The sequence below is a fragment of the Coenobita brevimanus genome, chromosome 110 (assembly GCF_032717465.1).
Source record: "Coenobita brevimanus isolate Jiangsu-jjx chromosome 110, ASM3271746v2, whole genome shotgun sequence".
NCBI lineage: Eukaryota > Metazoa > Arthropoda > Malacostraca > Decapoda > Coenobitidae > Coenobita > Coenobita brevimanus.
In genome coordinates this window covers 20845038-20917126 of record NC_137063.1, presented here as the reverse complement: position 1 = coordinate 20917126, position 72089 = coordinate 20845038, and the positions used below count along the sequence as shown (strand labels likewise).

Sequence of the window (72089 nt, the reverse complement as noted above, 5' to 3'; positions counted from 1 at the left end):
CCATAAAATCTTATTTACTACTCGCTCTCGCTCCCAAATCTCAAGTAAGTGTAAATCAAGGACCAGAGTTATTTGTCAAAGTATCTTGGCTAGTGCAAACCATATAAACTTCACGGCTAATATCTGCCGCCTTCCAGTATTATAACTTTCTCCTAGCCTTTCTAAGTCACTCCCCGCACCTCCCCTATCTCCTCCTAGTGAGTCACAACTTCCCCCCCCGTGCTCCGCGCACACCTATATATACTGCACTCCTGATACACTAGGATTGTTGTGTTGTCATTAGTATCAGAAAAGCAAGTATCCTGCGAGATACACATATCCTAGATAAGGTTTTATATTGCTCTATATTGTGTTGTAATATATGCTGATTTGTCCTGTGTCTGACTGTGGTAATATACGTGTAAAGGTTGTTGCCGAGAGTTTTTGTGTCCTGCCTCTCTTTATTGCACTAGCTCCGGTCTCGAAAGAGGACCCCGCTCCACGTTGGGTGAAATAGGAACGAGAAGTCGAGCCTAATTTTACCCAGCATTACAATATTATTGAACATTATCATTTAATATTGTTTACTTATTAAAACCCCGTGACATTATGTAACATTTTCTTTGTCATGAGCTACCAGCCTGATGCCCTATATACTTTATATGTATATATATATATATATATATATATATATATATATATATATATATATATATATATATATATATTTATTTTACATTTTCATTCTCATGTGTTCCTGCATATTGTATCTAAATAACCCGACCAGCTCGATACCCTGTCTAACTCCTGGCCATATGAACTTCAAATCTTGTTTACTCACACACTCATTCTCTCTGACAAGGAGAGTATGTTTTCACCCCTATTTGATAGTTTCTTAGTCTGTTAGTAGGGTGACTCAAAAATTAAAGCAGAGATTTAGACCAAATTTGGCGGGTGGATAACCCATGTCCTACGGAATAGTATATTAACTTGTGGGACCGATTCAGATCGTTTTACAGATTATGGATCCGAAAACACATTTTGCGAAACCCTAATCAGTGATGAGAAAACCTAACCCATTATGAAGAGTGATTTGGAAATTACGTAGCCCTTGTCGGAGAAATGCTCTCCACTGAGTGCCCCTCTAGTTTACAAGATACATCCACTTTATCCGTGTATTACCTACTTCGTCTCCTCTCTTCTTCAGATTCACACCAGTTTTTAAGCTGTCTTAGAAATTTTGTAACGCCTTCTACTTAACAACTTATTCAGCACATTGGAAATCAAAATCACATTGTATGTTATTGCTGCCAATGTGTCGATGTTAAACCGATATATATATATATATATATATATATATATATATATGTTAGGTGGAGAGAGCTTGAATTTTTTCCTGTCTCTAAAATTTCGGACTAAACAGAGCACATCTTCAGAGAGTGTGAACAAGAACTAACATTGCCGAGACATTTATACCTCAGGAAATTTCTTTCCCCCTCTCGTGAAGCAGCCCAAGTGACTACCTCAAGGAAAATTCCGCCATCCTACCCTACCCCTGATTCCTGTTTTACCGCTATCCTTCTTGTATACTTACATAGACTGAATAATCCCTATCTATTGTTAGGTAGGTTTTGTTTTACATAAATACCAGCTGCTTCCAACACAAATCTTACAGACAACTTTGTTAAATTCAGCAGTGTATCTGACAGAATCGCATGGATTGTAATCAGGCCAGAGAAAAGATACACTCTAAAGTAATACAAATATTTGCATCGACTTCTCAAAGCTCAGAGGAAGAAACAGAAACATTCTGTGATGAAATCTCCCAGGTTATGGTGGAAGAGAACGCCACATATACTGTATGTATACTATACTCATGGAGATTTCAGGTTGACTAATCGAAAAAAGGTTAAGCTTGTATGGGAAAATTCATAGTGGGAGAATGGTATGACATAGGCGAAATGGTAGTAAATTCTGTTGAAATTTAAAACATGAGAATAATGAACAATTTCGTTCACAAAAGAACAGGGAGAAAAATAACGTACCTGGAGAAGTCCTAATGGAGAAACAAAAAATGAAATCAGTTTCATTATAGATGATAAGAGTAACAAGAACATAAATGTCACAATTATCAAGGAAGTAAATATAGGAAGTGACCGTAGAATAGTGGGTTGTAATGCCAGATTCAGATTCGGAAGTAACTGAAAGGGGCTGATTACAAATAAAAAGATTTGTCCAGTTAAAGGAAGCGAAAAGAAGACATTCAGTTAGAAATGACGAAAAGATTTCAGGCTCTACGTTATGCTGAGTGTGATATTGACGAGTTCAGTGATAAACTAACGAAAGTGATAAACGAATAAGCAGTGGTAGTAGGGAAAGCTAATGCACCCAACGTTAACAAGTATTCGAAAATGACCCTCGAGCTTGTGAAATGAAGAAAGGTGATGAAAGTAAAAACAAAGATGAAATAGAGAGATCGGAATTAAATATGCTTAACAAGGGAAAAAGAGAAGGGGGAAAAAAAAAAAGACGGAATCATGGATCAGACCATAGAAACCATTAAAACACCAAAAGCCTGAAAAAGGTCTAAAGTAAAATGGCACTAGGAAAGCAACAACTTAAGTCACTGAAAGACGAAAATGGCGAAGTCATTAAATGCTGAGATAGAATGGTGAAGAGAAATGAAGAATTTTTACGAAGACATGAATGCATCAAAGGCAATAGTAGCAATAGCTAATTTTACAGCTGAAAAGTGAAATACTTTAGGTAACACCAGAAGTAAACATTTCTCCTGAGTTTCAAAAGAGGGAAGGATCCAGGAGAAGATGGAATAGTAGTTGATTTGCTACCAGAAGTTTGAGTAAATGCACAAAACAGGCTTGCCCACTTATTTACTCATTATATAAAAAAAGAAATTTCCCAAAACGTGATGTAATGCAATAGTTATTTTTCTCTTTCTCTCTCTAAAAAAAAGGCGACTCAAAAGATCGTGGAACCGTCGACCCTTTAGCTTATCATCCATTTATTTCCAAACGTTTCACTAAACTCCTTCTATCTGTATACCTAATGCCAGACGCCTGAGTCCCATGAGTCGTAACCACAAGTAAATCTCCTCCATGTCTCCTTGTTCCCAGCCATTTTACTGCTCCACGAAGCTCACACCCCACTCTGTCATATACCTCTCACCTCGGTCCCTCCATCTCATCTTCGGCCTCCCCCTCTCTCTCCCCCCCTCCACCTCACTCACATACACTCTCCTCGTTATTCTCTCACTCTCCATATTTTCCACATAGACAAACCACCACAATGTATTTCTCCTAGCGCTTTCAATCACATCCACATTCACATCATAATTCTCCTTCACCTCCTCATTTATCAGTCTGTCACTCCGAGTAACTTCACATGCTCCTCTCAGATTATTCATTTCCTCTGCTCTCATTTTGGACTTGTATTCCTCCAACAACGTTCAAGACTTGCTTCCATGTGTTAGAGTTGACATCACTGTATTATCATGCAGTGGCTTCTTTACTTCCATGCTCACTTCTTTCGAAGAGTCAGCAACCGGTTGTACCCTTTTAACCCCTACACCGCGGGCATGTTTACCAATGTTTTGCGTGTCCCGCAGGGTTATTCGGGCTCCGACAGACTCTCAAAAAATATTTGCCAAAAATCAGTTATTAGTCCTAGAATAATGAAATTATATATGCCTATGGCACATACCTTCAGCTTTCTCCTGGAATGTTTGTTGAGCCTTCGTCGTTACCGTAGGACTTGTGGAGACCTCTGAATTAGGGTAACGAAGTCTCTACTTTACACTTCCTGACAACCCATAATATGATTACCACAGCCAGATATAAACACTATAAACACTATTCTATGATTTTCAAGTAGTTTGGGATCCATACTCCAAAAAAAAAAACAGTGAAAGCAATGGAAATTATGAGCGCGTCTGATCGTCGCACTTGCGCTAGTTCGCTCTTGGTACTCTGTCATTTATTACTAATAAAACCCCTCACACTTTATATTTCTATTACTATATCACACTTATATATATCTGGAGTCTTTCTCCATAAGTTTCCTTCAGTCGTATTAGTTTATTGTCACTGAAGTCATTCAATTTTTCATTCAGTAAAATACATAGAGAGCCACGGATTCACTTTCACTGTTATAACATATATTATTTGTACTCATATTCTTATATTACTAATTACTTACATTACCATTTACATTTTCTATTCTGTTTTCAATATTTACCCTTCTATTTTACTTACACTATGTTATTCACTGTCACTTTCAGTAAGATAAAACTATAATACACTGTTCAATCATATGTACTGAACATCCATTGCTTTCACCTGCTATTTACACATTATTTACACATTATTTCCAAATTATTCTGCTTTCACACTTGCACTGTTAGAACTGCTTCTGGTTGTGGTAATCGAAGAAGCAGGTAACACAGAGGGGAACCTGGCAATCAGCGCACTGCCAAGAGGTGCGTTTGTGCTCAGGTGTGCGGCGGGTGGTATGTCCATATACCTGACACCTGCGAATCACAGCCTTCCTTTTCCCTGTGGCAGGCATAAGCTCAAGTCTGTGCCGATCCATATATGCCCTCTACTCAGGTCGGTCGGGAAGTGTTACTGGATGGCGCCTTGGAGTTGCTGCTCTCACCCTGCCATATCTTCCAGCAGCTGCTGGACACAAGTTCTGGCGAACAACCTCAGGGAGAAGGACTTGCGTGGCTTGACCTTCATCTTGTACAGGATGAAGGCGTTCAGCATCGTCATATCTATGAGATGCAGAAAAACTTTCCTGTACCACCTAGTATTCTTCCTGAGGCAGTCGATCTCACCAATCATCATGTCGGACTTGTCCACCAGCCGCATGTTGATATTATAGTCCAACACAGCATCATGTTTCATTACAGGTTCGCCTGTCCTACGGTCGACCTTCCCACTGTCTCTCATCTCCCCCTTATGTACGGTGGTGAGCATGTGCACGACCCTCTTGTCATGCCACCATATTGCCAGCATCTTCTCAGACTTGCGTAAGTGCACGTCTCCTCGCTGCGAGGTTCCTGCCTCTGGGAATTTGGGGAAGTGGGCACGATTACTTTTCACAGTGCCACAGGAGCCAATGCCGTGCTCAGAAAGGTATTTGGCAAGTTTCGGTGCTGTATAGTAGTTGTCTGTATACAGCACATGATTCCCACCAAAATATTTTTCTAGGAGCACTTTCACTACACAGCCTGAGAAGCCAAGGGGGTGTGTTTTATCCAGATCGACAGTGCTGGCTGAATAAATGACGAAGTCAAGGATGTACCCCGTCTTACAGTCGCACAGTACAAAGAACTTAATTCCAAAGCGATGGCGTTTGCTTGGAATGTACTGAACAAACCGAAGACGTCCCCTGAACAAAACCAAGGATTCGTCAGTGACAACCTTCTGAAAGGGGTGGAAGAATGACATAAACTTATCCTTCATTCGATCTCTGGCCATGTACTTATTGAAGGTGGGTGAGGGTAGTAAGGGGTCCATGGACCAGTATTCTTCCAACTCATGCTTCTTGGAGTGTGGCAAGAGAAGCATGAGGGCAAAGAACACATACAGCTCCTGCACTCCCAGCATGGACCACTGTTGCATCTTGGCTGCACCTGTACCACTTGCAGCACGTTGTGATTCATACCTGTTGGTCTCATCACATATGTGCTGCATGACTTCGTCATCTAGGAAGGCCAAAAGGTAGTCGACACACTCAGCTTTTCGTCCATAGTGAAGGCAGGCTGAACTCCAGAGGAGCTCTCATCAAACACTAAATTTTCTGGCACAAAATCTGACCCTTCCGTCCACGCGAAGGCGTCCAGGATTCCCTGTCGTGGCGGTGTAGGGTGGGTGGTGGTGGTGGAGGTTGGCTGTGAGGCAGATTTATCTCGGTCAAGGTCACTCGCACTGACCCTGAGTTGCCGTACAGCACTAGCAGCTCTTACCCTACTAGCTACACTACTTTTCACTCTCCTTGATTTACCTTTACCACTACGGCCTGCCTTCGGAGATAACTCAGCCGACGATGATGAAGAAATGAGTGAAGTGGGGCTTGGGGAACGGGGAGGTGAATGCACTCGTGACTCATGGCGGGCTGGGTCACGTGGGGGCATTGTTCTGGGGCTAACACGCCGCCTTTTCACTCCCTTCCCAAATTCCTGTCCTTGCTGCACTAAAGGCTCCTTTCCCTTGGAGCTAGACACTATTATTCTGACACTGAAGCACTCGTTGTAGCTGTTTCTGGCACTGATAACCTGATTGGCTCATCACAAGATTCACCCGAATCGTCAAAGTCACTGTCCATCATAACCATGGACAATTCTGCCAGTTCCAGGTGCCAATGCAAATATCACTAAGGCCTCTCCTGCTTCCCTCACATGTACTTTTCTTAGGGGTAGAGGTCACGGGGCCCTTTGCAATGGGCGCAGAAGCGGCAGGAATGGCGGGACGTGAGTGCGACATTGTTTCACTACAGCGGAGGACAAGGAACTAAATGCCGCGGCTTATCTGAGAAGGGAAGGGTTGACAATGACACTTAGGCTGACTGCTGCTAACTTACATGCTAATTTTTTATAGGTAGAAAATCTAGACAATACATTATAAATTAGGTAGTTCCAGGTGAATGTAAATATCACTTAGGCTTCTCCCTTCCTTTCTTACATATATATTTATTACGAAAATAGATTGTACGGCATATTTCAAAGGGGAAAAAACAGCGAAAATGTAGCGAACGAGTGCACGTGAGGTGTTGTCAGGTGATAATTAGTCAATTCCAGGTGTATGGCACTATCACTTACCTGTTTTCTTGGGGGGTATATATTATTTGGTATAAGAATAGGACATAGGGCTTATTTCAATGGATGAAATCAGTGAAAAATTCCAGGAAATTTACTTAGGCGCAGCGGCGTGGGAGGCGAGAGGATAGGGTAATGGAGGGGGGGTAGGGAGGGGAGTCAAGAACGGGGAGAAATGGCTAAATTGTCAACAATGGATGGGAGTACAGATGAGATTTGGAGTGCTGACTAGTGTTGGACATTGGCAGTACTGATAGATGATACAAGCCACCACTTGAGAGGGGTGGATAGACAAGGATTGTGGAAAGTGTTAAGAATATATGGAGTAGATGGGAAGTTGCTGAATGCCGTGAAGAGTATGTACGATGGTGCGAAGGCTGCAGTGCGTGTGGATGGTGAACTAAGTGAATTTTTCTCTTTGAAAGTTGGGTTGAAACAGGGATGTGTCATGTCTCCATGGTTGTTCAATCCGTACATGGATGGGGTAATAAAAGAGGTACAAGGTAGGGTAGTGGATGTTGGAGTGGCCCTGGTGAGAGAGGATAGTGTTTGGAAACTCCCTGTACTGTTGTTTGCAGATGATACTGTGTTGTTGAGTGAAGACAAAGGGGAGCTGCAAGGCTTGGTGGATGAGTTTGAGAGAGTGTGTAAGAAACGGAATCTAAAGGTGAATGTAGGGAAGAGTAAAGTGATGGTCTTTGAGAGAGGTGAAGTCAGTGAATGTACAGCAAGGTTGGATGGTGAGGAATTGGAAAATGTGAGTACATTTAAGTACTTGGGTAGTGTGATGAGTAAGGATGGAGGTTTGGAGGGTGAAGTGCTTGAAATGGTACAGCAGGGAAGAAAGGTTGCTGGTTCTTTGAAAGCAGTGATAAGAAACAGGGAAGTGAGCATGGAAGTGAAAAAGTTACTACATGAGAGTATTGTGATACCAACTCTAACGTACGGAAGTGAAGCTTAGACGTTGTTGGAAGGACACAAGTCAAGAGTGAGAGCAGTGGAAATGAGTTATTTAAGAGGAGCCTGTGGAGTCATATGGAGAGACAGGCTGACGAATGAGGATATAAAGGAGCGTTGTGGTGTTGATGTGGATGTGATAGGAAGCATTATGAGGAACACACTGAGGTGGTTTGGCCATGTGGAGAGGATGGAGGGTGAAAGACTGACGAAAAGAGTGTATGTGAATGAGGTGGAGGGGGAAAGAGGGAGGGGGAGGCTGAGGATGAGATGGAGGGATGGGGTGGAGAGGTATATGAGAGAGGGGGGTGTGAGTTGGGAGCAGGGGAGTGAAATGGCGGGGGACAGGGCGACTTGGAGGCGATTTGTTTGTGGCCACCCCAAATGGGATTGAGGCATCTGGCAATAGATAGATAGATAGACAAAAGTGACGCCCCGCGGTATGATCCATTGTGGCCGAGCATCACGAAAGTGACGCCCCGCGGTTAAGGGGTTAAGCACTTCATTCTCCAAACTTCCACCGTTGTTCATCACACTAACCAAGTACCTAAATGCACTCACATTATCCATTTCCTCTTCATCCAGCCTTCCTGTATATTCAGTGACTTCATTTCTCTCGAAGACCATAACTTTACTCTTCTTTACATTCACCTTTAGCTTCCGTTTCTTACACACACTCTCCTTGACTCATTCACTGAGCATTGCAGTTCCCCTTCCTCCACACTTAACAATACAGTATCATTTGCATACAACAGTATAGAAACTTTCAAAATGCTGTTCTGTCTCATTAGGGCCACTTCAACATCCACCGCCTTACCTTGTATTTCTTTTATAACCCTATTCATATACAGACTGAACAATCATGGAGACATGACACATCACTGTTTAGGTCCAACATTCAGATAGAAAAATTCACTAAGTTTATCATCCACATACACTCCTGCCTTAGCATCCTCATACAAACTCTTCACCTCATTTAACAACTTCCCATTTACGCCATTTATTCTTAATATTTTTTCGCATTCCTTGCCTATCCACTCTGTCATATGCCTTTTCCAAATCCATGAAGGCCGCATACAACTTCTTTTCCTTCTCAAGAAACTTTCCACTAAATACCTAGGGATGAATATCTGATCTACACATCCTTTCCCCTTCCTAAAACCACCCAGTTCTTCTCCAACTAATTCCTCTGTTATTTCCTTAATTCTTTCAGTAAGAATCCTGCCATATTCTTTTCCTATTACTCTACGAAGACAAATGCCTCCTTGATTACCACACGCTTCTTTTCCCCCTTTTCCATTGTACATGTGAATAATCATACTTGACTTCCAGTCCCCCAGGACTCCACCTTCCTCCCAGGCCAAACTGCTCAACTTCCATATCCATTATACTACCACCTTTCCCTCATGCTTCATCATTTCACCAAACACTCCGTCAATTCCTAGGGATTTCCCAGTTTTGACTTTCTTTGTTGCTTCCACTACTTCCGCTCTAATTATGTCTTCCTCCTTTCTTGCCTCTCTCCTTCTCCCAGCCATTCCCCCAGCCACATATACCCGCATCACTTTTCTTCTTTATATTTGGCAGTTCCTTAAAGCCTTCTCTCCATCTGCTCACTTTTTCTCCCATCTCCACTATCGAGCTAAGATTTATATCTTTCACTCCCCTAGTGTCTTTACCTCTTTCCAGAGTATTTTCTTACATTCCCTCCACTTTACAGTCAAATTCCTTCCAAATTCCTCATCCAGTCTCATTTTATTCTCTCTTACCAATCGTTTCACCCCTGTTTTCCTCTCTACATATAACTCTCTCTTCCATATCTCAACTTCCACCATGCCTTTGCTTCCCTTCCACTCACTATATGCTTCTTCTTTTGCACCTTGACTCACCTCTTCCTTCCTCCATGCTGTTCCTTGCACCTCCTTTCATCTTGTCTTCATCACACACCATCTAACATCCGGCACTGATTTCTTCTGTGAATTCTTGCATACACCTTCCATCTCCCCCATCTGTTCCAAATAAAATTTACCCAATTCCCCCTCCACTTATATCCTGCCCTTTTTTCCATCCCCATGCAACCATTCTACGCTTCTTGTGTGAACTGCTTCCTCCTGTCCTCTCCTTCTGTTCATCGATTGCATTTGTACCTTGACTTTCACGACCTCCAAGTGGTAGTCAGAAAGCCCACTCCCCCAACCTCTGTGTGCTCTTGCATCCATTACACGTCTGTTTCCTCTTTCATTCTCCTAGTCTAGCCATCTGAAACAACTTTATAGGCATGCTCTAAATAATTTTCGTGATATGTGAAAGTCAAGGTACAAATGCAATGGATGAACAGAAGGAGAGGACAGGAGGAAGCAGTTCACACAAGAAGGGTGGAATGGTTGCATGAGGATGGAAAAAAGGGCAGGATAGAAGTGGAGGGGGAATTGGGTAAATTTTATTTGGAACAGACGGAGGACATGGAAGGTGTATGCAAGAATTCACAGAAGAAATCAGTGCCGGATGTTAGGTGGTGTGTGATGAAGACAAGATGAAAGGAGGTGCAAAGAACAGCATGGAGGAAGAAAGAGGTGAGACAAGGTGCAAAAGAAGAAGCATATAGTGAGTGGAAGGGAAGCAAAGGCATGGTGGAAGTTGAGATACGGAAGAGAGAGTTATATGTAGAGAGGAAAACAGGGGTGAAACGATTGGTAAGAGAGAGTAAAATGAGACTGGATGAGGAATTTGGAAGGAATTTGACTGTAAAGTGAAGGGAATGTAAGAAAATACTCTGGAAAGAGGTAAAGACACTAGGGGAGTAGGGGAGTGAAAGATATAAATCTTAGCTTGATAGTGGAGATGGGAGAAAAAGTGAGCAGATGGAGAGAAGGCTTTAAGGACCTGCTAAATATAAAGACGAAAAGTGATGCGGGTATATGTGGCTGGGGAATGGCTGGGAGAAGGAGAGAGGCAAGAAAGGAGGAAGACATAATTAGAGCGGAAGTAGTGGAAGCAACAAAGAAAGTCAAAACTGGGAAATCCCTAGGAATTGAGGGAGTGTTTGGTGAAATGATGAAGCATGAGGGAAAGGTGGTAGTATAATGGATATGGAAGTTGAGCAGTTTGGCCTGGGAGGAAGGTAGAGTCCTGGGGGACTGGAAGTCAAGTATAATTATTCACCTGTACAATGGAAAAGGGGGAAAAGAAGCGTGTGGTAATCAGAGGCATTTGTCTTCGTAGTGTAATAGGAAAAGAATATGGTAGGATTCTTATTGAAAGAATTAAGGAAATAACAGAGGAATTAGTTGGAGAAGAACAGGGAGGTTTTAGGAAGGGGGAAGGATGTGTAGATCAGATATTCATCCCTAGGTATTTAGTGGAAAGTTTCTTGAGAAGGGAAAGAAGTTGTATGCGGCCTTCATGGATTTGGAAAAGGCATATGACAGAGTGAATAGGCAAGGAATGCGAAAAAATATTAAGAATAATTGGAGTAAATGGGAAGCTGTTAAATGAGGTGAAGAGTTTGTATGAGGATGCTAAGGCAGGAGTATATGTGGATGATAAACTTAGTGATTTTTTCTATCTGAATGTTGGACCTAAACAGTGATGTGTCATGTCTCCATGATTGTTCAGTCTGTATATGAATAGGGTTATAAAAGAAATACAAGGTAAGGCAGTGGATGTTGAAGTGGCCCTAATGAGACAGAACAGCATTTTGAAAGTTTCTGTACTGTGTATGCAAATGATACTGTATTGTTAAGTGTGGAGGAAGGGGAACTGCAATGCTCAGTGAATGAGTCAAGGAGAGTGTGTGTAAGAAACGGAAGCTAAAGGTGAATGTAAAGAAGAGTAAAGTTATGGTCTTCGAGAGAAATGAAGTCACTGAATATACAGCAAGGCTGGATGATGAGGAAATGGATAATGTGAGTGCATTTAGGTACTTGGTCAGTGTGATGAACAAGGGTGGAAGTTTGGAGAATGAAGTGCTTAAAAGGGTACAACCGGTTGCTGACTCTTCGAAAGAAGTGAGCATGGAAGTAAAGAAGTCACTGCATGATAGTACAGTGATGTCAACTCTAACATATGGAAGCAAGGCTTGAACGTTGTTGGAAGAATACAAGTCCAAAATGAGAGCAGAGGAAATGAATAATTTGAGAGGAGCATGTGAAGTTACTCGGAGTGACAGACTGATAAATGAGGAGGTGAAGGAGAATTATGGTGTGAATGTGGATGTGATTGAAAGCGTTAGGAGAAATACATTGAGGTGGTTTGTCTATGTGGAAAATATGGAGAGTGAGAGAATAACGAGGAGAGTGTATGTGAGTGAGGTGGAGGGGGGGAGAGAGAGGGGGAGGCCGAAGATGAGATGGAGGGACCGAGGTGAGAGGTATATGACAGAGTGGGGTGTGAGCTTCGTGGAGCAGTAAAATGGCTGGGAACAAGGAGACATGGAGGAGATTTACTTGTGGTTACGACTCATGGGACTCAGGCGTCTGGCATTAGGTATACAGATAGAAGGGGTTTAGTGAAACGTTTGGAAATAAATGGATGATAAGCTAAAGGGTCGACGGTTCCACGATCTTTTGAGTCGCCTTTTTTTTTAGAGAGAGAGAAAGAGAAAAATAACTATTGCATTACATCACGTTTTAGGAAATTTCTTTTTTTATATAATGAGTAAATAAGTGGGCAAGCCTGTTTTGTGCATTTACTCAAACTTCTGGTAGCAAATCAACTACTATTCCATCTTCTCCTGGATCCTTCCCTCTTTTGAAACTCAGGAGAAATGTTTACTTCTGGTGTTACCTCAAGTATTTCACTTTTCAGCTGTAAATTTAGCTATTGCTACTATTGCCTTTGATGCATTCATGTCTTCGTAAAAATCCTTCATTTCTCTTCACCATTCTATCTCAGCATTTAATGACTTCGCCATTTTCGTCTTTCAGTGATTTAAGTTGTTGCTTTCCTAGTGCCATTTTACTTTAGACCTTTTTCAGGCTTTTGGTGTTTTAATGGTTTCTATGGTCTGATCCATGATTCCGTCTTTTTTTTTTTTTTTTTCCCCTTCTCTTTTTCCCTTGTTAAGCATATTTAATTCCGATCTCTCTATTTCATCTTTGTTTTTACTTTCATCACCTTTCTTCATTTCACAAGCTCGAGGGTCATTTTCGAATACTTGTTAACGTTGGGTGCATTAGCATTCCCTACTACCACTGCTTATTCGTTTATCACTTTCGTTAGTATATCACTGAACTCGTCAATATCACACTCAGCATAACGTAGAGCCTGAAATCTTTTCGTTATTTCTAACTGAATGTCTTCTTTTCGCTTCCTTTAACTGGACAAATCTTTTTATTTGTAATCAGCCCCTTTCAGTTACTTCCGAATCTGAATCTGGCATTACAACCCACTATTCTACGGTCACTTCCTATATTTACTTCCTTGATAATTGTGACATTTATGTTCTTGTTACTCTTATCATCTATAATGAAACTGATTTCATTTTTTGTTTCTCCATTAGGACTTCTCCAGGTACGTTATTTTTCTCCCTGTTCTTTTGTGAACGAAATTGTTTATTATTCTCATGTTTTAAATTTCAACAGAATTTACTACCATTTCGCCTATGTCATACCATTCTCCCACTATGAATTTTCCCATACAAGCTTAACCTTTTTTCGATTAGTCGACTTGAAATCTCCATGAGTATAGTATACATACAGTATATGTGGCGTTCTCTTCCATTATAACCTGGGAGATTTCATCATAGAATGTTTCTGTTTCTTCCTCTGAGCTTTGAGAAGTCGATGCAAATATTTGTATTACTTTAGAGTGTATCTTTTCTCTGGCCTGATTACAATCCATGCGATTCTGTCAGATACACTGCTGAATTTAACAAAGTTGTCTGTAAGATTTGTGTTAGAAGCAGCTGGTATTTATGTAAAACAAAACTTAACTAACAATAGATAGGGATTATTCAGTCTATGTAAGTATACAAGAAGGATAGCGGTAAAACAGGAATCAGGGGTAGGGTAGGATGGCGGAATTTTCCTTGAGGTAGTCACTTGGGCTGCTTCACGAGAGGGGGAAAGAAATTTCCTGAGGTATAAATGTCTCGGCAATGTTAGTTCTTGTTCACACTCTCTGAAGATGTGCTCTGTTTAGTCCGAAATTTTAGAGAAAGGAAAAAATTCAAGCTCTCTCCACCTAACATATATATATATATATATATATATATATATATATATATATATATATATATATATATATATATATATATATATATATATATATATATATATATCGGTTTAACATCGACACACTGGCAGCAATAACATACAACGGGATTTTGATTTCCAATGTGCTGAATAAGTTGTTAAGTAGAAGGCGTTACAAAATTTCTAAGACAGCTTAAAAACAGGTGTGAATCTGAAGAAGAGAGGAGACGAAGTAGGTAATACACGGATAAAGTGGATGTATCTTGTAAACTAGAGGGGCACTCAGTGGAGAGCGTTTCTCCGACAAGGGCTACGTAATTTCCAAATCACTCTTCATAATGGGTTAGGTTTTCTCATCACTGATTAGGGTTTCGCAAAATGTGTTTTCGGATCCATAATCTGTAAAACGATCTGAATCGGTCCCACAAGTTAATATACTATTCCGTGGGACATGGGTTATCCACCCGCCAAATTTGGTCTAAATCTCTGCTTTAATTTTTGAGTCACCCTACTAACAGACTAAGAAACTATTAAATAGGGGTGAAAACATACTCTCCTTGTCAGAGAGAATGAGTGTGTGAGTAAACAAGATTTGAAGTTCATATGGCCAGGAGTTTGACAGGGAATCGAGCTGGTCGGGTTATTTAGATACAATATGCAGGAACACATGAGAATGAAAGTGTAAAATATATATATATATATATATATATATATATATATATATATATATATATATATATATATAAAGTATATAGGGCATCAGGCTGGTAGCTCATGACAAAGAAAATGTTACATAATGTCACGGGGTTTTAATAAGTAAACAATATTAAATGATAATGTTCAATAATATTGTAATGCTGGGTAAAATTAGGCTCGACTTCTCGTTCCTATTTCACCCAACGTGGAGCGGGGTCCTCTTTCGAGACCGGAGCTAGTGCAATAAAGAGAGGCAGGACACAAAAACTCTCGGCAACAACCTTTACACGTATATTTCCACAGTCAGACACAGGACAAATCAGCAGATATTACAACACAATATAGAGCAATATAAAACCTTATCTAGGATATGTGTATCTCGCAGGATACTTGCTTTTCTGATACTAATGACAACACAACAATCCTAGTGTATCAAGAGTGCAGTACATATAGGTGCGCGCGGGGCGCGGGGGGGGGAGGAAGTTGTGACTCACTAGGAGGAGATAGGGGAGGTGCGGGGAGTGACTTAGAACGGCTAGGAGAAAGTTATAATACTGGAAGGCGGCAGATATTAGCTGTGAAGTTTATATGGTTTCCACTAGCCAAGATACTTTGGCAAATAACTCTGGTCCTTGATTTACACTTACTTGAGATTTGGGAGCGAGAGCGAGTAGTAAATAAGATTTTATGGGTAGCGTGGGGAAGGAGAGAATACTGTTAATGTTTCCTTTCACGATATTTTTTCACCGTAATGGGGGTATGACTTTATAGGCACAGGCTTCTTAATTATAGAACAGAGATGTCCTCACGGGTATAGTCAATAGATCTCGCTTCACAGCGTGGGGAAAGATAAAATATTATTAACACTTCTTTTCACAATCTTCCTTCACAGCAATGGGGGTATGTCTTTAAAGGCATAGGCTTATTAATTATATAACAGGGATGGCACTCGCACGTATAGTCATTCAGATCTTAGTCCACGTTCTCGCCCTTTAACTTCTCACTGTGATCTGATTTGCCCCGATATGCACTACATAAATTCACTGCACAATACTTACTCTAGGGGAGAGTCACACTTAACCTAAATCACTCATTATCACTCGTATTCATCAGGGAGATAGACAGGCACACGACATCGGTGATCCGGCTGAGCTAGGGGCACCGTCAATGCGGGGCGTGCCGAGAGGGCACGAGGCGGCTCGCAAGGGCGTCCTCTCGTGTCCTGGGCTCCCTGTGGCTCCCGGACTGGGCTCCGGCGTGTGGCCCTCGGGACTGGGGCCGAATAGCTCCAGGAACCTCTGTGACAGGTCCCGGCGTCGTGGGGGCGTGGAGAGGTCTCGCCCTGGTGTTCTGAGGAGAACCGAGAGAGACAGTGGGCTGCTGTCTCCAACGTCTAGGGGCGCCGTCAGGGGAGGACTGCGGCAGCGACTTTCACTGGGATCCGTCAGGTGCGTCTGCTCTAGAGCCAGGGGTAAAGAACAGAGACCAGGGGAAGCTGGGAGGCCTGTCCGGGATACTCTGGGACGGAGAGCCTGGACTTCAGTCTCCGGCCGTGGGGACGTCCCTCTCCTTTGCACGCCCTCGGAGCAACCATAGATCGTCTCACGAGGCTGGGAGCGACCATAGATCGTCTCACGAGGCTGGGAGCGACCATAGATCGTCTCACGAGGCTGGGAGCGACCATAGATCGTCTCTACCTGAACACTTTGGGAGCGACCATTGATCGTCTCTACCTGAGCACTGTGGGAGCGACCATTGATCATCTCTACCTGGACACTGGGGGAGCGACCATTGATCATCTCTACCTGAGCACTGTGGGAGCGACCATTGATCGTCTCTACCTGGACACTGTGGGAGCGACCATTGATCGTCTCTACCTGAGCACTGTGGGAGCGACCATTGAACGTCTCTACTTGAACACTGTGGGAGCGACCATTGATCGTCTCTACCTGAGCACTGTGGGAGCGACCATTGATCGTCTCTACCTGAACACTGTGGGAGCGACCATTGATCGTCTCTACCTGAGCACTGTGGGAGCGACCATTGATCGTCTCTACCTGAACACTGTGGGAGCGACCATTGATCGTCTCTACCTGAGCACTGTGGGAGCGACCATTGATCGTCTCTACCTGAGTACTGTGGGAGCAACCATTGATCGTCTCTACCTGAACACTTTGGGAGCGACCATTGATCGTCTCTACCTGAACACTGTGGGAGCGACTATTGATCGTCTCTACCTGAGCACTGTGGGAGCGACCATAGATTGTCTCTACCGAAACACTTTGGGAGCGACCATAGAGCGTCTCTACCAGAGGGGCGCCGTCTGGAGTTTGAGTTCTAACTCCACCCCTAGCTAGCTCAGCAATTCCGCCACGTGAAGGTAGTGTCCTTCTCCTAAGGTGGCGGCAGCGTGGTGGCTGCATGTCACAGGGGCTCACAGCCCGGGCTGACATGCGTCGCTGTTGCCCGGAGTGGTGGTGGCTGGTGGCGGCTACCCCGTGTGGTCCATGTGGGGGTGTCAGCACGTTTGCGGGCAAACTCTGTTGTTCTTGGTTTGCCCTGTCGTCGGGGATACTATGGTATTCTTCGGGGGCACTGTTCAAGCCAAGCATTTTACCACCCTCCTCCTGTAAAAAGTCACGTCCCCATGGCTGGATGTGGAACGCTAGTGTGTTGGGGGTGGTGTAGACGGGCTGGAGGTGTCGCAGTGTATTCTGCCAGGCGACAGTGTAGGAGTTCTCCTCTTGTGCTGGGTCGTAGGTGAGGAAGAGTGTGGAGGGGGCGGTGGTAGACTGGAGGATGTTTAACAGGTGGTGTGGCCCGCGGAGTCAGTGGTTCCTGCTAAGGGTAGGTGCCCATATGGCCTGCTTGACTCTCATGTTGCTTGGCGTGGCTGTAGGTGTGGCTGGGGGCTGAATGCTGGATACTGTGGGTAAGGGCTGGGTTTTGTGTTGTGGTAATGCGGCGTTGGGTCTCTGGGGAGTACAGGTAGAGGGGATTTGGGCCTGGTGTAGCTTGATGGTGTGAAGTCGTGGAGAGGTGGGTGGTGTAGGGGTGTGTGAGTATCGGGCAGGTGGGCGTGAGAGGCGGCCCGAGCGGGTGGTGGTGGTCTTGAGGGTTGGGGTGGGGGGAGAAGTGGGCGTCGGAGGTGGGCGGGTTGTTTTGCGTGTCGTGGGCATGGTGGGGCGTGGTGTTGGTGGAGTGGGCATACAGATGGTGGGTGGGGGAAGGGGGGTGGTAGGGGGTTGTGGGGAGGGTGTGGTGGTGTGGGCTTAAGATGTGGGAGTGGGTGGCTGGGATGGGCGTGTTGTTTTGCGTGTTGGGGGTGCGGTGGGGTGCAGTGCGGGCGGAATGGGTGTACGGATGGTGGGTAGGGGAGGGGGGGTGGTAGTGGCTTGTGGGGAGGGTATGGTGGCATGGGTGGAAGATGTGGGAGTGGGGATTGAGGGGGAGGCCATGGAAGGAAGGGGTGAGGGTGAGGGAGGGGTGGCGGGGGAGGCGTCAGGTGAGGTGCTGGGGGTGGTGGCGGTCGGGGAGGTGGAGGTGGTAGGGGGAGCGGAGTGGGAGGGTGAGGAGGAGACGTAGCACTCATATGCGACTGTAGAGGGTGGGGTGGGGGCCGAAGGGGGCTGGGGGTGTGGGGCTGGCGCGGGGGAGGTGGGCGTGCGGAAAGGCCGCACGTGTCAGTTGCGGAGGGTACGGGGAGTGCCGTGGTAGTCCACGACCACCTGGTAAGGGTTGGGGACTTTGGTGATGGTGTGGGGCCCCGTGAAACGGGGGGCGAGCTTGTGGGGGGTGGGAAGTTGGGCGACGACGACTGTCGCCTGGGTTGAAGGGGTTGGTGGCTGTGTCGGGTTCAAGGTCTAAACTCCTCTGTAGGTGGTATATCCGCCCTTTTAGCAGGTGTAGCGGGTCTGTGGTGGGAGCGGAAGTGGGCGGTTGCAGGTGATGGCGTAGGGGTAGTAGGAGGGGGGTTTCGCCAAAGATTCTTTCGTGGGGGGAAACCCCGTCTTCTCAGGGGCACGAATTCATGCCGCACTAGACGATTTTCACGTGTGCCGGCCAATTGTCGTCTTTTGTAGCCTCGATTCTGGTGCGTAGCTGATTGACAAGGGTACGATGGCTACGTTCACATACCGCGTTCCCTTGGGGCCAGTATGGTGAGGAGTGGGAGATCTTGTATCCGAAAATTCTGGCCAGTTCTTCCCAGACTTTTCCGGAGAACTCGGGGGCATTATCGGAATGGATGGCTTGGGGAATGCCAAAGTAAGGGAACACGTGTCGGAGTAGGGCATCGGCGACAGCGACGGCATGATGTTCCTTAGCTGGGCAGGCTACTACGAATTTGGAGTACGTGTCTACAAAAGTGATCACGTATTTATATCCAGATTTAGGAGGAAGAGGGCCTACTACGTTGATCGCCAGGAGTTGCCAGGGCTTGTGAGCGGTGATATGGCCAGATGGCCCGGCGGTCCGGTTGATATCTTTCCCAAGCGCGCAGGCGCGGCAAGTCTGAATAATTTCCTTGGCGAGGGTGGAGGGGTTTGGGGCCCAATAAATATCATTGAACACCTGTGGTAACTTTTTGGTGCCCAAATGGATGCCGTTGTGAGCGTGTAGGTGGCGTAGGGTGTCACGTGCCGCATCCAGGGCCAAGAGGATGTGCCCGGATGAGGTTAGAAGGTGGTCGCCCTGTTGGCATAGCTTGGGGAACAGGTGAGCAGGGATCCAGGGGGGCCGTTCCCTGTGGTGCCAGAGTTGTAGTAGGTCGGGGTCCGGTTGGACCGCGTGGATGGGAAGGCGGGAGAGGGCATCTGGATTGGTGTGGAGCTTTCTGGGTCTGTATGAAATCTCGTACTGAAACTCCCCTAAGGTGTCACGCCACCGGACGATTTGGGCGTTATGGGAGTCTGATTGGCGCAGCCACTGGAGTGATTGGTGGTCGGTGATTATCGTGACTTGGGTCTCGGAAAGATAAGCCCTGAAATATTGGAGGGCCCAGATTATGCCGAGGCATTCTTGCTTGGTGGCGGCATAATTTTTTTCGGCTGGGTTCAGAGTGCGGCTGGCGCATGCGATGATGTGTTCCCGGCCGGCCTGTACCTGGGCTAGGACGGCATCTATCGCGGTAAGGGATATGTCCGTGTAGAGGCGAAAAGGGAGGGCATAGTCGAGGAAGGCCACGATGGGGGCCGAGACAAGCTTGTCTTTTAGCTGTTGAAAAGCAGCTCGCCGATCCTCGGTCCAGAGGAAAGGTTCCCCTTTTTGTGTCAAGCTGTGAAGAGGCTTAGCGATCTGCGCGAACCCCTTCACGAAGCGGCGGTAGTAGGACGTGAGTCCCAGGAAGGCACGGACGCCGTGGACATCCTGCGGAGGTGGTATGTCCGCTATGGCACGAAGCTTGTTGGGATCTGGGGAAATTCCTGCTTGGGAAATAGTATGTCCTAGGAACGAGACAGTTTTAGCGGCCAGGATACATTTGGAAGGATGTAGCTTGAGGCCTGCCTGGCGAATTCGGGTGAAAACCGACGGAGGCGCTGCAAGTGGTCGGCCCAGGTCTGGCTAAAAACAATGACGTCATCAAGATAGGCTAAACATATTTCCCAAGTGAGGCCACTCAGGACAGATTCCATTAGTCTGGAGAATGTGGCAGGGGCGTTGCAGAGGCCGAATGGCAGGACATTAAATTCGTAATGTCGGCCATTACTGGTGGAAAAGGCCGTCTTGCCTCGTTGGTCCGGGTGGACGGGGACCTGCCAGTATCCAGACTGGAGGTCGAGGGTAGAAAACCAAGACGCCCCGTACAGGGAGTCTAGGGAATCGTCAATGTGGGGGAAGGGGGTGGCATCTTTAATTGTGACGTCGTTCACACGGCGGTAGTTGATGCAAAACCGCATCGTGCCGTCTTTCTTTTTTACTAGAACAACGGGGGAGGACCACGGGCTGGTGGAGGGGGAGATAACACCTGCCTCTTCGATTTCACGCACCTGGCGGTCCTCCTTTTCTCTCTGTCGGGGGTTCTTGCGTCGGGAAGGTTGTCGTATCGGTGGGCCTGTCGTATGGATTTCGTGCGACAGGTACGTAGTATGCCCTATATCTGCGGGTCCTGTCGCAAACAAATCCTGGAAATCCAGGAGAAGGCGGTGAAAAGTGTCTGACTGTTGGTTGGAGAGATGGTCAGGGATGGGGGGAAGAGGGGCGGGGTGGTGGGAGGAGGATGGGGCACAGGGCTCGGCTTCCTCCATCTCTCCAATGACAAGCCCTTTGGGGAGGGTGAGAGGGGATGGGGCGAGATTGGCGATGTGGATGGCGGTGTGGTGGGGAGGGAGGAAGGTAGGGGACACAAGGCAGGCAGAAAGGGGTCTGGAAGGGAGGAGGGGGGAGAACAAAATGGATGGACCTGAGGGCCTGTTCAGGGGCACCCATGCCTCATGGTGGGAGGGGATGGTAACGGCAGCGGAGATTGTGGCAGGGAAAGAGGGGGCAGGAGTGGGGTGGAAAGGTGCGGGAGGGGGAAGAGAGGGAGGTGAAGAAGGGGCGGAGAAAAGGGGGGCTGGGGGGAGGAAGAGGGTGAATCCTCCAGCCGGGGCCGCGGCATGCATGTGCAAACGGCTGGGGTGGAACGGGGTGGGGGGCGGAACTGGAGTTGTCGATAGCGACAGTCGATTGTGGCTCCAAGTTTTTGAAGTAAGTCTAGCCCTAAATAACTGTCATAACTCCGGCAGGAGGAATAAAAAACGATGAATGGGTGTTAGGCGGACACTGGCTGGTGGGTGTCAACCCGTAGGGCCCGAGTTTCCCCACAGATGGGCAGGGGCCATCCCCCGTGTCCACAAGGTGAGTGGTAGTAGGGCGGAGTGGGCCAAACCGCGATTTGTAGCGGGAGAAATAGTGGCTGTAAAGGCAGGACCTGGCTGCTCCTGTATCAACTAGTAGCCTGGCCTTCACGCCATTTATTTTCATCTTGTGGTATACTGGGGAGCGATACTTAGGGGTGATGGCCCCCGCCACTGTGGGTTGGTGCGGGGGCGGGCCTAAAAATCCAGCTGGCTAGGGCTCTCGTGCTCCTGTTCCTGCTCTAGTTCTCCTGGAGGGGGTTCGTCCACGGGTGTCAGATCGTCCCCTGGGGCCTCACCTTCTAAGGTGGACACTTTACGTGAACCCGGGGTTGTGATTCTGCGGCGAACAGCTTTCAACTGGTCCCGTACGTCGTGAAGGGGGCAGCGGGAGTTGCAGGCTGTGAACTCCCACGGGTTGATAAGAATTAGGTTCAGGTTTTCTCGCGGGGCGGGGCGCCGACGGGAGGGGTGTGCCCTGGGCAGGCTAGGCGTCGGGGTCGGGCTGGTGTGGGGCAGAGGCAGACGCGGTGTGGCTGGGGGAGCTGGGGGTCGGGTGGGGAATTTCTGAACAACGTTAATTTGTTGTGGAGAAGGGCAGGCTGTCAGGAGGTGTAGAATCAGCTGTATATCTCTATCCATGTCTCCTGTTGGGTCATGGATAATAAAGTGTTGCTTCACAACACTTGGGAGTACTCGGAGCAGAGTATTAAATGTATGCTGATCCCGGGTTTCCTCATCTGCCTCCGGGTAGGCAGCAGTAACCAGGCGTCTTGTCTGTAACAGGGTATTATCTAAATCCCCGTCGAATGCAAAACTATCCAATTTGGATAGAGCCACTACTTTTCCTAATGATGGGGTGATGGCTTGGACAGTGAACTTGGTAAAGTTCTGCCAGGTAAGTTCTGGGACGATTTTCGGCGCTATGTTTGCTGCGGCTTTACCCAATAGTGGTAGTGTGACTGCAATTTTTTGTTGGTCATTTTCAAACCCAATATCCAGTAAGGGTTTAATTATTGCAAGATATGTGTGTATATCATACTGGTCGGGGTCAAACTTGGGTAACTGAACGTGCGGTTTAGTTGCCATTTTTCCAAATATTTCCTGATTACCTCTTTTCTACGCCCGGGTCTAAAACCACCGCTGGCCACCAGTGTAATGCTGGGTAAAATTAGGCTCGACTTCTCATTCCTATTTCACCCAACGTGGGGCGGGGTCCTCTTTCGAGACCGGAGCTAGTGCAATAAAGAGAGGCAGGACACAAAAACTCTCGGCAACAACCTTTACACGTATATTACCACAGTCAGACACAGGACAAATCAGCAGATATTACAGCACAATATAGAGCAATATAAAACCTTATCTAAGATATGTGTATCTCGCAGGATACTTGCTTTTCTGATCCTAATGACAACACAACAATCCTAGTGTATCAGGAGTGCAGTATATATAGGTGTGCACGGGGCACAGGGGGGGAAGTTGTGACTCACTAGGAGGAGATAGGGGAGGTGCGGGGAGTGACTTAGAAAGGCTAGGAGAAAGTTATAATACTGGAAGGCGGCAGATATTAGCCGTGAAGTTTATATGGTTTGCACTAGCCAAGATACTTTGGCAAATAACTCTGGTCCTTGATTTACACTTACTTGAGATTTGGGAGCGAGAGCGAGTAGTAAATAAGATTTTATGGGTAGTGTGGGGAAGGAGAGAATACTGTTAATGTTTCCTTTCACGATATTTCTTCACCGTAATGGGGGTATGACTTTATAGGCACAGGCTTATTAATTATAGAACAGAGATGTCCTCACGGGTATAGTCAATAGATCTCGCTTCACAGCGTGGGGAAAGATAAAATATTATTAACACTTCTTTTCACAATCTTCCTTCACAGCAATGGGGGTATGTCTTTAACCCCTTAACCGCGGGGCGTCACTTTTGTGACGCTTGGGAGCAAGGGATCATACCGCGGGGCGTCACTTTTGTGATTCTGTGTTATTTTGAATTCACCCGGGCTTCCAAGTGGGGGCTTGTATCATCTATCAGTACTGCCAATGTCCAACACTAGTCAGCACTCCTAATCTCATCTGTACTCCCATCCATTGTTGACAATTTAGCCATTTCTCCCTGTTCTTGACTCCCCTCCCTACCCCCCCTCCATTACCCTATCCTCTCGCCTGCCCGGCCGTGCTACGCTAAGTAAATCTTCCCTGGAATTTTTCACTGATTTCATCCATTGAAATAAGCCCTATGTCCTATTCTTATACCAAATAATATATATAAGAAAGAAATAAGGTAAGTGAGAGTGCCATACACCTGGAATTGACTAATTATCACCTGACAACACCTCACGTGCACTCGTTCGCTAATTTTCGCTGTTTTTTTCCCCTTGAAATATGCCGTATAATCTATTTTCGTAATAAATATACATGTAAGGAGGGAAAGGAGAAGCCTAAGTGATATTTACATTCACCTGGAACTACCTAATTTATAATGTATTGTCTAGATTTCCTGCCAATCATTTCAGTGCTAGACAAAGCTGTTTCAGGATCTAACATTGGTAGCTCTGAATATATATCTCCTAAGTAGGCCTCTAATCTATTTTCGTAATAAATATACATGTAAGGAGGGAAGGGAGAAGCCTAAGTGATATTTACATTCACCTGGAACTACCAAATTTTTAATGTATTGTCTAGATTTCCTGCCAATCATATCAGTGCTAGACTTAGCTGTTTCAAGAATAATATTGGTAACTCTGAATAACCCCTAAGCAGGCCTCCATGCTGGCCCTCCGTTATCAGTTTACTCTCATCTTCCGAAGCGAGAGTACGAATGTTTCTTCTTGCTGACTTCAAGGCCTTTTTTCACCCCCATGCAAATGGCCCTGTGACCTTTACCCCCTACTAAACCTCGTGTGGAAAGAGGTAAAGGGCTGACAATTGATAAAAGAGTGACTACGATCTTTCTATTGAGTAAAACAGTGCAAGTGGAATTGTAAATAATGTGTAAATAATGTGTAAACAGCAAGTGAAAGTAATGAATGTAAATATACGTGAACAATGGAAAATAGTTTTATAAGTTATTTCAAGTGACAGTGCACAACACAGTGTAAATAAAATAGAAATGTAAATAACGTAAATAAAATAGAGAACGTAAATAGAAATGTAAATGAGTAGTATTATAAGAATACGAGTATACTCGTATACCCTAGGAGTAATGAAAGTGAAAGTTTCACTCTAGCATGTCTGAATGCTATGAGTTATGAGAGTGAAGATGAAAGTGACATTCACTCTCAATGCCAGTATACAGGACGAGAAAGTGAATGCTACGTATTTTACTGAAAGAAATTGAATCCCTACAGTGACAATAAACTAATACTACTGAAGGAAACTTATGGATAAAGACTGTAGATATATATAAGTGTTATATAGTAATAGAAATATAAAGTGTGAGGGGTTTTATGAATAATAAATGACAGAGTACCAAGAGCGAACTAGTGCCAGTGCGACGATCAGACGCGCTCGTAATTTCCATTGCTTTCACAGTGTTTTTTTTTTTTTAGTATGGATCCCAAACTACTTAAAAATTGTAGAATAGTGTTTATGGTGTTTGTATCTGGCTGTGGTAATCATATTACGGGTCGTCGGGAAGTGTAAAGTGGAGACTTCGTTACCCTACTTCAGAGGTCTCCACAAGTCCTACGGAAACCGACGAAGGCTCAACTATCATTCCAGGTGAAAGCTGAAGGTATGTGCCATAAGCATATGTAATTTTATTATTCTAGGACTAATAACTGATTTTTGGCAAATATTTTTTGAGAGTCTGTCGGAGCCCAAATAACCCCGCGGCACACGCAAGGCATTGGTAAACAAGCCCGCGGTGTAGGGGTTAAAGGCATAGGCTTATTAATTATATAACAGGGATGGCACTCGCACGTATAGTCATTCAGATCTTAGTCCACGTTCTCGCCCTTTAACTTCTCACTGTGATCTGATTTGCCCCGATATGCACTACATGAATTCACTGCACAATACTTACTCTAGGGGAGAGTCACACTTAACCTAAATCACTCATATTATCACTCGTATTCATCAGGGAGATAGACAGGAACACGACATCGGTGATCCGGCTGAGCTAGGGGCACCGTCAATGTGGGGCGTGCCAAGAGGGCACGAGGCGGCTCGCAAGGGCGTCCTCTCGTGTCCTGGGCTCCCTGTGGCTCCTGGACTGGGCTCCGGTGTGTGGCCCTCGGGACTGGGGCCGAATAGCTCCAGGAACCTCTGTGACAGGTCCCGGCGTCGTGGGGGCGTGGAGAGGTCTCGCCCTGGTGTTCTGGGAAGAACCGAGAGAGACAGTGGGCTGCTGTCTCCAACGTCTAGGGGCGCCGTCAGGGGAGGACTGCGGCAGCGACTTTCACTGGGGTCCGTCAGGTGCATCTGCTCTAGAGCCAGGCGTAGAGAACAGAGACCAGGGGAGGCTGGGAGGCCTGTCCAGGATACTCTGGGACGGAGAGCCTGGACTTCAGTCTCCGGCCGTGGGGACGTCTCTCTCCTTTGCACGCCCTCGGAGCGACCATAGATCGTCTCACGAGGCTGTGTGCGACCATAGACCGTCTCTACCTGAACACTTTGGGAGCGACCATTGATCGTCTCTACCTGGACACTGTGGGAGCGACCATTGATCGTCTCTACCTGAGCACTGTGGGAGCGACCATTGATCGTCTCTACCTGGACACTGGGGGAGCGACCATTGATCGTCTCTACCTGAGCACTGTGGGAGCGACCATTGATCGTCTCTACCTGGACACTGTGGGAGCGACCATTGATCGTCTCTACCTGAGCACTGTGGGAGCGACCATTGATCGTCTCTACCTGAACACTGTGGGAGAGACCATTGATCGTCTCTACCTGAGCACTGTGGGAGCGACCATTGATCGTCTCTACCTGAACACTGTGGGAGCGACCATTGATCGTCTCTACCTGGACACTGTGGGAGCGACCATTGATCGTCTCTACCTGAGCACTGTGGGAGCGACCATTGATCGTCTCTACCTGAACACTGTGGGAGCAACCATTGATTGTCTCTACCTGAACACTTTGGGAGCGACCATTGATCGTCTCTACCTGAACACTGTGGGAGTGACCACTGATTGTCTCTATCTGAGCACTTTGGGAGCGACCATAGATTGTCTCTACCGAAACACTTTGGGAGCGACCATAGATCGTCTCTACCAGAAGGGTGCCATCTGGAGTTTGAGTTCTAACTCCACCCCTAGCTAGCTCAGCAATTCCACCACGCGAAGGTAGTGTCCTTCTCCTACGGTGGCGGCGGCGTGGTGGCTGCATGTCACAGGGGCGCACGGCCCGGGCTGACATGCGTCGCTGTTGCCTGGAGTGGTGGTGGCTGGTGGTGGCTACCCCGTGGGGTCCGTGTGGGGGTGTCGGCATGTTTGCGGGCAAACTCTGTTGTTCTTGGTTTACCCTGTCGTCGGGGATACTATGGTATTCTTCGGGGGCACTGTTCAAGCCACGCGTTTTAAATATTGAACAGCAGGAACAAGAATTGTCTTGCTAACTCAAGCAATGATTACTTTATGCCGGCTCGCTTAGCCGATTCTCTCAGAACGAGAATTTATAAACTTTCTCAACAGTACACAGCAGAGACTAATTACTCACAATTGCTGTTTATTAGTACTGTTAGCCTCTGGAGAAAGTGACTTCACCCCTGACAATAACTAATTCTATTAATATCAGATTCTTGCTGAGGCTTTAACTCCTAGAAGGCACAACGAATTTTAAGCTTAATACAACAAGACTGGCCTAAGTACCAGTTATGAATAGCAAAGCGTTTATGCAGGCTAGGAGCTAATAGTGAAATAAGCTTAATTATGGAGAAATGAAACACAAGTTTACATTACATTAAGCTCAACGAAAAAGAACAGTTAAATTTATTGATTACAAAGAAATAAATTTAACGTTACATTTCAAAATCAAATTAAAAGGGATCGCACTCACTCACGCACTCAAAAGCTAAAGTCTTAAACCTAGGAAAAGAACATGCGGCGGAGCCGGCCGGCATGTGAGGGAACAGCACACTTAACTAAACTCTTAAGTCTAGGAAAACGAAAAGAAAATACTGGTCAAAGAGTGGACTAAGCGGATGACTGGGCGTCGTTACTGGAAGGACACTGCACTAGCTTAAGTCTCTCGCCGATCACACTACTGTAGGTGGGAATACGATGGCGGTGGCAACTGCATGGACTACCTATTTCCGTGGCTCTCAAACCTTGACTGACTAACTCGTGGGAAAGACGGGAGCGCTATGGCTGCATATTTAACGGCTAGAGTGAGCGAAACGCGCCCAAAACAAATCGCTCAGCGGAAGCACTAATGTCTTGCACAAAGACGATCACTTATGACAGTGAAAAATTGATTTGAAAAGACTCCCGACCGAATGAGTGGTTAACTGAACGATAAACTGGGATTCCACTAGAGTTCGCAGTTTCCCACAAAAGCCAATGTCACTAGCCGACTCGTGACACATAAGATAGGACTAACGAGAATGAAGTATGATGTGTTAGAAAAAAAATATGGGAGTGAAGAAGCCAAGATTCCTTATAAAAACTAGTTTGACATTTGGAAGGAAAGAGAATCTATGAATGACAGGAGGAAAGAAGAGCCATAATATGCAGTCAGGAAGTGAGTGGCACATACGTGATATATTTGTTGGAGGCGGAATAAAGGAAATTAATGTGCTCATATGCGTGCCGGTAAAGTCACTATTTATGAAAATTTAGTACATCAATAAAATGCTCTTCCTTTTTTTCCCCTCGGGAGTGTTGTTCCTTTAATCAGCAGCAATTAAAATTAAGTGTTTGTATATCTGCTTTCAAAACGTGCACAGTATGGTGCCTAAGTAGCAAAACACATTGGCTTAGGGAAGATAAAGTGACATGAAAAAACTAGGTGTCGAATGTAAGAGGAAATAAGGTTAAAGAGATGGTAGAGGGAAAAGGGGCAGAGTAGGTAATAGGTAGAGGCTGAGGCTAACGCCGCGGTAGTTCTCAGCACCATAACTTCACACTACTGGGCGTCTGATGGGTTATACATCCATTATCCTTGGATACAAGGTCACTGCATCATCCACATTACCACACTTCCCTTCCCTGCTTAATATCTTAGGTACTCATTTAACAATGTCCCCACAAATGGGTGAATGGACACCCGAGTCTAGTGGTGGCAGTGGCCTGCACCAGCTTCCAACTCCGACGCTATCGGGTTGGTAGTTTCATAGTTTGCAATGTTAACCCTACCGCGGCGAGGAATAAAAGGAAATTATCTAGAATTCTCTAGCATTAGACGAGAATCAAGAATTGAAGGTAAGAAAATTTTAAGATAATGAATGAGGAAAAATGAACACACACACACACGAGAGAGAGAGAGAGAGAGAGAGAGAGAGAGAGAGAGAGAGAGAGAGAGAGAGAGAGAGAGCAGAACATAATATGTAGGAAATAATGGAAATTTACTAATATTATTTGCAAATTTCCATTGTTTCCTACAGTGAATATATCAGAAACGTTTTAGTTTACCCTTCGTGCAACCCTAAAATTTTTCCTACCAAAATGTTTGTTTTCCACTATAGATTATGCTTACTACGTACTCAAGCCAGTCTGCCTTCCCGCAGTTGCCCTGGAACGAAAGGAGGAGGAGGAAAAGGAGAGACAGGGTAGACATATGAATGCGTAAAGATCGGATTTCAGTGGTGAGATGCAGTAAGTTAGGTTCATGTTGGTGTCTGGCGCTTACAGCCTCTGATACTTCCGGTGGAGGTGAGATGGGGTATATACCTGATATTCTCTCTCTCTCTCTCTCTCTCTCTCTCTCTCTCTCTCCTAGAACAAAAGTGTAACCTATTCCATTTTTGAGCGGAGCACAATACAGGGGAAGAGTGACTAGTAACATTTCCTACAGAAGCAATGTATAGACAAAAGAGTATAAAATATCAAGCAAGGAGACACTAACAGTTTCAGTGAACTCAATTAAAGGCATTAATAAGTCATATGTAATAGTTAGAGACATGTGTTAATTGTAGGCATTAGTATATATCTCACAGCACAATAAGTACCACTTGCAGTGTCTAGTTCTCAGGTGTAGATGTACACATCCTCCAGCCAGAATGCAAACGGAATATATAGCAAACATTTTCCAGATGACATTGAATCCCATTATGCAGCAAATGCGTGGGGTAACTGGTGAAAGCTTGTAAGCCCATGTAGTGCAAAAGTACTAGACATTACACACATCCCCACCAAGCAGTATATATTCCTGGAAGTCAGGTATATAGCAGTCAGAGAATTAGAGAGGTCCATAAGGCAGAAGGAAGCTTAGGAAATTGGATAGTATAGGAGGTTAGTCGTCACTCTACGTTACTCTGTCCAGCAAAACAACGATAACTGTGTCACAATAAAGCTCAGTAGTCCAAGAGTGTCTATCCCTCACCTATGATACAAAAGAAACGGAAAGGCTTGTGAGACAGAGAAAATACCTAAACCCACAACGAGCTCTCGAGCGCCTCATGACGTAATATTGGTAGCACGATTCCCTACGTCATCCACATTATCGGCATTGATGTTCACCTCTCTACCTGGCAACCTACATACCTCCCTACCTTATCCTATTGACACTGGTGTCAGAGGTAAATAACAGCGCTAAACAACAGTAGTAAAAGAAGATAGAATGGAATTGGTAACGAAGCGTAACAAACCGGTATAGAATCGGTGAAGAAGGAAGTGGCAGCATTAAAAAAGACGATTATTACAAGTTTGTAAGACACAACCGTATGGTTTGGAAGACTAGCAACAACTACGGTCATCAGCTACAATCAACCATCAACTATCCACTGAATTAAGAAGCAACTCCAAAATTTAATCAACACAATGAACTAAAACAAGTTCACCACAAGATAATAACCCAGAAGAAGGAAGTGGAATAGGACGGAAAGAAAAAAGAAGAAATTACAGCAAGTAACGAGGAAGAGCAAGACAGAGTAAGGAGTAACGGGGAAACGAGAGAGAGGGGAGAATGTTGATGTAAAGTGTTGATGAAGATGCGAGCAGCTGAAATGGCACAACACCTGTCCCTGACCAGTCATCTCCTTCACAACCGACAGCCACAGCCACCAACCATAACCATAACCACAACTCCACAACTCTACAAGAACCAGGGAGCGGGAAGGCGGTATGAGCTGACCTGTGAGATGACGTGTTAGCTGTGTCAACATTCCTAAACTATCACCATCACGAACCACCATCACCATCGCCATCACCATTACTACCACCACTGAATGCATGCATTCCTACCACAGTTACCAATAACGAATTAAATATTTATTCTTTTCACGGTTGCATTATTTTTTTTGGTAAATAATCATTTATAAATATACCTAACTTAAGTATACAGTATATACCTACAGTAATGTACTGACATTAACTAACAATTCGATACACACACACAAACACACACACACACACACACACACATATATATATATATATATATATATATATATATATATATATATATATATATATATATATATATATATATATATATATATATATATATATATATATTGTTACGGAACAGAGAAAGATAATGTACACTTTACGTGAGAATACTAAAAAATCACCACTGTCCCGTAAAGTTCCAGGTTCAAAACAAAAGAGTTAGGTAAAATTACAAGTTAAAGTTTAATGCTCAAACTAACAACAAAACATTCAGGACTCATAAGGATAATGTAATGGCAAAAAACAGGTTAAATATATGGTTAGCTGCAATAGCCTCTATTAACACGAAATTAGCAAGAGTAAATTTATCTAAGTAAGCCCTGATAAAATGAAAATACACTGGGTAATGCTCAGTTAATGCAAGATAAATTATTACAGATACAAAATATTATCAAAAATGACTGACAAAAAGAACCTTTACATAAATCACAAAAAAACCTCACTAGGCCTAAGAATTAACCCTATGCTACACAGCACAGGAAAAAATGCAACAACAGTTATACTCAAATTACACAGCTGCTAGATGGTTGGAGACTTCCTGAGCACTCACAACAATAACTGTACAGGGGAGGACAGAGATGTGAACAAAATGAGGATCAGATCTAAGTGGCAATTAATGTAGAGACTGAGTTCATTAAATAGGGGCCAGCAGAGCTTGATACAACTTGTAAGAAGGACGTGCAAATGAAGCCATGGGGACAAAAAGTTGACAATTCCACACTGAACAACAGAAAGGACGACTGACTCTACTATAACGGTAGAAGGGGGGAACTGAGGCAGAACACGCTCGTGATCAAACATGCAGCACACTGTGCGTTAAAAATTACACAAAGGATGATGAAATCATAGGCTATGTAACACCTTCCCACAAAGATAAAGAAATTTACAAAGGAAATTTCTTATTACTCTAAAACAATCTGTCTAAAGTCTAGATAAGCTATCTGCAATAACATTTTCTTTCCTAGTGTTACAAAACATGAGATCTCCCTAGCACATTCAGTCATAGGTACTTGCCAGTATCCCTTTAACAAATCAAACTTACTTATGTACCTAACCTTTCCGATCTTGTCTATGCAATTTTCCACACGAGGGAGAGGGTAAGTGTCTGTTTTGGTTATCTGATTAACACGTCTGTAGTCAATGCAAAGCTGCTGTGACCCACCTGGCTTAGGGACTAGAGTGACAGGAGAACTCCACTCGCTCTGACATGGCTCAATCATCTTGTGGTCCAACAGGTAGCCAAGCTCCTTCTGGATGAGAGGAACTTTCACTGGGTTCACACGGTAAGGAGGCAGTTTAATTGGCTTTGCGTCTCCAACATTGACATCATGCATCAACACAGTAGTTCTTCCTGGAGTGGCACGGAACACTTGCGGGTACTCCTGCAGTAATGCCGAAAACTCCTGCCTTTCCTTGGGAGGTAGATGAGAAAGCTTAGTCTGGAGATCATTCATGATATCAGGATTCTTCCCCAAACTATCACTCAGGCTCATACTACATGGGAGAGCTTCACTTGCAGACTCGGGTGGAACAGCTACAGTGCAGACTGGATTATTTTCGTCCCGCCTGTGATATAACTTTAGCATGTTGATGTGACATAGTTGCTTGTTCTTTCTACGATCTGGTGTGGCGATGACATAGTTGACATCACTGAGTTTCTTCTCCACGAAATAAGGACCACTAAACTTGGCTTGAAGAGGTTGCCCATGCACTGGTAGCAGAATCAAAACCTGATCTGGCTGAAAGTGGCGTAACCTGGACTTCTTATCATACCAAGTATTCATCTTCTCCTGAGCAGCTCCTAAATTCTCTCTCGCCAGCTGTGAAGCAGTGGACAGCCATTCTTTGAACTTCATCACATACTCCAGCAGGTTGACGTCATCTTCCTCCGACAGCCAGCATTCCTTGAGTAGCTTAAGGGGTCCTCTTACATCATGGCCAAACAGTAGTTCAAAGGGTGAGAAGCCCAGTGATTCATTTGGAGATTCTCTTGCGGCAAACACAACGAATGGAAGACCTTTATCCCAGTCTTTCTGATGTTCCAAACAGTATTTCTTGAGCATCGATTTGAGTGTTTGATGATATCTCTCCAACGCTCCTTGGGTCTGGGGATGGTAAGCTGAAGACGTGATCTGGGTGATGCCCAACTCTTTCAGAGACTGCTTGAAAACATTTGACATGAAATTACATCCCCGGTCTGACTGTACCTCCTTGGGCAGACCAAACTTTGTGAAGAACCCTAGCATTTCCTTAACCACGTTCTTTGCTGAGATATTTCTAAGTGGAATGGCTTCAGGATAACGAGTAGCCATATCAATCAGGGTCAACACATAAGAAAATCCTGAAGAAGTCTTAGGAAGAGGGCCCACAATATCCACCAACACACGGGTGAAAGGCGCCTCAAAAGGAGGAATGGGAACTAGAGGTGCAACCTTTTCTGTCTGATTACACTTCCCCACAACTTGACAGATGTGACAAGACTTACAATACCAGGAAACATCCCTGAAGATACCTGGCCAGTAAAAGTGTTTCAAAATGCGTGCCACAGTCTTCCTAACTCCAAGGTGTCCTTCCAAACTGGAATCATGAGCCACTCTAATGATATCCTGCCTACAAACACGAGGGATGACAACTTGATGTACAACCTCCCATTCACAGTCGGTTGATGTTGTTGGGGGTCTCCACTTCCTCATAAGTACTCCTGACTTTATATAATAACAAGTACAAGCACCGGCTGACTCTTCCTCACTGCAAGCAGAGTTAGCTAGACCTTTCAACTCAGGGTCAGCAACCTGCAACTCAACCAACTCTTGACGAGACAAATTATCAACACTACGGGGTACTGCCCCATCTGGTGAGTGGTCCAAATTAGCAAGAAAAGTGTCAGCTAGGATAACATCACCATCATCATTATCCTCTAAGTCACCAGTAACTTTAGACTTAGCCCTAGTGACAGCACATGCAGGGAACACATCAGGGACATCACAATCCTGGGCCGCAGCCACTGGCTCACTAGACAACTGAGGAGCTGGACACAGTTGACTTCCACCAATATCATTTCCAAGTAAGAAAGTTACACCTGACATTGGGAGTGTCTCAACCAACCCAACCATAACGGAACCATTAACAAAACCAGACTCTAAATTCACTCTGCACAGAGGGACAGAGAAGTAATTATTCCCTACACCTTGCACGATTACAGTTTCATCAGAGGAATTAACATTAGAGCCTAGAACACTGGTCAGCATAAGGGATTGGCAAGCACCTGTATCACGATATATTTAAACTGATTTCCTGTCATTACTGTCCAGAGGACTGACAAAACCTTCAGACAGGAAATTAGCACATGAACTCTTGAGAGTGTCACCCACGTCACTGCTCAAAAGAGGAGCTCCATCATGAAAATTTAATTTACCCCTCAAAGCAGGTTCAGTTAACTCAGTTAAAGAATTCTGGGTACTCTCAAGGGTGGACACTAGACCAATTGACTGAATATTTAGAGACTCCTTTTTGTTCACATCACGCTGTCTCCTGAAACATTTCTCCGTAGTATGACCAAGCTTACTACAATAAGTACATTTACTTTTCTGAAATCTAGAGGTGAAGCTGGTATTTACTTCCTGAGAAACATCATCTTTATTCTCTTTCCTGTTACCTGTACTCTGAGTAGAGGCAACGTACTTACTCTCAGCTTTCCTCTTTTCTCTAGAATATCTCCTGTGAGTGAGAACATATTCATCAGCTAAAACTGCAGCATCAGACAAATTATCTATTCTTTTCTCATCAAGATATAGGCTTACATCTTTATAAATACACCTCTTGAAGTCCTCCAGCAAAATCATCTGCTTAAATTTACCAAAATCAGAATCCACATTCTTAGAATTTAACCACTGCTCTAACAGATCTTCTTTGATTTTTGCATACTCAACATGGGATTGCTTATCTTGCTTGTAAGTTGTCCTAAATTTTACTCTATAAGCTTCAGGAACAAGCTCATAGGCCTTAAGAATCAAGCTATTAACTACATCATAATTATCAGATTGATCCTGAGGCAAAGATGCATATGTTACTTGAGCTTTACCGGTGAGAACAGTTTGAAGGAGTACTGGCCAATACTTTTTGGGCCAATTAAAACCTGTAGCTACCCTCTCAAACAACTGAAAATACTTTGTTAAATCAGATTCATTAAAAGGAGGGACAAGTTTAACATTTTTAGCCACATCAAAATCATCAGAGCTAGATGATCCAGTTCCACCTTGTTTCATGCGATACTCATGGTCTGCCTGAATCCTGGCAAGTTCAACTTGTGCGTGTATCTGTGCCTCCTGAATACGAGCTTCCGCCTCCTTAGCACGAGACTCCTGCATGGCTAGCTGTAACTTAGCTAATTCAATCTGCGTTTGCTCATTTGGAGGAGTTACATTAAACAAGCTTTCATTAATCATGTCAACAATTTGATCTTTAGAATGATGAGAGCGAACAGCAATTCCCAATTGTTGAGCAACAAGCTTAAGTTCATTCTTTGTTCTGTTTTCTACATCCAACACTGTTTGCACATTTGACAAAAAATCTTTGGCTTCATCAAGTGTAGAAATAGTAGACATCATGAATAAATCACAGTCACAAAATATCAAACAATATCCTTATGATAATATCCTGAATATCCTGATAAGAGGTCGCCAAATTTATGTTACGGAACAGAGAAAGATAATGTACACTTTATGTGAGAATACTAAAAAATCACCACTGTCCCGTAAAGTTCCAGGTTCAAAACAAAAGAGTTAGGTAAAATTACAAGTTAAAGTTTAATGCTCAAACTAACAACAAAACATTCAGGACTCATAAGGATAATGTAATGGCAAAAAACAGGTTAAATATATGGTTAACTGCAATAGCCTCTATTAACACGAAATTAGCAAGAGAAAATTTATCTAAGTAAGCCCTGATAAAATGAAAATACACTGGGTAATGCTCAGTTAATGGAAGATAAATTATTACAGATACAAAATATTATCAAAAATGACTGACAAAAAGAACCTTTACATAAATCACAAAAAAAACTCACTAGGCCTAAGAATTAACCCTATGCTACACAGCACAAGAAAAAATGCAACAACAGTTATACTCAAATTACACAGCTGCTAGATGGTTGGAGACTTCCTGAGCACTCACAACAATAACTGTACAGGGGAGGACAGAGATGTGAACAAAATGAGGAGCAGATCTAAGTGGCAATTAATGTAGAGACTGAGCTCATTATATACGGGCCGGCAGAGCTTGATACAACTTGTAAGAAGGACGCGCAAATGAAGCCATGGGGACAAAGAGTTGACAATCCCGCACTGAACAACAGAAAGGATGACTTACTCTACCATAACGGTAGAAGGGGGGGACTGAGGCAGAACACGCTCGTGATCAAACATGCAGCACACTGTGCGTTAAAAATTACACAAAGGATGATGAAATCATAGGCTATGTAACAATATATATATATATATATATATATATATATATATATATATATATATATATATATATATATATATATACAGTATATATCAGTGGAAAATGCTTTATCTTGGATAAACAACAGAGGGGAAACCAGTGTTCCTGATTAACTTAATAAATGGCGATGTACAGATCAATAAAGGAACTTGTTTACATAATTTAGAGACTTGTCCAGGTGTCATACGTGAAGTGATAATAGCTGGAGCGTCAAGCAAAGTAATATCATCAGACAGAAGGTGCGTAAGACAGCATTTAACTCACCCAGAAAATATTGTTGTCGAGGATGATCTACTGGCTTTACTAAAGAAATATCAACAGAAAGTCGCATTACCCGGTGAAATATTGGGTTGTACAACACCAGATTAATGTTAAACAGGACACCCAACCTGTTTACGTGTCAGCATATAGAGTTGCACACTCGCAGCATGCAGCAGCTAAACAAAAAGTGTATGAAATACTTAGTTTGGGTATCACTGAACCTTCATTGTTCAATGGAATGCACCACTTTTCTTTTTACCTAAACAAAACAGGGAAATGCGGGCAGTCGTTGATTATTGCAAACTTAATAAAAAAAAAAAAACATTCCAGACAGTTATCCCATGCCATTGTTGATTGATGTCTTACATAATATTGGACCAGAAAATAACCTCTTTTCAACAATCGATTTACTCAGTGTTTATTACCAAACAGAGTTAGATGAGGAATCAAGCAAAAACACAGCATGTGGTCATTTTCAGTACCAAAGCATGCCATTGGGGCTATATATGGCTCCAGGAACATTCCAATGATTAATGAATAGTTTGTTATCAGTCATGCTGGTGATGGCATTTTTGTTTATCTGGATGACATTATAACTGCTACAAAAACAACAGAAGAGCATTTGTAGGACTACATAATAGATAGATAGATAAATAGATAGATAGAAGCAGGGAGTCAGATGATGAGAAGGTGTTGTGTCTGCGAGAATCGAGCAGTGCTAAACATGCTTACACACTCTTAACACTGAGGAAAGCTGACGACAGCGGCCAGTAAGGAGATGATGCAGTTAGCTGTCAGCAGTCCTCTCGTGAACAAAGATCTGGTAACCATGCACACAAATATACACACATACTCACACACAGGCTCCTTAAGCTTTCCATCCACGAGGAACACACGTGACACACCCCTGCTACACCAGATTTTAGGAAAGAGAGAGTAGAAGGAGACAAGCGACCCTAGAGACAGGTCACGGAAGAAGGGCTTAGCGATTTGAGAGAGAGAGACAGATAGCGAGACAGGGAGGTAGCTACCCGGGACTTATATTCGTTTCGTGTGAGAGACTTGTTAATATTTCCAATACAAATAAAAATAGTCCCATACTATTCTTTACCTCTCCTGTCACTACATGACATTTGGTGGGGAAGCTACTACAAGATATAAAAGCCGCTCGACCACAAGTCTAAAATATACTTCTCTACAAGTAACTACAAAGTCCTTATGACATTTGGTAGCAGCGAACGTATACGAACTTCGTCTACGAATCAACATTAAATTCCTACAAAATATCAAGATTGAAAACAATAATATCTCTCTCAACAAACAACAAAATCAGCGCCTGACACTTCTCTCCATCCAGCCCCCTCCGTCTCCCAGATCATCATGCTGATGCAGAGGTCAAGAGATCACACGATGCCTTGCAAGTAGCTTAACGACAAACCAGCAAATCTAGGGACATTGTCTCCGAAGTAAAAGCAAATTTCTACAAAAGCAACCGAGACTCTACAAGATTAGCTTCAGTTCTACATTGAATCCTACAAAATACAGCCTACAGTGCAAATAGTCTACAAGTCTACGACGAATCAGCGAACTACAGCCATCTACAATCAACTACAATTAACAACTCTACGTCGTCTGTATAATCTTCTACACGCACCTACAAGTAGCGGCAGTCTTCATCCCACAACGAGTAAATCACTAGAGAAAAGGACCGAGAAAACATCGACATAGAAAAACGGAACAAACAAACGAAGAGTGAGACACGACTCACAACTCATCTTACTCACTCGTCTTCACTCAAGTTACTCATCGCTACTCATTCACTCACCACAGCTACCAGTGTGGGAAGCCGACGTCACCATGTGCTGAGATGACATCACAACGCGAGTCTGCCATGCCAAGCAACGTGTGACTGACAGCAGGCACTTCTCACCCACTACTCATTACTCATTATTCACATAGCTCCTACTCATATTCACTTATTTTCACAGTTAAGTTGGAAATTCGACGTTCTATGCTGAGGTTTGCCTGGGACAGCCGTTAACCACTACAAATACCAGGCCATGGAGTTTCCTGAGTAATATCGTCCATCAACACACCACTAGAATTATCAAGAGATCTTCAATCAAACCTGTATTTTCTTCCGAGATCGACTTTTGTATCGACACACCTCTACGATCTGTATCAAGTGGGTAAAATTATACTTGCTCATTTCTTCTCAGTGCTAAAATTAGCTATATTCAACTTATTTACTCATCTAGTTTGCTAGGACATAAATAAACAAGAGGCGTATTTCATAACATCATATCTTAATGACAGGAATATTTTCGTCACCACCCACGTTAATACCAGATGACACACAAATTGCCACAACATCAGACTCACAATTAAGAGACAGCCCACCCATTGTACAACCCTCACCACACGCTAAAGATAAAGAAACAAATACGGGAGTTTCGGATGATGAGTGGGAAACCCCTTCAGACATAGAGAGTGTCGACTTTGCAGCTGCCTTGCATACGTATGCCAATATACTTAACAGGGTTCACCGGTCCGGTCATACATATTCCACCATTCCCTCACATAACGATAAACACGTACAAGTTGAATTAACAGGGCAATCATTAAATATGAATCAAGAAACAAATACTGCTGATCTAAAAACCACACCTCACGTTTTTGTGTATCACGAGGATAAGACTGCCCCAAAATTCTCTGGCACAGACAAAGATCGCATTGATGTCATTTCATTAATCAGTCAGTGCGAACAAATGTTCATCAAGCGCCACATACTAGATGAACAAGAGAAAATTGCTATTTTTTCATCTTGCATAAGCCAGGAAAGATGTCCAGCAAGCAATTTATTGCGCTCCGATAAGCTACATCGTGCTAGGACATATGATGAATTTAAAACTGAATTTCTGAAGAAATTATCTGGAGGTATGAACTTCTTGCCAGGTATAAATCCAGAATTACATAAAATTGTAGATCTTGTAAGGGAGCACACTACAAACCATGTGCTCAGTGAAATAACTGCTGATGTCTCCACAATCAAGAGAACTCTATTAGCTACTCTGGAGAATTCTAAGTGGATAACAGATGATGGAAAGATGTCCCCAGACCTCGTCGTGGACATCATTGGTTATGTAGCTGCCTTGTGTAAATTACCTGATAGGACCCTTAAGATCGCCAAAACGATCACGTACACCCCAGGAATGTGCTTACTAGACTTAATGAACGAGGTAGAGATGCAGTGCAGTAAAGCAGGTGTGGTCGACACACATGCACATTCTGGTAGAATCAGGGTACCTGAGACAGTATCAGCTGTGAAAACATCTACACCGACCCCAAACAGAGAACAAAATCGATCGCGACCAGAAATGAGGCAGCCAAAACAAACAAAGACGCCTAGAAATCGTTCCCACACGCCTTCCTACAGGCAGTTTCATAAGTTTTCGCGCAACCCGAGCAGGTCTCGCGCCATAAACAACACTTCTTATGGGAAATCACCTCGTAGGTCACAGTCAAGAGATAGGTCCATTCTGTGTCATTACTGTGCAAAACCAGGACACACAAGGTATGAATGCTTTATCAAGGCAAAAGAGGATAATCAAAAGACACAAGGATTTGGTCCTTACTGTAGGCATCATAGATACCAAGGGCACTGGACTAGTGATTGCAAAACAGTAGAAAAAATTGTGTCTATGTTCAAATCGGGGGAAGACCAAGTCATGACAAAAAACGAACAAACGTAAAGAAGAACAAGGTTAAACTTCACATAGGAGGCATGTTGGGAAATGAGTGTATCTTGATACCAGCGGTATGTGAGGATCAAAACGTTTCCTTATTTTTAGATACAGGCTCTCCAGTGAACTTAATAACACATGAAGAACTAAATAGAATTCTTAAAAATAAAAAGAAAGTAACTTTTCTGGATGAAGCTGATTTAGATTTATACACAGTAGATGGTCAAGAGATTACAGTAAAAGGTATGATAAGATTAAATCTCAGTTTCACAGAAACTACAAGACCATTCTCTGCATTGTTCTATATCGTTGAAAACTTAGCAGTTAAAGCTCATATGTTACTGGGCTTAAGATCCATGAGAACTGAGAACATAACTATACTCCCACAAATGAATGGAATAGACTTTGATAATGAATTCATAGAGGAAATAACTTCAGAACCCTCACCGATTGGTAGAAGAGAGCCAAAAAGAATTGGTAATATTAAAGGCTTAAACAAACATACACAAACAGATGAGTGTATAGATCCACTTACACCAGCAACCCCATCCTCCAGAATTAGTGACCCAGATAACAGTACTGATTTATCAATTTTTCCAGCCCATCTCACTAATGATTTGGTTATACCACCTAATTCATACATGAAGGTTACCATAAAGAGCAAATTACGGAATTGTACTGTTCTTGTCTTAGAAGAATTATGTAAAGTAAAGGGATTGTCAGTAGAAAACGCATTATGTCATACGAACGACGAAGGGCTAACTCAGATATTCATTATTAATCACATGAATGGGGAAGTTCAGTTGAAGAAGGGAACTTGCATAGTTAATATTGAAAAATGTTTCGCCCCTGTGAAGGAAATAAATATTGGTGGAGTAACAAGTGAGATAAAATCTACGGATAGAGAAAGAATAAAAGAGAATTTAATTCACTCAGGTGAATTTGACGAAGAATATGATTTGTTAACCCTGCTGGAAACACACAGGGACACCGTAGCATTGCCCGGAGAACAATTAGGGTGTACTAACTTGATTAATCACATGATTAATGTGCACCCAGAAACACCACCAATTTTCGTACCAGCTTATCGCATACCACACTCCCAACGTACACTTGCAAATCAGTATGTCGATGAAATGTTAAAGCTTGGAATTATTGAGCCTTCAGTTTCTCCGTGGAACGCCCCCCTTTTCTTTGTGCCCAAGCGAAATGGAGAAATGCGTGCGGTAGTAGATTACCGTAAACTAAATGATCACAGTATACCAGACAGATTTCCCATGCCATTGCTAAGTGATGTTCTACAGAATATTGGTCCTGAGAATAATATATTCTCGACCATCGATCTCCTAAACGGATACTATCAGATTCCGGTATCTCAGGAGTCACGTAAATACACTGCCTTTTCAACAAACAGAGGCCATTATCAATATACAAGAATGCCAATGGGACTGAGGACAGCCCCAGGTACGTTCCAGCGTCTTATGAATTACGTATTGTCCGGAATTTTAGGACAAGGAATATTTGTTTATCTTGACGATATTATTATCGCAACGAAGAATATTAAGGATCATCTCAGGAAATTAGACTTACTCTTACAAAAGCTTAGTGATGCTGGATTAAAAATTAAACTTTCTAAATGCAAATTTTGCTTTAAGGAAATAAATTTCTTAGGCCACAAATTAAGTTCTGATGGTATTCACACCACTGATGACAAAATACAGGCAGTGAGAGATTTTCCTGAACCCACTACGACTGACGAAGTTAGACAATTTTTAGGTCTGGCTGGGTACTATAGGTCATTCGTACCACAGTTCTCTCATATAGCCTTCCCTCTATTCCAACTACTCAAAAAAGATGCTGTATTCCAATGGGAAGAAGAACAAAAAAGGGCATTTAACAATCTAAAAATTAAACTAACAAATGCACCTTGTTTAGCATATCCGAATTACACGAAATCATTTCTTATTTGTACAGACGCATCAGTTAAAGGATTAGGGGCTGTACTGATGCAGGAAGATAAAAGAGGAAAGAATCAACCAATTGCATTTGCCAGCAGACAAATAAGAGGTGCGGAGAAAAATTATTGCACTACAGACTTAGAGGCACTTGCAGTGATTTTTGCATTACAAAAGTTTCGAGATTTGGTATATGGTTACGAAATCCACTTATTCACCGACCATAAACCACTGGTGGGTATGTTTAAAGAAAATCTCCTTTCTGGGAGGAGAGCAAGATGGAAATGTACAGTTGAAAACTACGATGTACAAATTCATTATATACAAGGTAAAATGAACATAGTAGCTGACGCATTATCTAGGAACCCGAACACAATTCAGGTCGCGGCGTTAGATCTCAAAGGAAATATCCCAAACCACGAGGATATCGCAAAGGCACAAAGACTTGACCCAGTATGGTCAAAAGTAATATACAAGTTAGAAAGTGGAGATGACATACAATTACCCAAACTTCATGTCCCACTTGAACAATTCACAATGGTCAATAATACATTATACAAAATTAACTCTAAACAACCAAAACGCCAAAGAAATACTAACCAGTTGGTAGTACCTAATGACATGATACCCCAAGTATTACGAATGATACACGACAGCCCACATGCAGGACATCCTGGAAAGGATAAGACATTCAACCAAGCCCAGCTATTATATTACTGGCCTTCATTACGAAGAGATATAAACAATCATATAGACAGATGCGAATCATGTGCGAAACACAAAGGATACCCAATCACACCTGCACCAATGGGTAATTACCCTGTACCACATCAACCATGGGACGTTGTCGCTGTTGATTTACTCAAGATGCCATTATCATACAATAATAACCTATACTTATTCGTAGCAACGGATCATTTTTCCCGTTATGTCATTTTAGCTCCAATTAAAGATAAGACAGCAGAGACCGTAGCAAAGGCAATAACAGATAATGTAATATGTCGCTTTACTACCCCAAAGGTATTAATAAGTGATAATGGAGGAGAATTTAATTCTGAGATCTTACAAGAAATATGTAAACAATACAACATCAAAAAGGTTAACGTTTTGGCTTATCACCCAACATCGAATGGGTTGGTAGAGAGACAAAATAAAAAGGTATTAGATGTGCTACGACACATTCTCAGTGAAAATTATGCAAGCTGGGATGATTGGATTCCCAGAGTAGAGGCCTCCATTAATGGGTCTATAAATAAATCCATTGGTGACACACCACATTTCATTATATATGGCACAGATAAAAAAATTACCATATGAGCTCCTAGAAGGTGACAGCATGCCTATATACAATTACGATGATTACTCTAAACTCCGTTTACGTGAATTCCAGGACATTCACAAAAGAGTGAAAAAACAATTAATGATGTCCAAGGAAGAAATGACGGAGGCATTTAACAAGAAGGCAAAAGATTCACCTATCAGCTTAGGAGACATTGTTTACGGAGTCATTCATACGAGAGACAATAAATTATCCCCAAAATTTGAGGGCCCATACAGAGTAATTAACATAAAAGCAAACAAAGTTTTAATTAAGTCACTTTCAAGTGGCGAGGAAAAACAAGTTCATATTGACCATTTAAAACGAGTTTCAAGGGAATTATCACATAATTATTCAGCCTCGGATACAACCGAACAGGTGAACGTACCTCAAGAAACCAAGCAAGAACACAACAATGATTACAAAAAGAAAATAAGGTCATATACCAAACAATGGAACATAGGTGCAACTATTCCAATGAAATCTACAGTACATCATTTACGAGAATTAAATATCGATTTAAACTCCTTCTATAAATGAAATAACAGCCAACCGTAACGCACATCATCACTATCATCAACCACAGCTTTATAGGAAATTAATAGATTTTTTTTTTTTCGGTAGGTTACGATGAAGGGACTTATGCTATGGATTCTCCTCTACATAGTAAGAGTATATGCGCACCTAGACCCCAAGCATATAGTACGACAAGGATGCCTCATAGCTCCAACGGCCACGACTACAATCGTCAAGGACGTCATGAGTACTGAAATAAGTCTAGATTACTTGTATGACTTACCTACTTATCTAGAAAGACTTGGGACGCCGATGCAAACTCTGGACTTCAAGATAGGGAATTATGTTTCACAAGCACATAACACCAAGGAAGTGGATGAAATGGTGAAGTTAGCGAAATGGAAACTAGAACAGGCGAAGTCAACTATGCTCGTCATGATCCAAGATCTCCCATCTTATGGAACGGAGGTACTGAGCGACAGGAACAATATCACACGTACTCGCCAAAAGCGCGGTTTGTTTGATCTGGGCGGCGCAGTTCTTGGGAACATCTTTGGATTGGCTACAGAGGATGACCTTAAAGAAATAAACAACAAATTTAATAAGATAGCTCAGGTACTAACATACCAGGATAAATTCATCACAGGACAGAACTCAGCAATGAAGACAATTGTGAAAAATCTGAAACAAGCAGAAAACGTAGCTCTCGAGAGTGTAGATAAAATAAATGAATTAGAGGGCAACGTTACTCTTTTCCAGCACTTCTCCATCATCACAGAACATATTGACACGATTCTACTACAATTAGAGAACACTAGAGATCGTTTCAGGGCACTTATGCAAGGAATTTCGAATGCTGGTGATGGCAAGATCACAAATGACTTACTCCCAGTTCATGAGCTACGTCAGATAGTTAGTCAAGGCATACATAAACATAAATTGAAGCCATTGTTCCGCAGTAGGGAATTTATGCAATATTACCCGTACTTAGAAGCAACACTAACACCAACATCAGTGATAGTTCATGTACCATTCATCACTGAAGACATGTTCACAGTATACCTTCCCCTATAGAAACAACAACACTTTGGTCATCATCAACATCAACACAGACACCGAACTCATCATGGTCTCCAAGAGACGAGACACTGTCACTTTCGCAAGTGAGTCAACGATTGAGCGAAAGTGCCGCACATCCTTACATGCTGTTCATCTTTGTCCTGCGTACATTTTCACGTTTCAGCCTACTGATACGGTCCCTTGTGAAATGGCTATTATCAGCAATAACAATATTCATCATCATTGCAACTTCACTTTTGCTCCAGATAAACTTGTACACCATCAACGCATTGGACACTCACAGTTTTTTTATTTCCCTCATAACACATCAGTTTACATAGTCTGTCCAGATATACCACCATCTCATACATCAGCCTCAGGATTATACATAGCACCAGACTACTGTGCGGTATTTACACCATCCATGTCTACTTTATCCACCATCAATCACTACGCCATTATCAACCGTACAAACAAACATTTCCACCCACTGCCTGATATGGACTTAAACATGAGCACAAGTATTAAGCTGACTTCACCTAAGTTTGAAACTATGCAGCTGATCAATGAAACAATGAAGCCCTGGGAAGATTTGAGTTTGAGTATGTTCAACCCATATTATGTGTATAGCCAAGCACCTTCTGTCTTTATAATCGTCTGCATTGTAGTTGCAGTACTGCTGTTCGCAATGCACAGAATGCATGCAAGAATTGCTAATTTGGAGTCATTATTTAGTGGGGGGAGAGTTAACATCACAGTTAACCACCCTGAATGAAGTGTATATATTTTGTATATAGTATTAATTATATATAAAAAAATAATAATAATAATAATAATACAAAGAAGAATGACCCATATATGACAGACCAGTACCATTATCTTTGAATGAAATATTAATAACTCTTACAATAATCTTAATTTTAAACTATTTTTATTCTTGCATGTATGCATTTCACTATAATATCCCAAGTACATACTGTATTACAGTTAAATAATTTACTTTAATGCTTTTATTCAAATATGTATACAACTTATTTAAAATGTAATATTACTGAATAATCACTATTTACTATGAATAATATATGTATACAATATTCATACAATTATGTTACTTTACAATATTATGTATTTCACTTAATTAGCTTATAAGTTCATTATAATGTGTATGTAGTATGTATTAATATGTTATAACTATTAAATGTCGATGGTACGCCATTTTCGCGCGGCCGAGCAAATGTAGGACTACATAATAGATAGATAGATAAATAGATAGAAGCAGGGAGTCAGATGATGAGAAGGTGTTGTGTCTGCGAGAATCGAGCAGTGCTAAACATGCTTACACACTCTTAACACTGAGGAAAGCTGACAACAGCGGCCAGTAAGGAGATGATGCAGTTAGCTGTCAGCAGTCCTCTCGTGAACAAAGATCTGGTAACCATGCACACACATATACACACATACTCACACACAGGCTCCTTAAGCTTTCCATCCACGAGGAACACACGTGACACACCCCTGCTACACCAGATTTTAGGAAAGAGAGAGTAGAAGGAGACAAGCGACCCTAGAGACAGGTCACGGAAGAAGGGCTTAGCGATTTGAGAGAGAGAGACAGATAGCGAGACAGGGAGGTAGCTACCCGGGACTTATATTCGTTCCGTGTGAGAGACTTGTTAATATTTCCAATACAAATAAAAATAGTCCCATACTATTCTTTACCTCTCCTGTCACTACATGACATTTGGTGGGGAAGCTACTACAAGATATAAAAGCCGCTCGACTACAAGTCTAAAATATACTTCTCTACAAGTAACTACAATGTCCTTATGACACATTTACAAAAATTAGACCTACTACTAAACAAGCTAGCCAATGCCGGATTAAAAATTACGCTATCTACATGTAAATTTGGTTTAAAGAAATTAAATTCCTTGGTCATACGCTTGATTCAGAGGGTATCCACACCTCAGCCGAGAAAATAAAAGCAGGAAGAGGTTTCCCTGAACCCATAAATGCAGATAATGTACGACAGTTTTTAAAACAAGCAGGATTTTACAGGTCTTTTATACAGGGATTTTTCAATATACCAGAGCCATTATTCCACCTACTGAAAAAAACAAGCTGTATTTCAGTGGGGACAGGAACAAAAATTACCATTTAATGATTCAAAACATAAACTTACATGTGCACCTTGTTTGGTATATCCAACTTTAATAAACCATTCATAATTTGCACAGGTGCCTCTCTTAAAGGCTTAGGTGCTGTGTTGATGTAAGGAGATAAATGCAGAAAACACCAGCCAATTGCATTTGCCAGTAAACAAACAAAAGGAACAGAGAAAAATTATTGTACTACAGACGTAGAAGCTCTTGCAGAATTTTGCACTACAAAAATTTCGTGATCTGATATATGATAACGAAATTCACCTCTGTAATGATCATAAGCCTCTTTGGGCATGTTTCAGGAATAATTCCTCTCTGGGAGGAGAGCTCGATGGAAATGTTCAATCCAGAATTAAATGTGACTATTCACTGCATAAATGATAAGATAATTTTGGCAGCAGGTGCCTTACCACGAAATCCGTCAACAAACCTCACTATGATTAGTCAATGGGAATCACTTCTAAACAGTGAGGAAACATTCCTCAATAATGAAGAAATCTCACAGGCACCAGGAGAGGACCGAGTATGGTCTAGAGCTATATACCTTTTAAAGTCAGGTGATGACATACCATTACCCAAGTTACATGTACAACTTAAACAATTCACAATAGTAAACAATACCTTATAAATTATAAGGTAAAGCCAGAACAAGCAAAGCACAGAAGAAATATTAGGCAGGTAGTTATACCTGAAACTTGTAATGTGATTCCTCATATTTGATGATTATTCACATCATTCCATATGCAGGACATCCTGGCAAAGATAGGACAGTAAGGTAGGCCCGGATGTCACATTATTGGCCACCGTTACGCAAAGATATACATGATTACACCGACAGACGTGAATCATGTGCCAAGCACAAAGGTTACACGTTAACCGCTGCACCCATAGGATATCCTGTGCCAAACCAACTGTGGGACATTGTCACGGTTGACTTACTTAAGCTACCCTTAACAAACAATCATAACCAATATATTTTTGTTGCTACGGATCATTTCTCACGATATGTGATTTTGGTCCCAATTAAGGGTAAGATAGCAGGAACAGTCGTGCAGGTAATCATAGATAATGTTATCTCCAGATATTTTACAAGAAATATGTAAACAATACAATATAAAGAAGGTTAATGTCATAACCTATTATCCGGCGTCCAATAAATTGGTAGAGAGACAGAACAAGAAGGCGTTAGATGTTCTACGTCACATTCTCAGTGAAAATTATGCAGACTGGGATGACTGGATCCCAAGAGGGGAAGCACCAGTTAATTGTACAGTTAACAAGTCTATGGGAGACACATCTCATTTTATTATTTGCGGGACAGACAAACATCTCCCATTAGAGATACTGGAAGCCAAGCAAATGCCTTTATACAATTGTGATGATTATCCTAAACTTCGTTTACGTGAATTCCAAGAAATACACACAAAGTTAATGAAACAGTTAACAATATCCAAGGAAGAAATGACGGAATAATTCAATAAGAAGGCAAAAGAATCAAATATCAACACAGGTGATACTGACTATGGCATCATTCACACAATTAACTGTCACCGAAATTTGAAGGTCCATGCAGCGTAATTAAGAAAACAGCCAATGACGTGTTGATTAAGCCACTATCGAGCGACGATGAAAAACAAATTCATATTGATCATTTAAAAAGGGTTTCAAGGAATTTTGTTTCCAGTTATAAAACAACAAGTGTGACCATCAAGCCTATTACGTACGATGAAAATAAACCAGAAGAATTTGTCACATATCAGAATAAATTGTGATCGCATACCAAACAAACACAGATGCAACTAATACAGATTTACCGGACCATAACAAGGCTTTTTCATGACCTATGAGTCGATTTAGACTCTTTTTATAGTTAATGCGTTGAGCAGGTCGAGAAAACTGAAATGTTCATTATCACTATCATCACCCTTTGCATGACTTGCTAGCATCAGCAGATTAGCCGGAAGGTTCACCATTAATTTTTTTCCCATTCACAATCTACATGAAAAAATCGGTCAGGGTATACATAAGCATGCTTTGAAGCCTTTGTCTGAGGAAAGAAATGTGGTTTTATATTATCCATACTTAGAAGCAACACTCACACCAACTTCAACAGTAGTTCATGTACCATTCATAACAGATAATTTTGTTCACGTTCTATCAAATATCCACTTTTCCTTCCAAAAATGATGACTCATTAGTCACCGTCAACACGAAAGCAGAAGCCATCATGGTCTCCAGGAAACAGGACACTGTCACCTTCGTTAGTGAAACATCAATTGAACATATACAGAATGTAGTACACCAGTGCATGCATTAACCATTGTCCTGCATACATCTTCACGTTTGAGCCAGCAGAGACAGTCCTTTGTGAAATGGCTATCATAAAGAATCACAACATCCAACATCATTACAACTTCGCATTTGCTCCAGATAAACTCATCCATCATCAACACATTGGACATTCACTGTTTTTCTACTTCACTCAAATTACATCAGTTAATATAACTTGCCGAAACACACCTCCAGCCCATACATCAGAATGTGGTTTATACTTATCACCGGATTCCAGTGCAGTCCTAACACCTTCACTGTCCACTTTATCTACTCAAAACACCATCCTATTTTCAGCCTCACACATAAGTACTTCCAACCATTACCTATGATGAACTTGAATTTGAGTATGCACATTAAGTAGACTTCACCTAAGTTTGACATCACCCAGCTGATAAATCAAATAACGCAACCTTGGGAGGAATGCAGTAGGTTTATAATCATATCATGTTTACAGCCCGGCTCCAGTCATCTTTGTAATTTTCTCCATCATATATAATATATTGCTATTGCCTATGCACAGAATGCAAGCTATGATTGCTAACCTGGAATCTGTTTTCAAAGGCCCTTACAAGTGAGAAGAACTGAGTTAATATTGTATATATATATATATATATATATATATATATATATATATATATATATATATATATATATATATATATATATATATATATAGAGCCTCTGTAGTACAGTGGTAAAGTGTGCGTATTCGTACACTGAAGAACGAGGGTTCGCGCCCCGCCAGGGTAATAAACTTTGGGAACGTTCTTCAGGCCACGTACTGCATTGGCAGACACAAGAGGTGCTGTGATTGAACCAGTGTCGCATACTATAAAGTATCCTTGCACCCAGTCTGCTTGCGCGGGCCGATTACACTTGGTTCACAGAATACACACACATCCAAAGCCACTCCAACACTATAGTTACAGTTACAAGCACTTCTCACCCTACATACAATCTCTACTAGACAGCCTAAGCCACTTGGTAGAGATACATTGGCTGTATCGTCCCCACTTCGATAGGAATAGCCCGGTCCTGCAGTGGACACTCAAACTGCTGATGAGATGATATATATATATATATTGTTATACTTACCGCTCCGGCACCACCACATCACCAAGCTAATATCTACGCCACCAACAACCGCACCACCATCTTGCCTCACCTTCCCATCAAACAACCCTGCAGTCGCTCGCTCAGTCTCGTCACACCTCCTACTCGGCCGAAGCTTTAAGGAGAGTCACAGAGCAGCTGAGTGAAGCCCAAACTGAGCCATCAATATCAGAGCTCGGGATCCCAGAGTCAGTCCTTGCATGGCTCCGATCACTACACACCTCCCCTCAGCATCATATCCTCCTGCTGGGATCTCGCTGTGGGAAGTGCGGGCTCCCCTACGTTGAGTGTGCTGACCGGGCTGTCACTGCTGTGCACATATGTAGTTTTGTTTTTTCTTAATTTTTCTCCCTTTTTTTTTTTTTGGTAAATTTTCTTTTGTTTAACTGTATTTATTTTGGGGGTGTATGTGTTGGGCCAAGATTGTAATCTTAATAATTATCTTTAGTTACATTTGAGCTAAATAAATTGGTATTATTTTTATTATTCTCTAAAACGAACCTGTGCTTACCATCGTTACATTTTAATGGCGACCGTGACAGGACGGTGCAGCCTTAGCCAGAAATAGCCCATAAAACGAATTGATTATTTTTTGTGAACAGGAGTGGTGGCTAAGAACACTCAACATCATAACTGTCCACTATCTAAAGTATCACAGCGGCAGGCGTTCAGTGAACAGTTATCGTGTTGTTAACCGGGTCATTTGAAAACCATTACACACTAGTTCAATTAGTCAATTGTTCGTTTTTTTTTTTAGTAGGGAAAGACCGGCATCGTGGACACTGAGCTCTCTTGGGACACCTAGTTATTCAATGTTTTATGCTCAAGTCTTAAATTGTTAACAAATGTTAACACTCGGGACCCGAATAGACAAATTACCTTTAACCAGTGGTTTCTTGTCCCTAACCCCATTCCTTTATCGAGCAAAAAACACTCGAGAATTGAAATTCAGTTTCCTTACGCGAATTAATATTGACCGGAGTTATTAACTGCGTCCTCTGCCTCAGTTTGTCTTGTCCCCAACCGAATATTCACTCTTACCTCTTACCATATTCTCTACGATATTTTCAGTCATCACTTCTTCATTTAGTCTTGGAGGATTTTTTAGGGAAGATTGGCTAACAATAGCAGAGCATTATAACATCCATGTTACAGCTCACATGCAAAAAGGAAGTAATGAAGAATACAGTCGTAGAAGGACTTGTAGAGGCTAATGTATTGCCAGAGGTAGCCTTGCAGACTATAAGACCTGCAGGCTTTTCGATGGGATCAAAAGAAGAAACCACTAGGCCAAGGATTCAACCTGCAGTTAAGGAGATGGATCCCCCAAAACTATTTGAATTTAAGAAAATTAAGTTAGAATACCAGATGCAAATTGAGAAAGAGAAGCAGCAACTGAATACCAGATGGAAATTGAGAAAGAGAAGCAGCAACTAGAATACCAGATTCAAGCTGAGAAAGAGAGGAAGCAAGTAGAAATTAGGTTAGCAGAGATAGCATCAGATGAGAAGAAGGCACAGACAGAAATGCAGATAAGGTAGTTACAGGCTAAGGACGAAAAAGAACAAAGAAAGTGTCAGCAGGAGCTGAAAAAGTTCAGGCCAGGAGAGGTATCCTCACAGTTACTAGTAATCATTGAAGTGGGTGTAGATAGCTACTTCAGGCCATCTGAGAGAATAGCAACACAGAATGAGTGGCCTAGAGATCAGTGGTTGTCTACCCTAGTACCCAAGTTGGTAGGCAAAGCTCAAAAGGAATACACTTCCCTAAATGAACCTACAGTAACCATTACGATCGAGTCAAGACGGTGATTCTCAGGGATATTCAGTCACTCCCTAGTTGCCGACAACAGTTGAGGAACTTCCAGAAGGGAGTCAATCAAACTTTTGCAGAGTTCGCTCAGGAGTTGCTTAGAATATTCAAAAAATGGCTAGAGGCAACTGAAACAAAAAATATGTTAGAGCTAATTAACTTGATAGTGTTCGAGCGGTTCAAGTCCAGACTGCCCTTCTATATCCTGAGGTACAGTATACTGAAGAATAAAGGGAGAAAAATGTAGAAAACACTACAGATCTGGCTGCTGCCCATAAATTATTGGTTTGATCACTCAGCGGTTGGAATCGCAGTCAAAAACGCAATGAGATCATCCTCTGATGGTCCAGTATTAAAAAAGCACAATATGCTGAGGACTGTCGCAGATAGTCAGAATTCTGATTCCCACCTTTTTTATAATTATGTAACAACGTCTGTTCCTTTATGTTACCATTTTATTTGTTCTTACTTTGTACATAATTAGGAAATAAAAAAATGTCATGCATGCAACTATGTAGAGTTTGATTTTGGATAGTTGCTTACTGTGGTGGGTCCTATCGTTAACTGTAGCTGGAAATAAGGAAAGGAAGGCAGCTGTGTCAACCAGGAACTTGTGGCCAGATAAAGAAATTCGTGATGTAGAATCCTGAGCACAGTGGACCGAGAACATGGGTGTTTGGTAGTTCAGGGTATTGAGAGACCACCGACACAGTTAGCGGCAACCCAGTTACACGTTTTTTGGCCACTGGCATCCGGGGATTCGGTTGCATGCATTTGCTCCAAACTTGTTGTGATAGTAGCACAGTCTGGAAGGCAGAAATTGACTGCAAGCTCCGGGTGTGCAGTTATGGTTCTGGTTGGTGGGTGGCCCCACGTGGGTGAAGGTCTTAGTGTTGTTGATGTTGGAAAGCTCCTCGGATGGGGCAGAGCAGATGGTGTCAGAGATACGGGAAGCCCTGGTGGCATTGATAAGCTCATCTACCTTCTTTATGAGGGCTTCCATAGGGCTTTCGTCAGCATCATGTTGGGCAGCTCTCGCAGAAAGGGGCAGACATCACAGCCATAGCTCACGAAGTAAGTTTACACATAGTGGTTGCTTGGCTGTAGGGTTTATTTCAGGCAGCCAAGCAAGGGCTTGAATCTCATTCCAGGCTGCACGTGCTGTAATGTCCCCCAGAGGTAGCTGTGGTATACTGAGAAGTTGGGGCCGGTTGCTGACAAAATGTAAATTCTTAAAGTAAGTCTTGAGATCCTCATATTTGACATCATCATCCTTTTCGTCCAGCCATGCCAAGATGCGGGGAAACAGGTCTTCTGGAATGGCTTCCAACACGTAGTCCGCCTTGGTGCGGGGGTTGGTGACTTTCCACAGACGGAACTGGACCTCCTCCTGCCAGAACCAGGAGATGGGCTCCTTGGAAGAGAAGGGCAACAACCTAACCAAAACTGCATTCACGGAACCAGGAGAGACAACCTTACTGCAACCAGGAGAGGCAACCTCACCGCAAAGGTGTTCATGGAACCAGGAGATGGGCTTCTTGGAAGAGAAGGGCGACAACCTTACCGCAACAACCTTACCCCAACGGCATTCACGGTTGGGGTCTCCATGGTGTTCTTGTCTTGATTGTCAGCAGGCATGACGGTGTAGGCTGGTCACTCCAGGGTCATCAGTTGTAAGGAATAATGGAAAGTCCTTGTCAACTTGCCTGGTGTTTTTTGGGAATGTCAACATATATTCAGAATCAATGCAGTAAAACAGAAAACATGGAAGAATTTTGCAAATAAACAATGTTATTAAAAGAAATCAAATTCTATGTAGTCACATCATAACCTTTTTTTTTTTATTTCCTAATTATTTACAAAATAAGAATAAATAATATGGAAACATAAAGGAACAGACATCGTTACAATTACTGCAAAACAAAAGGCCATGTAATTCAAAATTGTAATAATCCAAAGTGTTGAACAGCAAAGAAGGATTCTGGGTTACCCCCATCCAAACCCATTGCCACCACTAGTATGGAAACTAACACTGAACTCTTCGTGCCTTTTAAGACTCAAGGTCAAGTATCCCTGTCCCCTAACTCTCCTTCATACCCTATCACAATTCTACATGACACAGGTGCTGCCAAATCAGTTCTGCACGTAAAGGCATTCCGTGACATTCAGGCTGCACACACAGGGGAGAAAGTGGTACTAGCTAGTTTAACCTCACAGATGTCCTTCCCATTAGCTAAAGTTTACTTAGACTTAGAGTCTCCTATTTACTCAGGTGTAGAGAAAGTAGCGGTCACTAACGAGCCTCTCCCTATCATTGATGTTCATCTTCTACTCGGTAACATCACAGGCTGTCGGGTGGTTCCAGCTCCTACAATAATGGATAATCCTGTTGTTCCCCTAGTTGGCAAGGAGGAGGATCATGATGTTTTTCCTATTTGTGCAGTATCCAGGGCACAAGCAGCTCTGGATAAGGCTTACCTTACCTTAATACCCCAGTACCTTCAGAGAATGCTTATGACAACATAATCTCAAAAGAAGACCTCATAAAGGCACAACAATCAGACTCGTCCTTGACCTCTATCAGACACTTAGTGTCAGATGATGGTTTCGGTAAGACTCATGTTACTGTCAATAGAGAAGGTGTATTGATGAGAGCTTACCGACCACCACAGCTTACTGACACAGACACATGGGCCGAGACACACCAAGTAGTAATGCCAGAATCCACATGAAAGGTCAAATTCTACTTGCTCATGATGGACAGGCTGGTCACCTAGATATCAAGAAAACTTATGCCAAAGTGATGAATCACTTTTTCTGGCCAGGCATGCAGAAGAACAATTCTGATTATGTGAAATCATGCAATTTATGTCAGGTACTTTGGGAATCCAAATCAAGTAATACTCCTGGCTCCCATCAATCCCATTGCAGTAAACTTAGAGCCTTTTGATGGAGTAATAATTGATTGTGTAGGTCCCTTGCCCAAAACAAAGAAAGATAATGAATATCTGTTGACATTAATGGATCCCACTACTAGATACCCAGAAGCCATCCCTGTCAAAAACATCATAGCCAAAACAACTGTAAAACACCTGTTACATTTCTTCACCACAGCAGGGATTCCAAGCATTATACAGACAGATAGGGGTACTAATTTCATAAGCCGCCTGTTCAAACAAGACATCAAAGAACTCAATGTACATCATGTGACTTCCTCCACTTAGAGGCCCCAATCTCATGGCTGTCTGGAGAGATTCCATCAAACATTAAAAACAATGCCTGAGAAATTTTGTTTTGAAAGTGACAGGGATTGGGATGAAAATACTAACTGGTTGTTACTTGCCATCAGGGAAAGTCCTCAGGAGAGTATGGGGTACTCTCCCTTTGAACTGTTATTCAGAAGAAATTGCTAAAAGACAAGTGATTCCAAACAACACCGTCAACAACATCACAGTGGCAAAATATACAGATAACTTACGGAAGCAACTGGTCAAAGTTCAACAGCTAGCTATCGAAAACCTTGGCAAGGCACAAAAACGTATGACAGAACAACAAAGATGTGCTGTAACTCGATCATTCACAGTAGGTAATAAGGTGCTAGTATTCTTTCCGATCCCTGATGCACCTCTTAAAAGCAAATATTCTGGGCCTTATGTTGTGTCAAAGAAAGCGTCACCCAACAACTATATTATCCAGACACCTGATAGACGAAAACACACCCAATTGGTTCATGTGAGCTTGATGAAACCGTACATTCAGAGAACGTGAGAGGATCGATCAGAACAGCAGGATGTAGTATATTTATTTGTAGGTATGGAAGAGTGGAAGACAGAAGACAACTCCCCCTTAGTTTTACAAGATACCAAATTTCCATCCCCTAGGGGCAATCCTCCTAACAGTGAGATTTTGCAGAACCTCAAAGCTCGTCTAGACTCTGAGCATTATGATGATCTAACCATTTTAATTCATGCTTTTCCTTCCATCATCATTGACTTACCTGGATCTTTTAGAATACTCAAACATGACATAAAATTAATCATTCAAGATGTCAAACCCAATTACAGACAAGTAAAAAATAATGGACCAGGAAGTACAGCATCTACTCAAGAACGATTTTGCAGAACCAAATACCTCTCCTTGGGCTTCTCTTTGTATTCTAGTACCCAAAGCTATGGTATGTACCGTTTTTTCACAGATTTCAGGAAGGTTAACAAAATCACTGGCTTAGACTCTTTGCCACTCCCATTAGTGGAAGACCTATTAGATAAGGTTAGCAGAGTTACATATATCACCACCCTAGATCTCTGTCGAGGATATTGGCAGTGCTAAGGAAATTTCATCATTTATCACCCCTCATGGCCTCTTCTCTTACAGTCCTCAGTTTCGGCCTTTGCAACTCTGCCGCGACTTTCCAACATGTCATCAACTACGTCACCTAAGGATGCCTGGTACGGCGGCATATTTCGACGATGTGGTGGTGACGTCGGACAGCTGGGAGGAACACCTTGAGCTACTCTGTCGGCTGTTTGAGCATCTCAGAGAAGCGGGCCTCACACTCAACTTGGCAAAATCTCACTTTGCTAAAGGCACTGTTTCATATCCTGGTCACACAGTGGGAAGCGGGCTGGTGAGACCTAAACACGAAAATGTTGATGCCATTCTCACATTTCCTCCTCCACAGACACGTCAATAAATGATGCAGTTTTGGGAGATGTGCTGCTACTACCGGCGATTCTGTTCTAACTTTGCTGCCGTGGCTGCCCCCCTAACTGCCATGAAGAGCATCAAGCGGGTATTCCGGTGGACGCCGGTATTCCAGCAGGCTTCTGACAAACTCAAAGCCTTCCTTGCATCCTCCCTGGTGTTGAGAGGACCATACAACGCCCAGCCTTTCTACCTACAAATAGACGCACTGCTACAACGTGTGGCACTGCTACAACGTGATCTCCATAGTGGCGTCCTCCACCCAGTCGCTTACTATTTTGCTAAGCTGAAGCAGCACCAATTATCCATAGAAAAGGAGGGTCTGGCACTGGTCTCATCCATGATCAAGTTTGAGAGTTACTTACTGCATCATCCAAAAGTCATAGATGTCTACTCTGACCATAACATTCATCGACTGAGAGAAAGTACATAATCAGCATGTTCTTCGCTGAGCACTCCTCATCCAGTCACACAACAGAAAAGTCTACCACATCAGAGGAGAAGATAACATCATAACCGACGCTCCCTCCAGGGCGCCGAACACCAAAACTGACCTTCTCTCCTGTGTTATGTCTATATATATATATATATATATGATTCAAGGAGGAGTTCTTTCGCCATTGTTGTTTGTTTTGGTTATGGATTATGTCATGAAAAAGGTTGTAAGGAGAACAGGTGCAGGAATTAACTGGAAAGAAAATAAGAAGCTGGTGGATTTGGGCTATGCTGATGATATTGTACTGCTTTGCGGAAGTATTTACGAGATGCAGAGGGTACTTGATTGTCTGGTGGAGGAAAGAGAAAAAGTGGGATTGGTAATAAATTGTGGAAAGACTGAAATTATTAATATGAACGTGGAGAACCAAATCGATTGTGTAATTGGGAATAATGTGGTGAAGAATGTAGAAAACTTTAAATATCTGGGAACGATTGTATCATCTAATGGATCATTAAACAATGAAATTGAGGAGAGGATTAGACAGGCTTGGCGAGCTGTTGGAATGTTGAAATCTGTTTGGAATAATAATATGCTTTCGGTACATACTAAAGTGAAAATTTACAAGTCCATGGTTAGACCAATTCTAATTTACGGGCATGAGTCATGGTACAGTACAATTGCAATAGATCAGAAAGTATTAGGATTTGAGAATAAAATACTGAGAAGGATTCTTGGGGTAAAGTGGCAAGACAGAGTTGCAAATGAAAGAGTAAGGGATATTACGAGAGTGGAACCAGTTAATGAATATGTGAGACTGTCTCGCTGGAAGTGGCTGGGGCACATATACAGAAAAGAAGGTAGTTTAATACAGGATGTGCCAGAGTGGATTGCTAGAGGAAGAAGAGGTAGAGGTAGGCCGAGGGAAACCTGGTTGAGGACAATGAAAAAAGAAGCAGGAGAGGAGTGTTGGTGGGACCTGAAGGAGATGGCAAGAGACAAATATTGGTGGAGAGAGTTCATTGAGGCCCTATGCATCCCGTGGGGTGCCACAGGAAATGATTGATTGATATATATATATATATATATATATATATATATATATATATATATATATATATATATATATATATTAGATGACGCTCCCTCCAGGGCGCCGAACACCAAAACTGACCTTCTCTCCTGTGTTATATCTATATATCTATCTATCTATCTATCTATCTATATATATATATATATATATATATATATATATATATATACACATATATATATATATGTATATATATATATATATATATATATATATATATATATATATATATATATATGCAAAATTTTTCATGTCTACAGTTATAATTATAATTATGTATAACTGTTCATATTCCTACAACGTCCACAATGATATGTTTCAGTGTGGAGCATTCTGTGAAGCAATCAGTACTGAGACCCACACCACACTCCTGAAAGATAATAGGCCTGTGGAACAGGAACGCCAACTGCCTTTTAGGGGTTAAATGAATATTTTTTTAAAACTGCAAGTATCATACTATGCGTGTTGTGTAAAATTAATACTCTAGCATTGAAGTCTATTTAGACTTAATAGAGAACTTACAGCAAAACAGAGCAATATTTCCATGGGCAAAAACAAACACAAACATTTGAGACATAGACTAGGTAGATATATATCCTATGCGTATGAAATAAGCACAATATAGTTATACACACACACACACACACACACACACACACACACACACACACACACACACACACACACACACACACACACACTACACCGCTCACTGGTGCAGTGGTAACGTTCTCGCTTGCCATCTGGTAGACGGGAGTTCGCGCCTCGCTCAGGTTGCGAAAAATTTCACTGACGAAGTGGGTGGTTACTGTCCCCCTTGAGCAAGGGGACGGGTGTGTGGGTGTGTGAAGGTCACAGCCTTGCCCTTAGATCGGACTATATGAGCTCTCAGCTCCCTTCTGGGAGGGTAAAAGCTGACGATCACGACCATCAAGTGATCCTGACCGAACCGGTGAAAATTACACACACACACACACACACACACACACACACACACACGCACGCACACGCGCGTGCTGCGTATAGGCTGACCACTAGCAATCCCAAAACTTCTTGAACTGAAGAACAGCACTAATTTCCTGCTGGCATGCACCCTTGACCACTGAGCTGACCCCTAAATCACTGGCCTGGGCTCACGAAAAAGAAAAAAATAATTAAGAAAAGAAAGAAAAAACAAAAAACAAAAATTACAATAAATTCTAACTCATAAATACACTTTAGAACTAAGAATAAGGAAAGAGGGATGCAAAATCTTCCAGTCTCATTCTTCCTCAGGGGACAAAAATCTAATATACTATAGCAGTAGCCTTGTGTGTGTGTGTGTGTGTGTGTGCGTGTGTGTGTGTGTATTTTGGGCAGCCGAAACTACACATTCAAATCGCACCAAAAATTGCCACAAAAATCGCAAAAAAAAAAAAATTGCTGATGTGAAAAAACTTGGTCCCATCACGATTGAAAAAATTTTACTATATTTAAGAGCGATCAAATTTTGACTAAAAAACGCTGTTCCCAGCGCCCAGTCGGCTGCCGTGGCCGAGTGGTTAATCTCTCGGACTTGCGTGCAGATGATTTGGGTTCCATTCCCGAAGCTGCAAATAACACGATCAATTGGTTTGCTGCAAAAAAAATCCAAGTGACAATGTTAGACTAGAACAGCACATAAATGGACCATCATGGACCCTTCAATGTCGCCTTGACGGCCGATAGTGACAACGTTAGGCTAGAACAGCACATTAATATGACTCGGATTACCTGCAATGATTGCAATGCGCACGTGCGAAGCGTGAGGAAACGAGTGAGAACCACGAGGAAACGAGTGTGAAGCACAAAAAAGTGAGCATGCAGCGTGAGAGCCCTCCACAGGAGCAAGTGCGAGAGGGCCTGTAAGGCCCTCAAGCATTTGTAGTTACTAAAGGAAATTTATAGTAGTTTTACTTGTGAATTTGGTGGGATGCAGAATCTTCCGGTCTGTCTTCCTCGGGGGAAAAATATAGTAACTAAAGGAAAATTGTAATGAATGTACTTGTGAATCTGGTGGTGGTAGAAAAGTTGCAAACCATTTGAGAGGCAGCGAGCTCGATACCAGGTTCTGGTAAGAACAGTATGGTGATTTGAGTGTTTTTAAGCTAAGGGCTGCGACATACCTGATGTGGAGGTGTCCCGGAAAGCTGTGACATACCTCTTATGAATGCTATTTTCAACAATGCACCACAAAATTTATAGAAGGATCAGCGTGACAAAAATTTTATGGGTTATAATGGTAACTGGCAGCTCTCATTCTCACCTCCTATCTTGAGCCCAGTTGCTAAGTTGCACCAGCAACAATCACCCAAAAGTACGCGCTTTGTAAAGCATTTTCCGCAATATTACCATCCAAAGAGAGGCAGTCGTGGGTCCTAATTTTTTAGAATAACATAAAATCAAATGTAAGGTCAATAGGAGGTAACGGAACAGAAGTAGGGTGGTAAATAATGGGTGTAAAAGTACCGTCCTAAGCTCGTATCGCAGCGTACGGAGCGAGCTGGCAACCCACCCTGCGAGCAGGGAGACTGGCAAAAGCCTGTTCTCAGCCTTTCTCTTCTGCCCCAATACGCATTACACTCTCTCTCTCTCTCTCTCTCTCTCTCTCTCTCTCTCTCTCTCTCTCTCAAAGCATTGTTTTCATGTTCTTGCAAAAAATGACATTCCTGACAATTATTTTTCCAAAACTATGCTAGTTAAAAAAAAAAAAAAAAAAAAAAATCTGTGGGTAGCTGCATGATGCAATTTCCTAGCCACTGATATACCCTTCATCAAAATTTGTAAGAGTGACCAAAACTGCCATTTTGCCGCACCGCGGGAGATGTCTGCAAGATCCCTTGCTACATCCTACGGTTTAATACAACTTTTATTAAACTTCCAGACGATCTTCTGGCATGTCATAAAAACACCTCTGCTAATATCATCACTCAATTCCCCGAGTGAGAAACCTGCAGCATGTATTCAACATGATCTTAAAAAGATAGTGAATATTATTATCAAAATGGTCTCATGTAAAGATGTATGACAGGGTGGAGGACTGCTGGGTCACAGGGAACATACTATCAAGTCCATGACCACAATAGAAATAAACTGCCCTTCTCCTGACGTCGAGCAGACCACATACCAAAGATATCCATGAGAGACAGGGGCAGAGAGTGGAGAGCCTGTGTTCAAGGAGCCTGAGCCACTCCCCAGCTTGAATGCTGAGCAGTGATGGATGATGTGAGGTTGAAAGTGATATTCAGTGTCAAAATTAATAGTCGTATAATGAAATGGAAAAGAGCCGCAGTATTAACCAATCAGCAGCAAACGGGACAAGCCATGTTATCAATCCTACCTTCCCATTAACCCAGCCTTTCCATCATCCCAACCTTTTTTTACCACTAGGCCATTTTACCACCCTGCCTTTTTACCATCCAGCATTTCCATCACCCCAGCCTTTCCATCATTCCAGCCTTCCCATCACCCCAGCCTCTCTATCATTCCAGCCTTCCCATCACCCCAGCCCTTTTAACACCCAACCCTCCATCAACCCATCCTTTCCATCAATCCAGCCTTTCCATCAACCCAACATTTCCACCAAATCATTCTTTCCATCACCCCAGCCTTTCCATCACCTCGCCCTTCCACCACCTCGACATTTCCATCAACCCTGCCTTTCCATCACCAAAGCCTTTCCACCACCAAAGCCTTTCCATCAATCAAGCCTTTCCATCACCCTAGCATATTCATCACTTCAGCTTTTTCATCACACCAGCATTTCCGTCACCCCAGTCTTTCCATCAACCCAGCCTTTCCATCACCCTAGCATTTCCATCGCTCCAGAATTTCCGTCACCTCAACCTTTTACTCACCCCATCATTATCATCACCAGAGCCTTTCCATCACGCCAGGCTTTCCATCACTACAGCCTTTCTGCCAACACAGTCTTTCCACTACTGCAGCCTTCCCATCACTACAGCCCTTCTATCATCGCCATTCCATCACTCCAGCCTTTCCTTTCCTCCAGCTTTGCTATCACTTCAGCCTTTCCTCCACCCCAGTCTTTCCATCATTCCAGCCATTCCTTATCTCCAGCCTTGCCACCACTCCAGCCTGTCTTTCACCCCAGTCTTTCATTCACCCAGCCTTTCCATCACACCAGCGTTTCCATTACTCCAGCCATTCCATTACTCAAGCCTTTCCCTAACCCCAACCTTTCCATCACCCCAGCCTTTCCCTCACCCCAGCCTTTCCATCACTCTAGCCTTTCCATCACCCCAGCCTCTCCATCACTCTAGCCTTTCCATCACCCCAGCCTTTCCATCACTCTAGCCTTTCCATCACCCCAGCCTTTCCATCACTCTAGCCTTTCCATCACCCCAGCCTTTCCATCACCCCAGCCTTTCCATCACCCCAGCCTCTCCATCACTCCAGTCTTTCCATCACCCCAGCCTTTCCATCACTCCAGCCTTTCCATCACCCCAGCCTTTCCATCATCCCAGCCTTTCCATCACTCCAGTCTTTCCATCACCCCAGCCTCTCCATCACCCCAGCCTTTCCATCACTCCAGCCTTTCCATCACCCCAGCCTCTCCATCACTCCAGCCTTTCCATAACCCAAGCCTTTCTTTCACTCCAAGCCTTTCCATCACCCAAACCGTTCCATCACTCCAGCCATGCCTTCCCTCCAGCCTTGCTATCACTCCAGCCTTTCCATAACTACAGCTTTTCATTCACTCAGCCTTTCCACCACTCCAACCTTTCCCACACTCCAACCTTTCCATCACCGTAGCGTTTCCATCCCACCAGCTTTTTCATCACTCCAGCCCTTCCATCATTCAGGCCTTACATCACCCAAAGATTTTCATCATCCAAGCCTTTCCACTAACTTAGTTTTTTCGTCACTCCAGCTTTTCCATCACTTCAGCCTCTTCATATCCTAGCCTTTCCATTTCCCCAGCCTTTGCAACTCTCCAGCAGTATCACTACCCCAGCCTTTGCAACTCTCCAGCCTTACCACCACCCCAGCCTTAGCAACTATCCAGCCTTACCACCACCCCAGCCTTACCATCACTCCAGTGTTACCATCACTCCAGCCTTTCCACCAACCCAGCCTCTGCATCCCCCCAGCCTCTGCATCCCCCCAGATTATGTAGCTCTCCAGTTTTTCATTATTCCAGCATTTCCATTACTCTAGCCTTTCCATCACTCCGGCATTTTCATTACTCCAGCCTTTCCATCACGAAGCCTTTCTCTCACCTTAGCATCTTTAACAGCTTTGCATTTTCCACCACATCATTCTACCACCATAACCTTAGCCTTAGAGCCACCTTGCCCTCCCCATCACCTTCACCCTCCAGTCGGCCAGACCTGGAGTTCCCAGATCTTGTCCATACTTCACCAGTAAATCCACACATCCTACTCCCAGTCCCCAAATTCTTCTCATCCCCACTCCACCTCTCCCTTTGCCTCCTCCCAATCCACTGCCAGTTGCTAATTGGACTTGGACCACTGCCGCTGCATTAATCCATCAACTCTCCCGCTGCAGTTATTATATACTGTGCTTTCCCAAACTCTATTTCCCCTATGCACACATCTCCCCCCCCCCTCTCTCTCTCTCTATCTCGTGTGTTCTTACCTAATCGTTCTTACCTAATTATATCTTTACGGGTATGAGTCAAGCTCGTACTGTCCCGTGCCTTAAACCATTTTTATCGTACATATCCTTAAATTTATTAATTATTTTGGCACACACTATTTCATTCGGTAGTGCATTCCACTGATCAATTGCCCTATTTGGAAAACTAAATTTCCTTACATCTTTATCGCCTCTCTTCTTATGCAGTTTTTTGCAGTGTCCTCTTGCTGATGCATCCCCATAGATTATGATATCATTTAGGTCTATTTACTCCTTCCCTGATATGCATTTATATAGCATAATCATGTCACCTCCTTTCCTTCTCTCCTGTAATGTAGGTAGATTCAGTTTTTCTCCTTTCTTCGTAGCTTAGATCCCTTAAGCTTGGTACCCATCTTGTAGCAGCCCTTTGAACTTTTTCAATCTTATCTAAGTGTTTTTTGAGATAAGGACTCCAGACTACTGATGCATACTCCAGGGTTGGTCTGATGAAGGATGTTATCATCTTTCTTATCATGTCTTCATTTATGTATGTGAATGCTATTCTCATATTTGCAAGCGGTGTATACATGTTCCATACTTTCTCACTGATGTGGTCAGCCGGAGATAGTCTGTTCATCATCAACAAACATATTTAGATAGCTTTCATTTCCAATGTTACTGTCTATATCATTTATATACACTAAAAACATGATTGGTGCCAGCACTGAGCCCTGTGGAACTCCGCTAGTCACTTCCCTCAATGATGAGTAATTTCCCCTTAGTACTGTTCTCATTTTTTTTAAAGAAAATCTTGCATCCAGCAGTACAGTTTGCCTCGGATTCCTCCTTGATGGAACAGTTTCCATAAAAGTCTTTGATGCGGTACACTGTCAAATGCTTTCTTGAAATTTAAATAGATACTGTCCGTCCATCTTTCTCTGTTCTGTAATGTTTCTGTTGTACTATCATAGTAGCCCAACAAATTAGTAACACATGATTTTTCCTTTCTGAAACCAAACTGTCTTTCTGTTATCATATTGTGTTCTAGATGATTTACCCAAACTTTTCTTATCAGCTTTTCTAATACCTTGCTTACAACACTGGTTAGTGATACTGGTCGGTAGTTGAGTGGATTTTGTCTATTCTCTTTCCTGAATAAGGGAACAATGTTTGCTTTCTTCCAAATATCAGGTATTTACCTTGTGCCAAGGATTCCTTGAAAATTAAAGATAATGGTTTACTTAATTCCTTTGCACATTCATGTAGTACCCAACGTGAAATTCCATCAGGACCATTTGCTTTTCCTTTGTCTAATTTACTTAACTCCTCATGTATTTCTTTTTCTGGTATTAGTATATTTGGTAGTATGTGTGGGCATGCATGTTCCTTATAATCCCTCTCAAAATTATTTTCTTCTGTAAAGACTGATTGGAAATTCTTATTTAGGGCTTCACAAATATTCATCTCTTCTGTGTAGGTGATCCCCTCATCTGTAATGGATTGTATTTTATCCTGTACTTTGGTTTTGCTTCGTTTGTAGCTGTAAAATAGCTTCGGTTGATCAGTACTTTTATTTATGATGTCCTCCTCAAACTGTTTTTGGGCTTAAAATGCGTGGCTTGAAAAACAGTGCCCCCGGAGAATACCATAGTACCCCCGACGACAGGGCAAGCCAAGAACAGCGTAGTGATGCCCACAGATACGCCGACACCCCCATACGGACCCCATGGGGTGGCCGCCTCCAGCCACCACCACTCCGGGAAACAGCGACACATGTCAGCCTGGGCCATGCGCCCCTGTGACATGCAGCCACCACGCCGCCGCCACCGTAGGAGAAGGACACTACCTTCGCGTAGTGGAATTGCTGAGCCGGCTAGGGGTGGAGTTAGAAACTATACTCCAGACGGCGCCCCTCTGCTAGAGACGATCAATGGTCGCTCCCAAGGTGTTCAGGTAGAGATGATCAATGGTCGCTCCCAAGGTGTTCCGGTAGAGATGATCTATGGTCGCTCCCAAAGTGTTCCGGTAGAGACGATCTATGGTCGCTCCCAAGGTGTTCCGGTAGAGACGATCTATGGTCGCTCCCAAGGTGTTCCGGTAGAGACGATCAATTGTCGCTCCCAAGGTGTTCTGGTAGAGACGATCTATGGTCGCTCCCAAGGTGTTCCGGTAGAGACGATCTATGGTCGCTCCCAAGGTGCTCCGGTAGAGACGATCTATGGTCGCTCCCAAGGTGCTCCAGTAGAGACGATCTATGGTCGCTCCCAAGGTGTTCTGGTAGAGACGATCTATGGTCGCTCCCAAGGTGTTCCAGTAGAGACGATCTATGGTCGCTCCCAAGGTGTTCCGGTAGAGACGATCTATGGTCGCTCCCAAGGTGTTCCGGTAGAGACGATCTATGGTCGCTCCCATCCTCGTGAGACAATCTATGGTCACTCCAAGAGTGTCGTGGTAGAGACGACCCATTGTCACTCCCTCCCTCGTGAGACGATCTACGGTCGCTCCGAGGGCATGCAGAGTAGAGAGACGTCCCCACGGCAGGAGGCTGGAGCCCAGGCTTCCTGTCCCAGAGTGACCCAGACAGGCCTCCCAGCCTCCTCTGGTCTCTGTCCCTACGCCTGGCTCTAGAGCAGACGCACCTGACGGACCCCAGTGGAAGTTGCTGCCACAGCTCTCCCCTGTCGGCTCCCCTAGACGCTGGAGACCGCAGTCCACAGTCTCTCTCGGCTCTCCCCAGGACACCCGGGCGTGATCTCTCTACGCCCCCACGACGCCGGGACCTATCACAGAGGTTCCTGGAGCTATTCGGCCCCAGTCCCGAGGGCCACACGCCGGAGCCAAGTCCGGAAGCCACGGGAAGTCCAGGACGCGAGAGGACGCCCTTACGAGCTATCCCGTGCCCTCTCGGCATGCCTCGCATTGACGGTGCCCCTAGCCCAGCATGATCACCGATGACATATTCCTGCCTATCCCCCTGATGAATACGTGTGATATTGTAGCACGAGTGATTTAGCTTAAGTGTGATTTCCCCTAATGCAAGTATTGTGCAGTGATTTCATATAGTGAATATCGGGGTAAAATCAGATCACAGTGAGACGTTAAAGGACGCGAATGTGGAACAAGATCTGATTGACTATACATGTGAGTGACATCTCTGTTATATAATTAATAAGCCTGTGCCTATAAAGACATACCCCCATTACTGTGAAGGAATATTGTGGAAGGAAGTATTAATAGTATTCTCTCCTTTCCCCCACGCTGTGGAACAAGATCTGATTGACTCTACGTGTGAGTGACATCTCTATTATACAATTAATAAGCCTGTGCCTATAAAGACATACCCCCATTACTGTAAAGGAATATTGTGAACGGAAGTATTAATAGTATTCTCTCCTTCCCCCACGCTACCAATAAATCTTGTTCACCACCTGCTCTCACTCCCATATCTCAAGTAAGTGTGAGTCAAGGATAAAATCATTTACCAAAGTATTTTGGCTAGTGGAAACCATATAAACTTCTCTAGTGGAAACCATATAAACTTCTCGGCTAATATCTGCCACCTTCCAGTATTACCATAACTTTCCCCTAGCCGTCACGAGTCACTCCCCGCACCTCCCCTATCTCCTCCTAGTGAGACTCAACCCCCTCCCGCGCCCCCGCGCGCGCGCCTATATTTTCTGCACTCCTGGTACATTAGGATTGTTTATGTTGTCATTAGTATCAGAGAAGCAAGTATCCAGCGAGATACTCATATCCTAGAAAAGGTTTATATTGCTACATATTGTGCTGTAATATCTGCTGATTTGTCCTGTGTCTGACTGTGGTAATATACGTGTAAAGGTTGTTGCCTAGAGTTTTTGTGTCCTGCCTCTCTTTATTGCACTAGCTCCGGTCTCGAAAGAGGACCCCTCTCCACGTTAGGTGAAATGGGAACGAGAAGTCGAGCCTAATTTCACCTAGCATTACAGGGCTTCCCTTCTTATTCTTGTATAATCGTTTCTTGCCTGTTTATACTTGTTATATGCCCTTTCACTATTGTGTCTTCAGTATCTATTCCACAACAAATCTCATTATTCTTCTGATTTTTTACATTCTATGTTAAACCATTTCTTTATTTTCTTTTCTGCTTCTTTGTGCTGTGGGATGTACTTCTGGACTCCTATTTCATAAAGTTCACAGAACTTTCTATTATATAACAGTTAAATCTTGTCCTCTAAGCACATTTTCCCAATCTGTTTATAAGAAGTATTTCTTTAGGTCATGATAGTTGCCTTTTTTGTAGTTAATGCTCTTTATGTAACTTTCATTACTATTAACAATGTCATATGCAATCCTGATGCTGTAATTTAATACTGCGTGGTCACTTCTGCCGATGCAGGGTGATAAATTATATTGTGAATATCATTTTCCTGCCTAGTAAATATAAGATCTGGTACTGACGGTATGTCAAGTCCTCTTTTTCTGGTGCTTTCTTTTACATGTTGTGTTAGGAAAGACTCCTGCACAAGGTCCAGGAGCTTTTGGTCCCAACAGCTTTCCTGGCTTTTTACATCTAGAGTATTCCAATTTATATTTGTATTGAAATCTCCAGTTAGTATAATTCATTCAGATTTCTCCTCCATTCTATGTAGTAATGCTCTTAAACTTTGAACTGTTTTCTCTGCCAGGTCTTCATATTCGCCTTTTTCCCAAATGTTTTATCTGGGTGACATGTATAAATTTGTCACAATTACTTTCCCTTCAGACGTACTAATCTCTACTGCGATCAGTTCTACCTGTGAGGGTACATCTGGTTCTATTTCCTTGGCTTGCAGTTTTTCTTTTTTTTTAATTATTAATTCCTCCTCCTTTTCTTAAGTTCCTATATCTTCTCCATATGTTGTATGCCTCTAGGTTTAGTGTATCGTTTGATATCCTTGGTGTTAATTTTGTTTCAGTTAGGCAAACAATATGTGGTTCCTTTTCTTTGATATAATCATTCATCTCTAATAATTTTTATACCATTCCATCTACATTAAAGAACATCAACTTAATCATCTTGTTTACATACTTGTCATGACTTGGGTCTACTACCTTTCTCCTTCTTATTCCCTCCTGTTTATGTACCACTTTCGAACCTGCAATCCAATTACTTCGTAAAAAATGTATTCTTCTCTTCCTCTGATCTTCCATCATTCTTTGTTCTTGCCTCCTCCCTCTTTTCTTTTAGTAATTCAAGTTCCTCTTGAGTTAGGCATCTTCTTATCCATACATTTTTAAGTCCTCTTTTTTCATAAGTTTGTTTGCATTTTTCAGTATTTCCTCCACTGTGTTTACACTCTGGAAGGTTACTTTCGGAGGCCTTGATTTATTTCTCTCATATTTCCCTAGCCTTCTGTGTTCCTCTGTCTTTACTACAGATTTCCTCTGACACGTCCTTCAATATGTTCATTACATTTGCCATCTCCTTTTTGTCTCTTGAAATCTTGTTTTTTATTATTTCTTCCTCCCCTATACCAGTGATTACTATAGATTTGTTTATGTCTGCTGAATCTTTGACCAAATTTGGATTGTTTTGGATTATTTTCTTCACATCCTTTTTAATGCTCTTTTCTTCAACTCTTGTTTCTAAGTCTTTCTTTACTTTCAACATTTCAGCATATGTGGTTTCCACATCATTTTTGTACCTTTGCATCGCTTCATTTACCTGGGTTATCTTCTCCTCAGTGTCACTGCTATGATCTATCAGAGTGCTTGCCTGCCTTATTGTCTCTGTATCATTTCTGAACTCTTCCATAATACTCTCATGGTTGACAACTGTGCTTGCCATTTCACTAATCTTCCTTCTAAGTGTACCCACCTCATCTGATATTTCATCTATTGTTGTGTCTTTCTTATTAATGTCCTTTACTAAATTTTCTTTTTCTTCCTTCTGCATGTGCAACTGCTTTTTAATTTCATGTATTTCACTCTGAAATGCCTTCTGTAATCTGTACACTCGTTCTACCAGTTTATTATGCATCTCCATTTCCACCAGTTCCCGGTAGAAATCATCATCCTGCTTTCTACCTTTGTCCCTTTTGTTAATTTCTTCCAGATTTGATTTGCTAAAGATGGTGGTCATCTTCTGGTACTAACAGAAAGCTTCTATTTACAGTTTTGCATTCCTCTTCATCGCAGATTACACAGTCAACACTGAAACAGCTGATTTGCCTGTTTCAGCGCTGCTGCCTACTTCGTTGTATTGTGTTATTGGAACAACAGTTTTACTTAAACATCCTGTTTTATATTAGAACACTATTTAGTTGGATCTATTACTGAGCTTGACTCACATAAAGATACTTTTTAGGTATAGCCATTTGAGGGCCGAGATTGACCCAGTGCAGAGCTATGCACAGGCATGTCCTCTCACTGTCGCATCTAGTGTGTGTATGTGTGTGTGTGTGTGTGTGTGTGTGTGTGTGTGTGTGTGTGTTTGTATGTGTGTGTGTGTGTGTGTGTGTGTGTGTGTGTGTGTGTGTGTGTGTGTGTGTGTGTGTGTGTGTGAGAGAGAGAGAGAGAGAGAGAGAGAGAGAGAGAGAGAGAGAGAGAGAGAGCGAGAGTTATACTTCTAAATACAATAAATAACTTTCAAAAGAAGAAAGGACTTAAGAGTTCTGTAGGGAAAACAGTAGATTATAAAAGATAGCAATACGTCCAAAATATCTCACCAGTCCATTTCACAATGTGGGGTATATGGCAGCCCTCGAAGTCAGAGGAGTGAATCAACTGAGATTCACATTCCAAATGAAAATAAAGATTGCCATCATTCACTAAGGAATGAGGGATGGCCTGCACACAGTTACAGTACACAAGTATTCTTCTCAGGGAATTACTATGATTAATTATAAGTGAATGAAGAAGAAATTTCACCATATAATTTGATATAATGTGTGTGTTTGGCTCATCTGACATTTGATGTCATTAAACCCCTTTGCACATGATGGCGCAATACGAGTCAAAGTCCTTGCAACCTGAATAGTAACCGATGATGCACTATGATGCAACTTCCCTATAAATAATCATAGGAACTTTTCCTGTGGCTGAAAATGTGTCAGATTTTGGTGAGTCAACAGTGAGGGTGGCAGGGTCTGAGGGAAATATATGGGAACACTCACAAGCCTATCACAAGGACAAGTGCCCTATTTTTAGCTCAGTGTCCTCTTGGCAGTCAGACTAGGAGGGAGTGTGAGCGCACGCAGGCCATCTTATTCTTCGTTTTCTATTATTACCTTCCATACCTTCCATGTGTTTTAGTGATAGTGTGTTATATATAGTGCAGTGTGCCAGTGAAGAAGGTGTATGTTTGTTATATATTTCAGAGACATCCAAATTTAAATCCATAACCGATCATTACCATTCCTTTGCTATACTGAAAC

At 42.8% G+C, this 72089-nt stretch overlaps 1 pseudogene; it reads right to left on the bottom strand.

The window, feature by feature from the left end:
- Positions 1-53564: 53564 nt before the first annotated feature.
- Positions 53565-54475, bottom strand: LOC145417506 (uncharacterized; annotated as a pseudogene).
- Between the last annotated feature and the right edge of the window lie 17614 nt (positions 54476-72089).